Source organism: Saccostrea cucullata, unplaced genomic scaffold (genome assembly GCF_032062105.1).
Source record: "Saccostrea cucullata isolate Sc308-1 unplaced genomic scaffold, CSIRO_AGI_Scuc_v1 ctg4154, whole genome shotgun sequence".
In the NCBI taxonomy this organism is placed as follows: Eukaryota; Metazoa; Mollusca; class Bivalvia; order Ostreida; family Ostreidae; genus Saccostrea; species Saccostrea cuccullata.
In genome coordinates, this window is record NW_026940091.1 from 101 (window position 1) to 72,189 (window position 72,089).

The window sequence follows — 72,089 nt, forward strand, 5'->3', positions numbered from 1 at the left end:
ATAGAGAAGATATAATATTAAGTACTGTTACTTATATTCTCAGAATTTCATTCGATGTAAAATGAAGGAGTTCTTCATAAGATTAGTGAATAAAGTTTTCATATAACTTTAGAAATAAATGTGTATGATTCATTGGTTACTTGTAAATGCCATTCCAAATCCAAATTATTTAAAAAAATCTTATGACACTTTGAAACTTCCTTTTGATGTTCTTTCAAAATTCTTATGTAAAAATTATTTTAAAAAATTGCCTTCAATGGTGATTTTGATGTCAAGAATAAATTTCCGACTCGCATATAGTATCTGAGTGCATCTTTCTAATTACATTTTGTGATGGTTTACACATAATTTCTTTGATTCAGAGTTATAAATTTTTATCTCTTAAAAAACATTTTATTGATATTCGACAACTAAAGAATTTATGGAATATGTCGAAGTTATATTTTTTGTTTTTCTGCATGTGCTGTTTAGTTATAGCTGCTCTCAGTTGTAAGTATACATATTTATTACTGTCTTTAAAATACTTTTAGTATCTTTAACAGGGATTATTCGTCTGAATAATGTCGTTCCAAGCTATCTCGTATTGGAATGAATTGGCATGGTATAGAACCAAAACATATTCTATATATCTTCACCTTCAGCTTAGTGTTGAAATACACCAATAACAGTGTTTCTTAACTTAATTGCAAAATGTTACATCAACCTGATCAGTATATAGAACTCACATCGGCGGTGACCACTCAATAGGGGATGGTTTCTCTTCCTAGGCACCTTATCAAACCCCCAGAATATTCAGGGGTTTCGTAGATTATGCCCTCCTTACGGAATTTAATTGTTTAAATACTTTTTGAGTGCATATTTAAATTTTAGATTTAAATTAGAATTTTCTACATTATGGACTAGTTTTTAGATACCAAACATCTTTGCTTGTAGTTTTCATAGCTTTCTCTTTTTTTACTTAACAAGGGAAAGTGAAGTGTTTGAAACTCATGAATAGACATGATATTAAGGTGTAATATCCCTCGGATAAGAGAGCAAACTTTCTGAAGACATTTTTCCCATGAAATTCAATGGATTGTCTTGTCAGAATGTACAGAGGTCTTTAATGAGGACTTTTTTTATACCATAGTCAACTCAAACAAATCTAACTTAATGTACAGATGTTGATTTCTAATTTCTAATATATGTACCAATATTTTCATTCATTACATATAATTGTCTGCCTAAAACATTTATACTAAGTTCCTTTAAACTGTGAAAATTGAAATAATTACATCATTTTTTTTTTAACGTACAAGTCTTTTAACTGTTTCAGAAAGAACTATATTCGGTATATTGCATATCTTTGCCCCCACAAAAATCAAATTTAAAACATTCTTACATGTAAAATGTGTTGTATTGTATAAATTGTATGAAAAATATAAATAAACAAAACATATTATAGTTTCAAAGTAGATTATTGACAATTTTTGTTTTTATGACGTCACAAACTAGTCGGATTTTGCATTATTTTTTAAAAATAGGACAAAATGGACAATATTCCAACAGTTTTAGCTATAGAATTTATAGAGCCCAGGTTTGCTCAGGATCAATATTTGCATATTTAATTGATATTATCATTCTACACATTATATCGCAATATTGAACCTGAGCAGACCTGCGGTCGGTGATTTTTACTCAAAATATTGACGCAATTTTTGCATGTTTCTGTAGAAATCATGGAAATTTTACATTTACGTCATTTTCAAAACGTCATCAGTGGTTTGAAGTCAGCATGTATCCCCGAGTTTTAGAACATAATTAAGTTTTACTTCGTCAAAGTTTTATTTGGGGGCAAATATTGGTTATTACGAAACAAAGTCCTTTCAGATGCAGAATTGTTTAGAAACATTTATCTAATATTTTGTTCAGCTAAAAACAATTTTCAGTGCAATAATGAAAAGATGAATCTTGCTGATGGATGCATATTTTACAAGCACAGAAAACAATTTGATTTTTTGATTTGAAAAGTAATGCTTTATTGTATTTTCTAATTACACTTAGATAGGTATGACATTAAACATTATTTTCATATATACCTCATACTTTTAATTTAATTGCGAGATAAAAAAAAATATTGATATTTTTAATTACCATATCAAATTTTCTTCACATTATAATTAGATATAATATTCATTTCTGAAAAAGTAAGCAATGTTTTATACTTTAACTATTTTCCATTTGAATCTCATGCTTTTGTTGTTAATGAAAATCAATGTTTGGAATTTTAAACAATGGTTAAAATTTGGAGGAGAGGGATATTTCACCGTAAATGCTCTGATTTAATAATACCCAAGATTAAAATAGGTTATATACTATATACTATAGTATTTGATATAAACTCTATTTGCCTCTTTTGTTGAACGTACGAGAATGTAATTTCAGACAATATCCTATAAAATAGCTTTGATAAAATTTCAAAACTCTGCAAGTGTGTAAGATAATTATTAAAATACATTTGAACATGAAAATCTTGATAAAGTATAAGGTGCCTCATGCTTAAATGCATAACTTCATAACACATTATGATTGAAAATATATTTACTTGTATTAAAGTACATGTATGGTAATTGTATTACCCTATGTATTGATCATGACAAGGAGCACACGGAAAGTGTGACCGGTAGGCAGGGGATGCTCACTGATCTATGGCACCTGATCCCACCTCTGATGTTTCGGAGGTCCGTGTTTGCTCTGCTCCTGTTTTGTATTGTTTTGTGGACTTCTGATCTTGAATACTGTTCGTTATCTCCATATGTTTCTTTTCAGCAGAAAATAACTTATGTATATCGGCAAAATATAAAAACGGAGATCTGGTGCTGACTCCTACCGGCTCCTCAAAGCCTCTGACTTATCTGATGGTAAGACCTCTACAAAGTGAATGGATGATATTTACAGGAAAACAATACATTATAGAGGATATTTTGCAGTACAATTCTACTAAAATCCGAGTCGTCGATTATAAGGAAAATGGTACACGAGTCTTTTACAATATCCAAGGTACCTTCTATAAATTATTAATATTGCTACAGTTTTACGTTGTGTGCTTTTGATTTTTTCTTCTTTTTTCTGACAAAGGAATATTATAAAACTTGTCAGAAAATTGGTATGGATTGCATACCTTGCTAAAAATCGTTCATTTCTGAGCACTTTTTTCTACATAAGATAATAAACTATTCAATTAAGCCCAAGTTAGACAAAGAAAACACTTTATATATTTGAAAATAAGGAGATTTTTTTTGTATTGTAATATGTAAAGGACGTCCATTTTCCCATATAAAAAATTATTATATTTAAAATCGAAGAGAAATATGCTTCCTAACATGAATCTATTTTTTCTCGATTGATTTAACGCCTCCACAGTTCAAGTATTGGAATCTAAAGAAGGTGACACGAAAAATATATCTTGGACTAATGATGCCTTTCCTCTGAGTGAAATGTATGAAATAACCCACACACACGACGATTTACAAAGGCCAATTCTCACTGCAAATGAGGATAATATATCAATATGTGATCCATCGAAATACGCCTATCCCAAAACAACATTTGACTTTGGAGACTTAAGTTTCCAGATAAGGAACATTTCGACAAGAGATGCTGGATTCTATTCCGGGTGTACTGTGAACAACGAGTCTTGGTGTGGAGGGGGAGTGGTTCTTGTGGTCAAAGGTTGTCAGTTAGGCTGTCTTTAAAATAAACGTTTGTTTGCCCTTTCCTGGCTCAAAGTTTAAAGAAATTGGAGGTGGGAAAATCTTATTCCCCATTCAATATTATAAAAATCATTTGAATTTTCAAACTATATTCAGATAAAATTACAATATTTGTTCATGAGATGATAAAAATTTAGGAATTGAAGAAAAAAAAAGGAACATTTCCTGGTGCTTAAAAAAGTCAAATTGGGTCATACTTACCCAGTTGGTCGAGAGAGGGCAAACAATCTTTCCTTTTGAAGATGACCGTTTTGTTTCCTTATAGTTAACAAAGCTGAAATTTTAGATTAAAATTAAAGTAGTTTGTATTTCTTTTTAATTTTATTTCACGTATTTGAAATTAAAGTAAAATTGGAACATTTGTGAAAAAAAGTGTTATAATAAAAGAAAAAGTATTACCATAAGCAAAATTAAAAGTGTATCATGGGTATTTTCTATTTAGGGCACATGTATATCAACATTTTGCCATTATAAGTAGAATGGATGACTCGACTTTTTCACGTGTACATGTATATCGAACAATGGGAAAGTTACATTTTTCGTATTCCTATTCTTATTCCTAGGAAATCCAACTAAACCCGTGATAATGGGAAATCTGACCCTCAAAACAGGACAAAACGCATCGGTGAGCTGCTACAGTAAATCCACTTCAGTTCCACCCTATTATAAAGAGTTGCCTCCCTTGTCATACATGTGGTACATCAACAACACTCTGGTGGGAGAAACTACGAGAAGTGTTTACAGATTAACCATAGAGAAGGGCGATAAACACAGCTATCTGTCATGTCAAGCAAAGGAAACACTCTTGTCAGTGAAAAGTGACCGGCTGCAAATCAACCCACTGTGTAAGTTTTTTTTTCTGAAAAGATTTACAGTAAGGTTAGCATTTGTAAACCTATATATATTCGACAAAATAAAATCTTATGACAAAAATCAGATCAAAATTTCAAAACGTATTAGATAAATTACGTGAACAATTTTTCATGTCTACAAAAGCCATTTAACGTTTAACCGCAATAGTTATTGCGTTTTAATGCAAAACATTGCGTTTAATTGCAATAATGTTCGTGTTTACTCGCAATATATAATTTGTTTAAACGTAAAACACTTTGTGTTTAATCGCAATAAACACAATCTTTTGCATATAAACGATATAACTTTGCGATAAAATGCAGCAGTTTTTACGTTTAAAGCCAATATTTTCATTTATACGCAACAGTTTTGCGTGAAACATTAAAAAGACCTGGACACAATTTCAATTGATTTAAAAAAAAAAAAGAAGTCAATTTTAATGTTTTCAATTCCTAATTAAGGCTATTAAAATGATGGGCAAAAACTTGTACATCCTTTGGTGATTTAAACAGGAGATACAGAGCTTAAAATTCTTTATAATGTAAACAAAGCGTATGCCCTGTTTTTGTTTAAATATAGCAAATATAATATCTATAATAAAACAAGATTCAGCAAATCACTAGAAACTGTCAAATCATATTATCTGTTTTGAAGTAACATATATTAATATATTTAACCTATGTAAACAAACATGGCACGGATCATGTTTACATTGCAAAGGTTTGGACCCCTTAATCTATCTTGCATCTCGACAACTGAAATTAAAATTTTTGATTACCATTAAAGATACCTTAGTTAAGTATTTGTAAACATAAAAAAGGAAAATAAATTGGAATTTGGTAGCTGAAACTGTGTTCATGTCCCTTTAAAGTCAATAAAAGAGATTTTTTTCTCTGAAATTGCCTCGATGGGCTTCCTTACATGAATTCCATATGACAATGTTTTCTTTTGAATTGATGAAACATTCAATCCAGTAACTGATTTGTTGAAATTCTCACTCTATACTGTTGTTGTCTAATAATATTCAAATCATTGTAATGTGATGAAAATACGTGTACACGTATTACATTCAGACGGTCCAGATCTAGAAGACATGAATATATCACCACCGATCAGCGACAACATAACTTTACATGAAAATGACATCTTTGGTCCGTATGTCTGCGCAGTGGACTGTAATCCACCATGCAATGTTCAATGGAAATACATGGAATCATTAGGGAAGTATATTAGTATCACAACCAAAGGACAAACGTCTAAGCTATTACCGGAACTACAAGTGCGCAGAAGCAAACATGGATTGTTCCAGTGTGTTGCAGAAGGTTTAGATGACAAAGTGGAAACAATCACAATAAAGTTAGACATTCAATGTACGTGGTTTTTTGGTGATTTGATGAAGAAGTAGATTTCTTATTTAGGTTAATAAAGCTGGTGAAATGTCTACCATTGCGATAACATTAGCTAGAAACATGCCTGCAATATTGCATGATCGATACATATGTAATGACTGTGGACCTTGTCTATATACTAGTATCTGATACTTAACATGGATATCTGTGTTTCTATGTATTCAAAATATGCTTTTGATAAAATAAGAAAATTCTGATAACAAATCCAATCCACTACTTTAAATTTATTAAAAAGAAATTAAATATTTTGGTCTTTTGATTGTCTTTTTCATTGTCTTTTGGAATATTTCCGATGTAAAGCTTGCCAAATTCAATTCAATTTCAATTTGAGAACCATAAAATTATTTATTTTTATAAATATCTGTTTTGTTCTCTAAATGTTTCAGATTTGTCTACACCGAAGGTATATATAAATGGAGTAGATGCTGCTAATGTAACAGACATACCGGAAAATGAGACCCTACAAATATCGTGTCTCGTGGAAGGAAATCCTGTCCCTGCAGTGACCATCAAGAGGGAACGGGGGAACAACCTCCTCGGGAACAGTGTGGATCAGTGGTTAAACTACACATCTATTAAAGAAACCCAGTGTGCCGATACAGATACCTACATATGTGAAGGAACGTCGAAAGAAATTGCAAGCAAATCTACAATATTCACTATGAATATTATATGTAAGTACTGCCTTGATCATACATATAATACTAGTATTTCAGAGAGAAAAAAAGGGGGAGGGGGAGAGCCAGAGGGAGAAAGTCGGAGGAATTCATTCATGCATTACTTGTACGTACATTTATCTTTTCCAGGTAAACCTCGTTTGGACAAACGTTTCGAGTTCAAATCAACGTACCAAGTAGAAAATCTACCTACAATCATCACCGTGGATGTTCCAATTATCTCCAATCCTAAGCCGATCTCCGTCAAATGGCTCGGGGCGGTTCCCACTGAGGCCTTCTACACCACGATATCTAGAGGAAGTGATTTCTTTCATCACTGGATATACAGTACAATCCCCATCTATAATGACAGCATTCTTGGAAACTACACTCTTTTTGTCGATGACGTCGACTTAGCAAGCATCAGGATAATAGGTTTTCCTTTTATTCATCTACTGTATACTGTTTTATTTTCGTCACGTGTTATTTTCGCCATTTCAAAACTGTTTTGCCCCTTTTAAATTCGCATACTAGTATTCAGAGTTCTGATTAAGAATTCCAAGTACTGACTTCTTTGAATTCATTGATATGTCTTAAATTCGCCGACTAGTGACCATAGTGAAAGAGGCAAAATAAAATGGTGGCGGACTTTTTTAAAATTATTATATATGAACTCTTGAACAAATATATGTGCAAGGAGGAACAAGTACGGAAGCCCGTTGAGACCAGTTCAGAAGAAGAAATATTTACTCGCAAAAATTATTGCGATTAAACGCAAAAGTATTATTGCGTTTAAACGCAATAATTATTGCATTTAATCGCAATATTGTTGCGTTTAATCGCAAAAGATTGCGTTTAATCGCAATCTTCTGCAATTAAACGCAAAGTGTTTTGCGTTTAAACGCAATGATTATTGCAATTAAACGCAAAGTTTTGCGATTAAACGCAATAATTATTGCATTTAAACTCAATAAGAAATATTTCTTTCCCTAGACTGGTGTACTCTACAAAAATTTGAATTTTTCAATTAAAATTTACAAATTTTAATTGAAAAATTCAAATTTTTGTAGAGGACACTGGCCTCAACGGGCTTCTGTTAATACACACTGTAAGTGAAATATAAAATATTTTTCTTCAAAATGGACTTTGACATATAAGAGAATTTTTTTACAGATAAAAATACAATATGAATGTTCATTTTTTTTGGTGTTCTTGAATTATTGAAATAAAAATAAAATCTAAAATGACTCCACCTCTGATGTTTTGGAGGTCAGTGTGTGCTCTGCTCCTGTTTTGTATTGTTTTATGGAATTTTGATCTTAAATACGGTTCGTTATCTCTATATGTTTCATTGTTTTCAATGAGGACGGAATAAATTTTGATTTTTTTTTAAACATTACAGAAGTAAATCCAGGCTTTCCCGAGACTGTTTTGATACAACGGGAGATCTGGATTTCCTTTATTGGTACTCTCGCTTCTTTATCGATATTGTTGGCCGTGGTTATAATTATACGGAAATGTAAGTATAATTTAGCATAGATGAATTATAATTACAACAAATACTAGTATCATTTAATTTATTTCAAACTGATAGCTTTGATCAATACAAATAATTCATCATTATTAAATGAGTCAACGTTTTGAAATTCTTAAATAGCCCCATACGGAAGACAAACTACTCAGCCACAAGTCGGTGAACAGACAGTGAACACAGAGAATCCAGCGACGTATGATGATACATTAGAACGACGTGAAGGAGGGGGGAGTAGTGGTGAATACGAAACTCTGCCTTTTGGAGAACCTAGGGAAACCCGAATGACCAAGTCTGGACAGTTTATGATGGACCGGAGTAATGACAACAAGGATCAAGGAAATATCTATGAAAATCTCCAGTCAACAAAGAAATCTCTTTGAAAATCTCAAACCGACAACTAAATCCCAAACCAACAAGGAAATCCCTGAGAAAATCTTCAGTAAACAGCGTTGAGAGGAAAAAAATACTTATTCACAAATTAATGAGTTATATGTATTCAGAAAGAACTGTCTTTTTTTAATATATAGCAAAAAACATTTTTACGATTATGGGATTAACAGACCCGCTGATGTTCATGTATATTTCATTAATTTTATGTAAATTTATTTGTAATGTACATAGCATTATGAAATAAAATTTGAATACAGCATTATTATGCTTTTGTGTTATAAAAGTAAAATTTATAATTCAAAATTTACACTTTTTCTTGTCCAATAAATTAACAATGAAGAACTCTCCTGGGTGGCTAAATAATAATTCTATATCTAGATTTCAACGTGGGATTTTAAAAATCATGATGGTTCTAGAGTGAACATCATCGGGGTGGGGTGGGTGGGTGGGGGGTATATATAATTATTTATTTCAATCAGTATGTTCCAGTCCAGTCCAATACGAAAAATCGTAATGTTACGAAATATAGTAATATTACAAGAAATCGTAATGTTACAAAATATCGTAATATTTATGTTCCCCAAACGGAGTTTGGGAACATATTGTTTTTACTCGGTTTCTTATTAAGGTCTTCCGTCTCCAACGGAAGACCTTCTTGTTATTCTTCGGTTTCTTTTTCCCTATTATTATTAAGGTCTTCCGTCTTCAGCGGAAGACCTTCTTGTTATTCTTAGGTTTCTTTTTCACTTTTATTATTATTGTTTTTTTTTCTTATCGATTTTGTGCACGCGATTTCTCGAAAACGGCTCAATGGATTTCCATGAAACTTTCAGGACTTATGTTACATCACTTGAACCTTATGCGTTTTTTTCCGTTTTGATGACGTCACTTCCGGTCCGGAGTTATCGTCACTTTAATGGTTTTTTGAGGGTCGTTTTGTCCGCACGATTTCTCCTAAACGGCTTTTGATAGACACATGATACTTTCAGGTATGGTAGACCTATGTCTGTAGATTTGCGGAATGTATTTCATTTTTATCGGAAGTGCCGCACGTCGGCGCTCGCTATGGCCCGAAAAAAGTCCTATCGCGAATTTCAAAATTTTTGACACCTTTTCTATGATATCTTTTTACCTGGAAATATTTTGTTAAAACATATAGAACAAAAGAATTGTAGAATCCAAAGATCTTTCAAATGATATCTCGAAAAAAGGGCTGGCCCCTAAAATTAAGGGCCTAGAGGGGCCGAAAGATTTTCCTTTATATCTAAAAAAGTATTGAGAATTTGTAATACATCAAATAAGCAAACATGTTTAAAATTCAAGCTTAATATATTGGCGTCGTCAAAATACGTCCGGCGTCGTCACTTCCGGTCAAACCGGAAGTAGTCAGAAAATGCATATTTTTGCCTTTCTTGGCAAATTTTTGGGTAACATCTCTCACTGGGAGCATAAAAATTAAATTTTCGTCCGTCGTCGTCACTTCCGGTTACACCGAAAGTAGCAAAAAATCGCTGAGTTTTGCAATAATTAACATAGATTAGGAGGTTGAACCATTTTTGGACTTCATTACTCATTTTTTTAAAAATTAAAGTTACTTCCGGTCAAACAGGACGGAAGACCTACTCGTTGCTTTGCAACGAGCTCGGCTCTAGTTATTATTATTATTTTTCTTACCGATTTTGTGCACGCGATTTCTCGTTAACTACTGGGCCGATTCTCATGAAACTTTCACATCTGATCTGAACCTTATTGGAAATTTTTTTCGTTGACGCCGTCACTTCCGGTCGTGAGATATGGACAATTTCCTGATTTTAAAGTGCAATTTTGTCTTGATTTAGTAGCGAAAACTGCTTAAGATATGAACTGAAGATTAATTGGAGATGATAGTTCATGACTTATAGCGTTGCAGAATTGCCTTTTCGTGCGTCGTCATTACTTCCGGTCGATACCGGAAACGAATTTAAGAAACGCAATTTTTCAACTTTTCTTTTTTAATATTTTTGTTTTAGAATTGAATAGAGACCCTTTTGCAGAAGCGAAATATGTAATTTGTTTGAAAATCGAAAAAGCCAATCTCGAGATATATGCATTTGAAAACGCGAAGCGGCGATCTCAATGGCCAAATGGTTAGCGCGTTGGATTGTCACGCGGGCGACCCGGGTTCGATCCCCCATGTGACCAAAAAATTTTATCATTTTTTCTGCTCGATTTTTCGATATTTTTAAATTTTAAACCAATTGGAACAATATATTATAAACTTTTAAGCATATCTTGCGTAATAAGGGGTCACAAGGGGCCAGAATATCACATCTTTGACGCTTTATATCTCAAAAAGGGGGAATATTTTGATAAGCAATATTGAACAAAAGATGGTCAGAATAATGTTCTAAACAATATGCATACTTTGAATTTTTGTAAAACGGCCCCATTAAGGACTTGTAGGAGTGGCCCCTAAATATTTTTATTGAGCATATCTCCACAACGAATAGAAATCTCTGAATAAGTGTTGAACAAAAAATCTTCAAAATCACAAGACCTTTCATTTGATATCAAGAAAAAGGGGCTGACCCCTCAAATTAGGGGCTCAGAGGGGCCAAAAGTCTTTTATCTATAACTCTCTAACGATCAATATTTTGTTATACATTACTGAAGCAAAAGTGTTTATCTTAACAATTTGCAACAATATATGATGATATTTTAATAATATATTACGTAATTAGGGGTCACAAGGGGCCAGAATGTCACATCTTTGACGCTTTATATCTCAAAAAGGGGGAATATTTTGATAAGCAATACTGAACAAAAGATGGTCAGAATAATGTTCTAAACAATATGCATACTTTGAATTTTTGTAAAACGGCCCCATTAAGGACTTGTAGGAGTGGCCCCTAAATATTTTTATTGAGCATATCTCCACAACGAATAGAAATCTCTGAATAAGTGTTGAACAAAAAATCTTCAAAATCACAAGACCTTTCATTTGATATCAAGAAAAAGGGGCTGACACCTCAAATTAGGGGCTCAGAGGGGCCAAAAGTCTTTTATCTATAACTCTCTAACGATCAATATTTTGTTATACATTACTGAAGCAAAAGTGTTTATCTTAACGATTTGCAACGATATATGATGATATTTTAATAATATATTACGTAATTAGGGGTCACAAGGGGCCAGAATGTCACATCTTTGACGCTTTATATCTCAAAAAGGGGGAATATTTTAATAAGCAATACTGAACAAAAGATGGTCAGAATAATGTTCTAAACAATATGCATACTTTGAATTTTTGTAAAACGGCCCCATTAAGGACTTGTAGGAGTGGCCCCTAAATATTTCCACTTAACATATCTCCACAACGAAAAGAAATCTCTGAATAATTGTTGAACAAAAAATCTTCAAAATCACAAGACCTTTCATTTAATATCACGAAAAAGGGGCTGACCCCTCAAATTAGGGGCTCAGAGGGGCCAAAAGTCTTTTATCTATAACTCTCTAATGATCAATATTTTGTTATACATTACTGAGGCCAAAGTATTCATCTTAACGATTTGCAACAATATATAATAATAAATTTTTTATGATATGTTACGTAATTAGGGGTCGCAAGGGACCAAAATGCTATATTTTTTATGCTTTATGTCTCGAAAAGGGGGAGTATTTTCATAAGCCTTATCAAACAAAAGATGTTCAGAATATCGTGATAGAAATGAGAAACTTTAACTTTAACTAGGGAAAACTCAATGTCATTCTCTTTAAACAAATATCTCAGTCAAAATCACATCTCATCTTATCTAGAAATTCAACGGAAGACCTACTCGTTGCTCGCAACGAGATCTCATCTAGTTATTATTAAGGTCTTCCGACTTCCTTCGGAAGACCTTATTGTTATTCGTCTGTTTTTTATTATTATTATTATTTTTTTTTTCTTTTTTTCATAGTTAGAGCGATATCTCAGCTGTGCGTGGACGGATCTAAAAGATTTTTACAGGGATGATGCATCATGAGAATATCTCCAGACGTGTTTTTCATTTTTTCGAAATTTACTTTCGTTCGCGATTTTGGGGGATTTTTGATTTTTTTAAAAGGCAATTTGTCCAGCAGTTTTCTCGAGAACGGCTGAAGATATGAAAATGAAACTCACTGAGGTAATAGAAGATCAAACTCCAATCTGAACAACGACCTTTATTTTTCGTCGTCGGCACTTCCGGTCGCAAACGGAAGTGAATTCAAAAAGTCCCATTTTTCAACTTTTTTGTTTTTCGATATTTTATTTTAGGATTTACAGGGTTTATAGTGTGTCTAATGAGAATTCTAAATATGTGTTCGGTGTCTTGATGCGTGCATATATTGAAAAGATATGACCAAACCAAACTTTGTCCCACTGTCGGGGGTTCGAATCCCGCCGTGGGCGTTCCTAAATTTTTTCTTTGTTTCTGTCATTTTTCAATTGCAAATGCCTTTTCTCACTTTTATAACATGTATAAAATATTTTGCCGATTTTTAAAAGCTTTATTTAAAGATATTTTGAGGTTTACCAGTAATAGTCATGATATATTTTGCGAAACTGCTGTAAATGAACGTAAACAAAAAAAAATTCTGAAATGGGATGAGGCAGCTTAAATCTGTAACGAAAAGTCGGTCGGAAGACCGCTTGTTGCTCTAGCAACAAGGACGCATCTAGTTATTATTATGTTCCCCAAACGGAGTTTGGGAACATATTGTTTTTACTCGGTTTCTTATTATTATTATTATTATTATTATTCTTTTTTTTCTTCTTTGTTCTCCGGTACTTTTTTTGTCCGCGAGTGTTCTCAAAAACTGTTCACCCAACTAAGTTAAAACCTTTTTAGGGTTAATAGGTGTCAAGTGTAGGTGTGCACAACGAAGGTCATTTTGCGCGCATACGCATGCACGTGCGTGTGCGTGAAATGAGTTAAATGACTGATATACTTATTATAGCCATAACTTTTACATTTTTTATTGAAATGCTTTGAAACTCATTCTATAAGGATATATTAATAGTCTAGATATTATGACATGGTCAAATTAGCACGAACTCACGTGCATGCACGTGCGCTTCCCTCTGATTGGCTGAAACAAAGATTTCAATATCTCTTTTGTTTATTGATGAAATGCTTTGAAATTTTAAACATAGTCATGCATTAGGATATACTACAATATAATATATAGCAGGTATCATGAAAACACGCGCATGCACGTGCGCTGCAATCTGATTGGCTTAAACTTTAAAAGGGTATAACTCCTTTGATTTTCAACCAAACAGGATGGGATTTAGAACATAGATAGACATAGTGGATTCCTACAAAAAGGTAAGGTCATCATGCACATGCATGCACGTGAGATGGTTAAAATCAAAAATACACTTGATGAAGCGTATTTTTTAATACTTTTGGATTAAATGCTTTATTATCTTATCATATTAATGTATATAGATATTGTAGACAAGAGAATGTGGTCATTACGCACATGCATTTACATGTGCACGCGTGCAAATGCTAAAATTTGAATATACTCAGTATACTTCAGGGAAACGTTGTTAAAGTGTAAAATGCATAGAGTTTGTCGTTTTTAATGAAGCTTAAAGGGAGTATGGCACCAAAAGGGAGTTGGGGAGCGTTTGGGGAACATCTGTAACGGTTCCCGTTACAATTAGCCCTAGTTATTATTCTTTTTTTTCTTCTTTGTTCTCCGGTACTTTTTTTGTCCGCGAGTGTTCTCAGAAACTGTTCACCCAACTAAGTTAAAACCTTTTTAGGGTTAATAGGTGTCAAGTGTAGGTGTGCACAACGAAGGTCATTTTGCGTGCACACGCATGCACGTGCGTGCGCGTGAAATGAGTGAAATGACTGATATACTTATTATAGCCATAACTTTTACATTTTTTATTGAAATGCTTTGAAACTCATTCTATAAGGATATATTAATAGTCTAGATAATATGACATGGTCAAATTAGCACGAACTCACGTGCATGCACGTGCGCTTCCCTCTGATTGGCTGAAACAAAGATTTCAATATCTCTTTTGTTTTTTGACGAAATGCTTTGACATTTTAAACATAGTCATGCATTAGGATATACTACAATATAATATATAGCAGGTATCATGAAAACACGCGCATGCACGTGCGCTGCAATCTGATTGGCTTAAAATTTAAATGGGTATAACTCCTTTGATTTTCAACCAAACAGGATGGGATTTAGAACATAGATAGACATAGTGGATTCCTACAAAAAGGTAAGGTCATCATGCACATGCATGCACGTGCATGCACATGAGATGGATAAAATCAAAAATACACTTGATGAAGCGTATTTTTTACTACTTTTGGATTAAATGCTTTATTATTTTATTATATTAATGTATATAGATAGTGTAGACAAGAGAATATGGTCATTACGCACATGCATTTACATGTGCACGCGTGCAAATGCTAAAATTTGAATATACTCGGTATACTTCAGGGAAACGTTGTTGAAGTGTAAAATGCATAGAGTTTGTCGTTTTTAATGAAGCTTAAAGGGGTATGGCACCAAAAGGGAGTTGGGGAGCGTTTGGGGAACATCTGTAACGGTTCCCGTTACAATTAGCCCTAGTATTCTTATATTACTATTTTTCGTAATATAGTTAAATTACGGAAACTCGTAATATAGCAAGTTGAGAGAGACTATATTACGAGTTTTCGTAATGCAAGACAAAATAAAGCATTGAATAAACTGAATGATGTTTATGGAAGTATGACGTCAGAAATACATTATGCCCCAATGGTACTAGTATCACGTGGTCATTTTGGTCAGTGACGTCTATCGAAACGTATGGAAATGCAAGAAGAAAGTAACAATGGTAAAGGGTGAGTGAACATTTTGTTTTATTATTCTTATATAAGAATTTTCCCAAGGATAGGAACAATTTTCCATAAAATTTCAATGTATCCTCAAGCTTGTCACAATGGTCTATAATCCCTGAATTCCCTATATTTTTCCCGAAGTCTACCCTGAAAATCAGACCCTCATCTCAAACAACGAGATGTTACGAGAGATAACTTGTAAGACTCTCACTAGGCTCTGAATCTGCTTGCACTTGGATCAAATGCACCAAAACAAAGAAAATGCACTAACCATACATATCCACGATATCATAATGATGAAACCAGGGACCAATTAATAATCTCTGATGAAACATAACAAAGAGGTTGTATCAGAAAAAAGGGAAGTAACTCTTAGAAGAGTTAGAAATTGCTTATGTTACGAATTTTAGTAATATTACGATTTTTCGTATTGGACTGGACTGTGTTCAGTGGATGTAGATACAATGTATACAATGTTTACTGTCATGATTGTGAATGTTAAATGTACCATATTCTGCCTCGATCTTCATGGTGCAACAAAAAGTATATTGCGTATTAATTTATTGCAACTGCATGTTTTTTCAGAGTTGAAAATTGTTTGTACATGTATTAAAAGTATTCATTTTTTTGTGTCTTTTAATTTTATCTTCAATATCATGAAAACTGAAGATATACAGTTTTATAATTGATATTTGAATCATTTTACATAGACTGATAGGAATTTGGGATTATTGCATAATATCGCACCCCGTATGTATACACCTACACATCGTCACGAAGATGACACCTACATGGCACTTGCAAAAAAATAAAAATCGGGTTTGAAGTTCCAGAATTACTTACTCCTCAAAACAATCGACGGGCTGACAAAAATGGACAAGAAAAGTTTGAAGAAGTAGAATCTGATAACACTTTGGTTTAAAGACAAATTCCTTTATTTGATTATGTCAAAGTAAGGAAGTTTATCTTTTTAAAATGATATTTTTATATGATTCGTATTTGTTTGTTTGGACTTTGGAAAATAACGTATTGAACGTACACAATATCTGATAGAGACGTGTCTGCATAAATGACTAAATGTGTATGTCTCATTTGAATCGGCTTTTAAAATGTTTAGGTAAATAATCAAGTTAAGCAACAAAGCTAGTAATTGACCATCGATGTTTAATACTGACTGCAGAAAATTATAAGAAGTTGATACAGTAAAACTCGTTTAGTGCGAACACGGATATAACGAATTCAGGGATATAGCGAAGTTTTTCGTGGTTCCCGGCCAAATTCTTCACAATTCTTTGTAAAATTTTTACAGTTATAACGAACTTTGATATAACGAATTTACGGATATAGCGAAGTAATTTTGAATCCCGTAGAGGTTAGAAATGATGGAATTTACATCTTTTATAACGAATTTTCAAGCATCATAAAATTTGATATATTGATCTGACTTTATTTTCAGTAAGTATTTTTATTTAAAATTCAATTCATTAAAAAAAAAACCCTGTTATCCAAAGTATGTTATTTGTTATGTTATGCTTCCCTAACATATTCGGTAAAACTAGGGGTGCAGCAATGCGCCTACCCCACGATATGATACGTTTCACAGTATTCAGTTCACGGTACGATATGTATCACGATACATGACATATTGGGTTAAAAAGTCAGACGTTTGTCATCATCATGATCATATGCTTAAAACTCAAAAGTTTTTTCAAATGCTCATTACGCTAACCTCATGTTTCGTGCGGAAGCCATTTTGAAATTGTAAATGACGAACAAAAAGGGAAGAATCGGATAATTACGGACCGATTGAACCAAACCGTTGGTATCAGTTTCACGTATAATGAACGAACTGAACCATGGAAAAATAAAACTTCAAGGAAAATGTGCATATTGCAAATTTGCTATATATATAGCTATACTATTTCATTATACGGATATAATGAATTATGGATATAGTGAATTAATTACACAGGTCCCAAGGACTTTGCTATAACCAAGTTTTACTGTAACATTTTCGTATGTCTTCCAAATGCAAAGAGTTATCTTTATGAAATTGTAACAGAGTTGAGAAGTGGCTATATGTGTTGTAAATAGTGAGGCCATGCTCCTAGTGGGTTAAAAATTAACCCTTGCTCAGTCGGTAGAGCGTTGGACTTTATATCTCATATTCTGAGGGTTGTAGGTTTGAGTCACAAAGTGGACAGTGCCTAGCTAATCAGTCGTAAAATGAGAGAATCTTACATGGTGCAAACTTTTGAGATACTAAGTGCTGTTGTGGATCCGATGCCTTTCCAGTTTTAACTGGGATCAATCCCTTCAAACCTCAGGAAACATTTGGAATTTCTAGTTTGTTACGTCTCATGATATAGATATTAGATTAAAGTGAATAATAGAGGGGAAATATGAAATTTTCCTTGAAAAAATGCATTATTTAGGCAAGGATCCCATACATTTCTGTATTGCCCATATATGTGTCTCTACTGGTAAATAACAATTTCATCCCGTTGAAGAAATTGACAAAGACACTTAGAGATCAAGAACATTTAGAGAAACAAAAGTTTAAGTCATAAATTATTGCCTGTACATCTATTGGCAATAGAAAAATGTTAATGGATCTATTGTTACTTGTAGAAGATAAAGAAAAATGGCCTTGATGGGACCTAAAACCTTAACCGAGAGAACTCGGAAAAGGAAGGCGAGTGATCCAGATGATGAAAATCTGAAGTTGGTGAGAATCGTCATCTTTTGATTTAAAACATCAACTTAATAAAACAAAATTCTGTAAATTTTAAAGATGAAAGATAAAACATTGCTCTAAAATGCATTTTTGTATTTGGATAAATTGCATTGTGTGCATGCTCAACATGCTCAATTCATGTTCTACATGTCTATATGTTATTGTATTACAAAACGCCTGACGTAACATATAAAAACAGGCCCCTAAGAATGCAGACTGAGGGAGAATGGGATGAGGATTGGGGTTGCAGCTCCCCCTACATAATAAATGTATTGGGAGTATCTACTTTTTATTGTTTCTCAAAAGACTTTGAATCATCAAGCTCCAGTAATGAAATTTTAAAGCAATGCCCATTTTTATACTGGGAAATGAAATCTTTTCAAGTACATGTATGGATTAAGTCACTAGGGTGAGCAGACCTGTTTACTCTTACGATTTCACCGTATTTTGTACGGATTTTTAGTATAAAATACGTCTCACGTTTTGTTATTCTGAAAATACGGAAATCGGAAATACGTTCGTTTGGAATTTAGCTGTTAGTTTTCGTTATGATCTGTCTTCGTTTCAAGCCTTTCAATCGCTAAAAAAGATAAAAATTTCAAACACTAAGTAATGTCGGGTTGCCAAGACGCTCTGGTATAATAAAATGACAAAGACAATGTTGTTAAACCTAGTTTTTGTAATCAGAAAAACAATTGTTTTCTATTAATATATGTAAAATCGATGGGAAGTTCAATCTTACTGGCAAATTCCAAATCTCACGAAAAAATCTGATCAAAAATACTGAGAGGCGATGACATGGGTAAACAGGTCTGGGTGAGCCTTTTTACTCACAGGCCTCTTGTAAAAATGCTTAAAGTTTCTGATATTTTTATTTTTTTCTTGTTTTGGAAAGGTCTTAGACAGTGAAACCCTAGGCTCTAGTAAAGCAGAATTAAAAACAAAAAAGAAAAAGCCACCTTCACCTTACTACGATTATACCTCACTGAGTGAAGCTGAGTCAGACACAGAGTTTAGCTGCTCAGGGAGCTCAATTTCAAGTGATGAATCAGGGAACTCTAACCCAGAAAATCAATGGGACAGTCAGGACCTTGAGAACTTAAACATCTTCTTTGAGAAGACACCAGAGACATTGGAGAACTTTACCAAAGAAGTGAAGGATGCTTTCGGGAATAGGGAAGGTTTTTGTCCTGATCCCAGCAGAATGATTGATATTTTGAGGAGTCAAATGGAAGAGGATCTGACATTTTCTTATGATTTGGGAGAAGTCCGGGACATAAGATGTGCTTCAGCTAAAGACGTGATAGAGGTGAGACAGGAGGTGTCTAGGAAGATAAAGGAGGACGTCCAAAGGATGCAGGAAAAAGCAGAGGAATTTGATTCAGAGAACCTGTAAGTTATTGGATACTTGTTTTCAAAGAAGTGTTTCTAATTAATGATTTTTTTAATTCTAAAGTTTATTTATTCAAGAGTGTACAATATACACATCATCCAAAATTTAAATAAGTAAGGCCTAGATAAATAAATATGTTTCCAGTTCCCTGACTAATCCTAAATTATGAGTAGCTACTTGAAATTCTCCAGCATTAGTGAAAAGGAGAAGTCAATTGTTAAAATTTCTACATATGGATCCACCATTTAATTCCATGGATTCTAATGAAATATAGAATGGAAGGGAAAACAAAACAATTTAAAGGAAAGAAGGAAGAAATTAATTGTAATCATTTATTTTTTCTGTTCAGATTTTGCAGGGCGCTAGAATCAGCTGTGGGGAAATCTGCCCTGGAGGTCGCTGTGTTGTGTAATTCTGCCTCGCGACACTTTGCCCGGGAGACTGAGTTACTACTTAAACTGGTGCTAAGGGAGCCTATATCTACATCAAAACAAAATGAGGGAGGGCCAGACTTAAATTACTTCCAGAGCTTCTGTAAAGTGTTTGGAAAGATCTTCTTTTTAAGTGAAGGGTGAGTCTGTTAACTGTTGTTATACATGACCCCCCCCCCCCCCACCGGCATTCCCAACAACCGCCCCCAAAATATGTGGAAAAGTAGACAAGAATTGGGAAATTTCAGTTTAGGCTTGTTTGTTTAGACTTACTAAAGACCATTGGGTTTGCCAACACTTTTATTCATTGCACATTTAAATGCATACAAGTTCAAGGTATCATTCTGAATTTTTTAGGGTATGACTATTAATTATTACTAAGTTTTGATTGAAAATTAATATTTAGTGATGTCTAAGTTGTGTTTTAAAAGTCCATTTTATTTTCTTTCAGTGAATTACCTCTGGTATCCTTTACATTAAATGATTGTACTTTGAGGAAGAAGCCTGGTATTGTCTACCCTTGGTATTCTCAGTCCAGGGAGGAGGAACAATTGTTTATAACTGAGGTAAATTAGTTAACATTATACTGCAGATAGAAGTTGTTAAGTGATTGAAATCTAACTGACAGAAAAAGCTTATTAAAATATCTGAAGCAAACACGTCTATAAAGTTATTGTTATGATGTTGATATTGGTACATATCTGGCGACTGGCATTTAATGTGCTACTGAAACCAAACTTGCTGTTTTATTGTCCCACACAATTGTATGGAGTGAATGTGTGCTGTGTTTTGTTGTACATGTACATGATTGTGCTGTGCAATTGTTGCACACAAAACGATGGAGAAAACATATGCTGTGGTATAGTGCACATTTGTGCTGTATAACAGTGTGTTGTGCACAAGTCATGAGTCTCAGCAACCTAAGATTTTTTTTTTAAATCAATATAACAGTTTGAAAAGGAGTTTTCATAAAACTTGCTAATGAGGTCAATAGTTTAACATTTGAAATATTGATCAATGAGACACTGTCAAATTAATTCTTTCAAGTGCATAGTTCATTGTTTAGTACATGTACATGTACAATCAATGTACAGTACATTGTACTAACACTTGTTATTATTTAATTTCAGGTACATGAAGCACCAGTTTATCTAGGCCAAACAGACATAAAAGACCAAGTTGGTACCAAAATCATGGGACAGTTTGGAATAGAACTCATTTGCCAATTAAGACGCTCTGTATTTTATCCTAATTGTCTTGGAGTCCTCTGCATGGAAACAAAGGTAAGAACAGACAATACAAAAAAATATAGGTGCAAAGTATGTTACTGTGGTTTCATCAATTTTCGATGGCATCAATTTTCGAGGATTTTGTAAAACAGACGTTTTCGAGGAAACGTTATTTCGTGGACAAAGGCATTGCCAATACAATTGAATGTCATATTTCGTATTTCAATGTACATTTGAATTCGTGGACCTGCTCAACAACGAAATCTACGAAAATTGGTGCTCAACGAATATTGATGAAACCACAGTATTTGGATAAATCATGTCATGCTTTGTGCATTTTAGTTATGTATATTTAGGTTATCTGAGCCATAGGCTCTGGGGAGGTTTTTATGATGAAAGTTTGTCTGTTGTGTTTAGATGGAATAGAATTTTCATTTTCAACTTCTTCATATTTCAATCTGCATGGTATAAAGCATCCCTAAGAAACATGGATAAAGTGCGCAATAAATAAATAAATAAAAATAATCATTTACCCAGCCCCTTCCCAAGGTAATGTTGGGTAGATGATTGATTTATATTGAAATTAATGGGGCTGTTTAAAAATTAAATAAAAGATGAAGGGGCTAATTAAGAAGTCAAGAAAACTTTTCATACCGTAAAACAAAATATATATTAAGTTAAGAGTCTTATTTATTCATGACCCATTGCTATAATGGGGGATAATAGGATTAATCATTTACTTTTATATGGAAGGAAACAACCTCTCATAATGTCATGAAGGTCAGCTAGCTACAGTAAGAGTGTTTTATCAACCAGTGTACACTCCACTGGGATAAAAATTTTCTCAAAGAATTATGCAAAAATAGAGCTTAAAAAATCATTTAAAGTACAGAGAGAAAACATATTTTGATAAATTATTTAAGGAATCACTGTCTAGTAAGTATAGTATGCCAGGGTATCAAAGATAGTGGGAAACATGGGATAATTTGCATAATCGGTGAAGCCCATTTTGCATAAATTATTCCATGTTTCCCACTATCATTGATGTCCCTGGCATACTATACTAACTAGTAGACAGTGACTCTTTTATATTTCCATTTCATTGTAAATTAAAATTGAAGATTTAAATTTTTTTTTTTTTTTTGAAGATTTAAATTTTTAAAATGTAGACATACATTTAAGTTACCCTAAGACTTCCATGTCAATTTCAATAGTCCTCCCCCACTGACGTCATACAAAAGCAGCCGCAAAAGATTTACAAGCATATTTGGCCTCCTAAGCTCCTTACCTATTAAGAGCCATTCTCTGTAATGACTTGAAATTTTATATAGGAGCTGTGGCACGCATAGTCTCAGAATTTCTCCAAACTCTCTATGATAAAAGTCTTTGATCCCCTTAACTAAAATCAGGCAAAAATTGGTTGCTATGTGTTACAGTTACCATGGCAACATGTCTAAAAGTTTAAAAAAATGACATTTTTTACCATGTTTAGAGCCCCATAATTAACATTTGCGGCAAAGCAAACAATTGGCATTGACTGTTTCCAAAAGTTGAAGGCCTGTTGCCTCAAATGCATGATAAACAGGTTTGGTAAATCAACTATTACATACGTTACTATGGTAACAAATTATTAAAAAGTAAAAAAAAATATTCATTGAATTTTATAAAGTCATACACGTAAAAATAAAAAGCAATTATAGGATGAAATGTGATCAAATAATAGAGAAAAGAGCCTTGAAACATATACCAAGAACAAAATATGATATTTCAGTTTGGTTGGCAATGGTTGCCAAGGTTTTTATAGAACAGAGAGCCTTCAAATTTACACTCTGTATGTTTAAATCTGATCCTATCTTTTAAGAGAGCACATTTCCTCATAACTAATGATCAATTTTTAAAGATGTTGGTGTAGTCCTTATTTTCCCATTTAAAAAAATTTAGATCGGATTCTTTAAATAGAGCACTGCTATGGAAATAAGCAGAAAAAATATGCTTAAAAATCTGAAAAATATTTTGTTACCTTGGATACGTACCCTCAAATGTAGATTCCCAAAACTTTTATGATTGATATTTATTAACAGCTGACCTGACTTTTAATTTTGACTATCATCCAATCTCTAACTGGATGCAAGAAGCTGGCACACAGGGTTTAATATTGATATAAAGTTCACAAAATCGAACAATTTCCCTTCTCGGTAACCATAGCAACAGTGTTGTTTTCTTCGTCAAGTTTGATCAATATATGATATTCAACTTCAGTTCTAACAGATAAGTACTATTCAAGCTGAGTCCTTTAATTTGTTTCTTAATTATATGGCAATTTGATTCTTAATGCAGCGAATAATAATTCACTTTTAAGCACTGGTACTTTGTTTCCATGGTAACACTGCAAAGTAGCAATTATACCCAATATTTCTTATGGTTTTGGTGTTGCAAGGTCCTAAGCATGTATATTTGCCAGTCTTAAATTTTCATGTTTTTCCTCAAGACAGTAGCATTAACCCAATCTTAGTTACTGGTTTTGCATGGTTACACTATGTTACCATGGCAACCATTAAAGTTATTTATAGAATAATATTGCTTATACTTATATACTTAAGGTCAAACATTTTCATTGTTTTTCTTAAGTCGTTGATTGAGTTTGAGCATGTAACACCTACTATTAGTGAATATGGAGTGTTTTTCAGCATATTTCAGCATTTTAAATGTATTCCAAATGTACCCTTGGTTACCACTTACTTAGAGATATATTCTAAACAGTTTCTTTACAGTATAAGTAACATCAAGGTGTCATGTTTTTGTGAGAATGATTTGTTTGCTTTTCTAGTTTTTATCAAGCCATAGTCAAGATTTAAAGTGGCTGAAAATCTCGATTTTTCAAACTTTTCCGGCTGTTGCCATAGCAACCGAGACACTTAGCAACGAAATTTTGTTTGATATTTGTTTCTGGTGTCAAGTACTAAGCATGGGTGAAGTTTCATCAAAATCGGTGACCATGCGTGGCAACGAAGTTTAAGTGGTTACAGAGAATGGTTATTAACATGCCTTATTTACATTCCTGTAGAATAATTAAGATATCAACTCTGCTAACTTTCAAAGAGTTATCACAGAAAAAAAATGGAAATGGTAATATCAATAAATTTTAATGTTAAGGAGGCTCATTACACCACTTTTTGATGACGTACTACACAAAAAAATTAGCCTCCATTGTGTTGACCGGTTTGCTCAGGGAACGAGTAGTGTAGGTACCTCTATAATATGACACTGACCTTTAAAACGCTGTAAAAATAGATGAAACATGCGGTGTTGTAAACAGTGAAATCAAAGTAACGGATTCATTATGCATAAACCAAGAAGAATTGCTTTTAGGCAGAAACAAAAGAAAGCAACAGTCAAATCTTCGCCAAACAAGTAATGCCAATTTCATAGCCATGCATGCAGTGAACTCTTTCAATCACTGACATGTATGTATTTAGGAAATTCGATTTAAAATCTACAACCTTATTGAAATTAAAATTTTATTTAATTGCACTATTTACTGTGTTGGTGTTATTTTATATATTTGTTTTATTGATTTAAATGTATACTCTGACAATTTAAAGCTTTATTATGAATTTCAGATGTAATGTCAAACGTTCCATAGTGTTTTAAGTCTTGGCTAATTAGGAAAGATAACTCTTGAAAGTGGACTTTTTATACTAAATATTTTTTAAATTGGATTTTTCTTTTCCTTTAAATATTCTTCATTCAATTTGACACATGTAATTCATTGAAATACATTCCTTGTCTCTTCAGAACATATTTTTTAAACGTTTTATGCATAGATTAAAAAGATAATGACATTAATTGTTTTCTAGGAGAAAATTATTTTTTCTAATAAAATTGTTATTAGGTATTATGAGGTATTTTCACTTTGTGTACTTGTCTTAAGAAGATGCCCATCATTTGACACTGAAAGTTCTGCAATGCTGTGAAAAATAAAACTGAAATAAAACATTTCACTGAAATAAAACAAAAACTAAAAAATTCTAAAAAAAATATTTATAATATCAATACCCCCATCTGGATATTTGACATCTACATTATAAGTGGTGCTGTATTGAAATCTAACATAAACTGTGGATGTAATGAGCCACCTTAAATATTTGCATTGTTTCTAAGGTAAAACAGAAAAAAGGGTAACACAGATTAGCATTGTATCCGTTGAGTCTCTTGTTTTTGTTGCAGTTAATTTTTGTATTACTGAAAGTATCAAAGAAGCATGCCATCAGCCTATATAAAGGGCAGGAGGGTTCCACAGAAGATCCAGGGAAGTGTAATGGGCAGAGGGGTTCCACAGAAGATCCAGGGAAGATAATGTACACAGAACCACTAGACATACTTAAAGCCGAGGACAGGGTAAAAATGGCTAAGCTTCTCTTCTGGTTAGGATGTCTTCAGGATCCGAAAAAACACCGGTTTTGTTGATTTGTACTGTATGTGTGAAGCATACTTAAGAAAGTCTTACTTTCATTTATTTTTTCATCATAAAAAAAACACCAGTGTTTACCTAGCGGTCCTACTAAACAGAGTACACTAGTACAATAGAGTACTTTAGGGTACGCTAATAAAATTTTATAATTTAATGCACTTAAACTGCATTTAGCATGTTTCTCTACAGTAGTTTAACATAATAAACGTACATTTTAAATAAAATGCACATATGTTTTTAATTAGGGAAGTTATTTTAATTTTTTTTATTTCAGGTTATGGTTTATTGATTGATCCCAATGATCCCGATCTTATTTAAATTCAAATGTTTGAATTTTAGTGCGAAAAACTACAGTGTATTTAAATTTTTGATAAATGAAATTTAGCTGAAATTAAAAAGTCTGAAAGAAAATTGTAATCAAGATTGGGGTGTTAACATGTTTATAAAACCTCTAATGCTTTGAATCATGAATATTGCTTTCTTGTCAAAGTATCGCTAAAAATACAAAAATGTGGGACAATATTATTTTAAAGGTTGTATATAGATAAATCAACAGTCTAATTATATTAAAATGCACGATTTTCTAGTGTACTCTGAAGACTCTATCACATTCTAGCGTACTCTGTTTAGTAGTACCTCAGTTTTGTTGATTTATACCAAAAAAAAAAAGTGAAACATATGACAGCCGTCACTATTTTATTGTCCCAAAAACTTGGTTTGTTGATACATACTGTGTACAGTATATGTTAAACATGCTTTAGGCAGCCTTTCTTTATTTCATCATCCTAAAAAACACCGGTTTTGTTGATATATATATATATACTGTATATGTTAAACCCATTTTATATGGCAGCTGTTCATTATTTCATCATAGTGTAAAAGAGAAATTTATGTTAATTATGTTATAATATAAATATATGTTGAAAATTAAAGAGGTATTAACCTTAACCTTGATTATATTTATTTAATTAATAAAATAATTTCATGTAATAAATTCTACAAGTGCTTTATAAGGTCACCTAAGTAAACTCAGGTGACCTATTGCTATTCGTTTTCATTCGCCCTCATGCGTGGTTCCTCAAGTGTTAACATTTAAACATTTCAGCTTCTTCTCTGAAAAGGCTGAACCAATTTCAACAGATTTTGGCATATAACATCTATAGGTGAAGGGGAACAAAAATTGTGAATTTCATGGTCTATGGGGCCTGGGGGTTGGGCCAAATCCACTAACTTTAGTGCAATATTTAAAACTCTTCTTTTTTACTCCTGGACATAAAGCATTCAAACTGTTGGTTTGATTGTAATCAGCATTGTGTCCTCTAGCAAAATTGTGAAATTCATGGCCGCATGGTCAGGGGTTGTAGTGCTAAGGTAGGGCTATTTATATTATGTAGTGAAAAGGCACTATAATTTCTTTGAAAATCTTCTTCTCTGCTCCTGAGTATTAAATAATAATGAGCAAGTTATGATGAGCAAGGGTGCCTCTACCAATAATGTTAATTTTTTGGCCCCATGGTCATGGGTTGTGGTGTAAGGTCGGGACTCTATTGATATTATATTGAAAATGCATTAATTCCTTGAAAATCTTTTTCTTTGGTCCATGTACATGTACATAGTTATGATGAACAAGAGTGCCTCTTTCAAAATTGTGAATTTTATGGCCCCAGGGTCAAGGGTTCTGGTGTTAAGATGGAGCTGTATTGATTACATGTATATTGTGAAAATGATTATTTCTTTGAAAATCGTCTATTCTGTTCCTGGGTATTAAATAAACTAACTAAAAACATAGTTATGATGAGCAATAATGCTTCTACCAAATTTTTGATTTTATGTTCCCATTGTCAGGGGTTCTGATGTTAGGATGTGGCTCTTATGACTATAAAGTGAAAATACATTATATTTATGAAAATCTTTTCCTCTGTTCCTGAGTAATAAGGAGATGAACTACCTATATTGTTCCGATGTGCAAGGAATCATCTTCCAGAATTGTGAAATTCAAGACCCCTGGATCAGGGATACCAAGAAGGGGGGGGGGGTGCTCTACTTATATACTGAAAATGTATTGTTTGAAATCTGCTCCTTGGTTTTAAACAAACATCTTTAATAAGCAAGTCTGCCTTTTCAAACATTGTGCAATGTGTAGACCTAGGGTCAGGGGTTCATGTGTGGTAGTGGCACTTTTGATTATTGCTGAATATCACTGAGAAGTTGAAATGCAATGTTTTATTCCCTTACCCTGTGTATGGGTATTAAGTAACCAAATTAAGCAATTGCTAACTGTACATGTGTATAGTTATGGTTAGCAATAGTGCCTCTTTCAAAATTGTGAATGCCATAGCATCTAGCTTAAAAGTTGCACCAAATTCAATCAATTGAACGTTGTTGCATAATGCTTAGGTAACCTATAAGGCCCATAAGACTTTTTTGTTTTGTTTTGTTTGTTTTTATTTTGTTAACATAGTGCTAAGAATTTTGTTTTGTTTGTAAATATATCCTTATTTACATATATGTAAATAAGGATATATTTCTGTGATATTACAGTTTTATTTAAGGACGTTCGATCCTGATATTTTGAGCGTATTTCGCGCAGGTCCTTTATTCATAAAATTAAGCATCATTTTTAGGTTCTAACAATAAAATTAAATTCTACAATGCAAATTAAAGTATATTCAATGAAAAAACCTCGATTAAATTCCATTCAAGTAGAATTAAGCTAGGGACTATATTTTGTGATGGAAGATTTTTTAGACGAAAATGGTCAGTTTTTTTTTTCCATTTGAACTTTACTCGTACTGTTAGCTGGTTCTGAAATATCTATTAAATTATTTCTCATGAATTCTATCAACAAAGTGTGACAATAATATTAATAAATGTGAAAATCCGGGAAAAATTGAACCAACTTTAACGTAAAATTCACACTTTTTTAGTAATATCTGAAAATGTACACCCCCACTTTTGATGTTCTTTTCTAAATATTCAAGATAAACTTGACCTATCTGCTTATCTGCTTAAATTCAGAAAAAGTTTAAGACTTTAAAATAATTTTCTTGCTTATTATATTTTCAATGCCGGAAAAATAACATTTTATTAGTGCAGAAAGGTCAAATAATTGATTATGCGAAGCAATTTGAAACTTTTTCTTAGTCACAATTTTTAAGTGTCTTTTTTTAAACAGACTTAGAATTCATTTTGTTTTATGCTGTAATCGAATAAAAATATTGGATGGAAAACGTCGAAGATGTAATTTTTAATTAAGACACAAATTTCAGTGCAGAAAGGTCAAATTAAATGTACTGTAGCGCTAAATGAAGCATATTGACCCCCATATTTTGATTTGAATTTTAATTAAGCTATGTATGTAGATACTAAAAATATACTTGGCAAAAAAAGTTTAAGACTTTAAATATCAGGATCGAACGTCGTTAAAAAAAACCGCCCATTACTCCTACAGTTTCAGTCTAATTTCTGAAATTTACATTTGAAATTTTGAATGAAAGAAGAGACAAAGATAAAGGATTCTTTTTTATTTTTCATTTCAATGAACAACAGAAAAAATTACAGATATTCTGAATTGATCACCTTCCGGCCTTAAACATGAATTATTCTTGTGTGAATCTTAGCTATCTGTATGTCGCATTGATATGTCAGCAATGAGGGGAATGCATTCAAAGACCTGTATTGCATTTATATGTATCCGGATAACCATTCATGTAAGATATTGTAAATGTATTATATTTAGAAAGTACGATATTTGGATACTAGTATATGAATCTTCAAAAATCAAATTCATTTCTTATATAACACAATTAGCCAATGTGTTTGGATTAAAAAGACTTCTGTAAGTTCATAGTTTTATTATAAGTCACAGCAAAGGTATCAAACAATCAATGATACATGAAGAGTTCAATTATAAAGATCTCGGAGCCAAGATGGTGAAAGCTCACATAGTCATTGTGTCAGATAGGGCCCAGAGCTAAGTTCGTAAAAGCTCTCATGGTCCGTCTCGGAGCTAAGATGTTAAAAGCTTTCATAGTCCATCTCGGAGCTAGGATGGTAAAAGCTATTGATACTCAGTGGCGCATCTTTTGTACAAGCAGCTGCATCATAGGGTTCACATATTTGGTAATAGCAATTAGTTAGTTAGAGTGTCACTTCATTAATATTAACATTGTCCACCCCTCACTGAAGCTCTGTCTCCCATCTCCTTATAGGATACAGCAATGTCCTCTGTTTACATTATTTAACATTCTCCAGTTAATTAGATGGCTGCAGCTCTGCACAGAGTGTGATTGGAAATGTCAATGCTCGAGAACAACACATCGTAAAACTAATTGTCCGTCAAATGAAGACGCTCTGTTATTGTATTCTATCTCCCAGAGTTTGTAAACAAGTTTGTAATTAAAATATTATTGTCCGTCGCTCTACGCACTAATAGTATCAATTAAAATTCATAACACAATATTAAAACATAGATAAATGTACTGTATAAATTAATATATCAATTAAACTTATAATGTATATGCTCATTGTGTTACACTTACATGTATATTTACATTATTCTTTTGATGACTTGCCATGAATTTATGCAATTCAACTGTTATTGTTAAAGTAGAATAGAGTAGACTATATGTTTTTTATATCAAGTGCAGTTCTAAGATGTAACAATAGAGATATTCATGCTTATTCCTGGTGAATATGTAATGTAGTTCATGAGAAAATGAAATGCATTTTATTTTGTAAAGATTCATAGGGGAAATTTATTCGAAATGTAAATATTAACGTCGTACTTGATTTAGCGGTTTCTGCATTCCGCCAAAGCCGTTAAAAAGAATATATACAGCCAAATTTAATACGTTTACAGTATATGCTTACAAAAGATAAATAGTTTTCCAATATACATTAAAAAAACAAGATGTGCTAGTGAAACATTGATGCCACAGTATGGCAACTTATGGCAAACTTCAAGGTTGAAAATTCCTAAATGAAATTCAAATGTAAAATACGGTTAAAATTGTTTCTTATCAAGAGGATGGTCTCTTCTCAAAGAAAAAAACCTATTCAATAAGAGAGCCTCTAAATTAATACTACATGTAACTATTCAGAAGTTATGGTCATGTTAAAGTTTTTACAAAGTCGTTCCAACTCAAAGGTCAAGGTTAAAAGGTCAAAAATATTTAAACTAATTGAAAAGTCTTCTTCACAATTATTAGTAACTAATTATGTAATGGTAATGAACGGGATTTCATTTACCTGAAGACAATATAATACACATTTAGTAATAAGTGTTTCCTTGGTCTAAGTACTTGGTCCATGCATCTCTATAATAAGATAAATACTTTAGTGAAGTAAGTTATAAAGTTGTATATATACAGTGGACCGTCAGATATCCGGACGCCAGATATCCGGATGCTTCAGTATCCGGACGCCTTTTCATCGGAACAAAATTTTAAAATGTTATTCTGTCTTGTTTAACTGGTGATATAGATATCCGGATGCTTCACATATCCGGACAAATTGACTGGGAACCAAAGCGTCCGGATAAATGAGGGTCCACTGTACATGTTAATCATAAAGAAACAATGTATTTCATTTGAAAATGAAACAAAAAAAGATAACAGATTTCATCTCAAAAAGTACACGTATTTTGCCTTTCAATTGTCGTCCATGAATTTCTTGATTGTCTCCCAAAACATTCTCTGCCCTGTTTTATTTTCCGTCCACTCGACATGAGGTATAGACTTGAGGAGCACTTTCAGGGATCTGTTGATGTGTTCGGAGTGTATATCCTCCAGTAACACTAGAAAAAGCTTATGACCGTCCCCGTCTGCCAGAGTGTGACTTGCCATAGCTGTCTCATACTTACACCACTGATCATCCATAAAATTATTGGAGAGAACCAACATTAACTTCCTGCTCGTGTCGATACTTTCGAGGATGTTCTCCACATAAACTCCCCCTGGAATGATATCTCTTTCGTGTAGACAGAGTTTATATATGTGGTTTCTTTCGAGCATTCGAACCAGTTCCGACATGATCCATTTTCTGTCGTTTGTGTTGTAGGCAATAAAAGCATCATATAAAAATTTTTCATCATTGGTAAATCTTTTGTATCCCAATGGTTTTCTGTTTTTGCAGATGTATATATAATATTTGATATCCCAGCGAAATTTTCTTAAGAGAACAGTAGTGAAGATCACAACTGACAAAAGTCCACAGGAAGTAAAGGATAGAATGATATATGGGTTTATTTTGTGACACTCCGAAACTGGATCAAAGTTCGATAGGCTTTTCTCCTTTAACTCAGCTGGGGAATGACAAATATAGTTGTTTGGGTACCCAATCGCTCTGTTTTTGTTGTTTTCTATCCATACTCTGAACCACTCCAGCTGGCATCCACAGTCAAAGGGATTAAAGGATACATGAAGAAAGAAATCTTTCTTCTCCCAGAGAACGCGTGGCAAAAATGTTTTATTGATATTACTCAAAATATTGTTTTGAAGAACTAATGTATTGAAATGGGATAGATTTTGATAAACGTCTCCTTGGATTTCCTTAATTTTATTATAGCTGTAAAATGATGTATCTAAGGTTTGTAAAATCATTAAGAGGAGTCATCTGGCTTATTCCACCATTAATGATTGTCAAGGATATTAATTGTTTCAGAGGTTGCAGCACTTTCCTAAGATCAGTTTTAGAAAAATCGGTATTTTTTATTATCAAAACCTTTAGATTTGGACATGTTTCTAACATATATCTGAATTCCTTATGTTTTATATCCACAATTCGTTCGATGGACCGTGTTTGAAGAGATCGTGATCTTAACGCATCTTTCTGCAAAACAACTCCTCGTAGATTACCTATGATAAGAGTTTGTAGAAGGCGCATAGCAGAAAACGAAAACATGGCGATTTTCGGCAAAGGATTCAGTGAAATATTTAGAAATGTAACTTGTTGGAGGCAGTGACCCTGGATATTAAAAAACGTTTGTACGCATCAAAACATTTTCTGCCATATACAGTTTTTTGAAGGTTTGGAAATGCTGGTGTCGTGGTGTCATTCAAACAGAATTGGGGGAGAGTTTCAAAGTAATTTTCTGTGAAATTCAGCTATTCTAAAGTATCCATTTGAATAGATGGTTTGCAAAAATCAAATAGGAAGTTGCTTCCAAAATCTAATTTTCTGAGCTTTGATAATCTTTTAAAAGAGAAAAAAGCAAAATATCGTATACGACAGGATCGAACTACGATTTCTTCCAGCCCCATTAACCAAGATGTAAAGAATATTCTATACAGAATAAACGGACGTATTCCAGTATGTAAATCAGTGTCAGACATATTTAGCACTTTCACATTTGATCTTCCGAGTTGTCGTACACCATTGTATATATCTATTATATGTAACTCATTTTAAGCTAAGTCGATGCTAGCCAGGCTTTGTAAATCCTCAAAAGAATCTTCTGACATATTTCTTATTTGACAATGATCTATCATTAAGTTTGTTATATTCAAATGGTGGATAGGGTTGAATGTGTCGTACAATAGATATGATATATTATTTCCTGAAAATATTAAAGTGTTAATACTCCTCGGCAGTCCGTTTGGGATAACTTCAAGGTTTCTATTGGAACAATCCGCAGTAAGTCTGTCTGGACAAAAGCATACGCTACCAGGACAGAAATTCTCTTTTGCTTCTCCCTGAACGATGATCATAACGATAACCATCATTCGGAGGACGAAGGATTCCATTGTTCTCTCGAAAAAAAAGTAAGTAGAGAAATCAAATTTCAATTTTCAAGACTTTTGAATCCCTTATTTTTGTTTTTAAAAGAACTTTAATTTAATTTTCTTAAATATTTATTTGTGGGATTGTTTAAAACAAAAGATAAAGTCTAATTATTAAAGATTATAGAAAAAAAATATTTTAAAACTCATATTTCAATATTAAACAAACTTGTTAATACATATGTAGTAAGAAAGAATTAGCAGAGGTGGGGTTATCAAAAAGTCGTATGGCTAAAGCCATAGAATTAATGCTATGTACTATGCTCACACCTCCATGGCATCAGATCCCACCTCTGATGTTTTGGAAGTCCACGTTTCTTCTGCTTCTATTTTGTATTGTTTTTTACATTTCTGAGCTTCAATACTGTTCCCATTCTCTCTAAACATGTATTTCATGCTGCGCTTACAAAAGGTAACAGGAACATCAAACAACAGAAGTTAAAAAGATATTAAGTAATTAAACTTCAGCTTCAGCCCAAAATATCTAATCATTTTAACAAACATTCCTGATTAAGAGGCCGTGTCAGTAACCATTGAGTATTGTATATAAAGTGAGTGGAATGTGAAAAAAAATATTTTGCTTTAATATTTGGGTGCATGGAAGTATAGATGAATGTCCTTTCAAACATGAGTTATTTGGGTCACATCTTCCTTGTTACCATAGCAACGGTGATTTTAATGCTTGAAAAGTGTGAAATTTGATTATCGATAACCCTGTCAAAATTAATTACAGAATCAAACTATGTTTTTCTTAATTTCAATATATATGGGAGATTTAATTTTTCCCATGTTTATTTTAAAGCATTGGGGCCTACTTTGCTTTGTTTCTACCAAATGCTGTAAAATCAACATGATTTTTATAAATATTTTACACGAAAACGCAACCAAACTCTATCATAATCATACATGCAATAGAAACTACGAGCTTTGAAGTTATAAATCCAATAATAAAAAATGGTAGTTGGGTACTCTTTAGCAAATAATTTGATTTAGAATGTACCACAAATATGAAAACGCGTGAACGATTATCTCCCTTTTGTGGAACTCTCCTGCTGATAAAGAACAGAAAGTTGCTGTTGCAGCAGAAGTCGGAGAAGAAAAACACCATGTAAAGATGTATAAAGCAGGTCTTGTGCGGTTACAGAGGACATGACAGCATCAAGAATTTGTAGGTGACTGAAAAGTACTATATATAGTCCGAAATATCTGACGTTTTCCTGGCTTTTTAACTATTTCTATATTTTACGTGCGAGGAAAACGCCATAACCGGCGCCTTTACGAAAACTGGGAATTCCAAGCAGAGGCGGCATTCTCGGGTGTATTTTCGATACTTGCAATTACTTGTCAAACTCACAATTTATCAATAGTACAATGCCTCTAGTACTTACCAATATAGTTTTTATGGTTTGTTTGTAAATATATTATCCATGATCCGATGGAAACATTTTCTCTGACTGTCGAGATTTGTTTTCATTTCGTGCGTTTACAAATTAAAAATCAAAGTACTGAAAGTACTGGGAAGCGCTAAGCATTGTTCAACTAAACCCGCCTCTTGATCGCCTTGACTGCTACGTTAAATAAAACCGAGTGTAAGTTTTGTTACTTTAATAAAGTCTAAAAAATGAAAAAAAAAAAAAAAAAAGTGTTGCATTTTGGATCCAGGTTTCTGCGATAAAATTGAATTCATATCAATATTACAGTCCGATTTTTTTCTTCTGACTTACCTTATTTCAGATTAGGTATAAAACTCTGCATTAGCTGGAAAGTTTCTTTGTTGTTGTTTTCTTTCGGGGGGGGGGGGGGGGGGGGGGGGTGAAAAATTTTGAATACAAAAAAATGTTGCTGATATCCTTCTCTTGAATGTAAAGTAGAGAACACAAAACCTTTGAATGAAATTTTGAGCAATGTTTAATTCTACTCTCAAGAATATGAAGAATATTTTTCGTACTAAAATTCAAAATTGGCTGTCGGTGACTTTATTTGTTATCATCGGCCGCAGGGGTGATCTGTCTATTGTGTTTGAAAGTGTACAGGGAGAAATGAGTTATTATACAAATATGGACTCAATGTAGGTCAGTATGCGCCATTTATAATGACCCAGGTTGACAGATATTGACCGAAGATACATGGAGTATATCGACCGAGGGCGCTAGCCCGAGGTCGATATACTCCATGTATCTGAGGTCAATATCTGTCAGCCTGGGTCATTATAAATGCATATCGACCGTGCATTGAGTCCATATTTATTATATTATATAAATAATATTTTCCCAAATTTATTTATACAATGTATATCTTCCTAATGTTTACAGAGATAGTATTAACCATAAATAAGTTGAATGTAAATGTTTCAGAATATATTGAATGTTACTCAGAGGAACATGTTTCGGTAATAAATTTTAACCCAACGCAAGCTATTCTATCTCCGAATAACACAGAGTACCCCCTCCCCCAGATTGAGAATCACACTCGTTTGCACTTGCAGAGGAAATCATATGCACTGACAAAATATAAATATCTATGTCTTCTACGTTAAGATACAATATTATACATGGCACGCTCGTCTTTATTTTTTCTTTATTCTCCGTAATCGCGGAAACATCGTCAAAACTCTGCTCGCCGAGTGGAAAAGTCGAATTCAACCATGAAATGGTATGTTCTAAGTAATCCCGAAAAATGTTCATAGATATCCTTATAATTGTTTTGTATTCTGAATCTTAGTCTCAGAGTTATTCACTTACTATATCTTTTAAATTTTCCTCACCTACAACTTGCAAACTTCCGAACTTCCATGTTTGTTTAAAGCGAAAGTGAAAACGAGGCAGCTCGTGCAAGTCATTATTCGCTTTCAGCGGTCGTTATTAAAAAATAATTACTTCGTATTTACCAATCACATTACAGGATTTCACAAAGTTATATAATATTATTTTTTATTGTTCCATCTTTAATAATAAAATATATTAGGATTATGAATAAACGATTTTTAAAATGACATAATATTTTGTTTGAACTGTTTTTAGCATATTTTGATATTTAATCGTCTTCATAAATATTTATAAAGTTAAAATTTATATAAATAAGGTTTTACAAAATAAAAATTCCTAGCATAGGACCTTGTAATATATACACACAATCGTTATAAGACTTAGTTTCTGGGTATATAAATTATGAATTGAACTTTTAAATTTTGTTTTGAATATGCTACACTTGAATAATATGATAATAATATTTTTTCAATATTTCACATTTATTGTGATACCAATCCGGCCTCGTGCAGCATGTTGCTATCATCATGTAACAAAAATCCCCGAAGACTTTATAATTGTGGACACGCCCTCCCCCCTCGATATATTCAACCCCAGGGCTTGTTTAACATTTTTTTTTAACAAATTATATTTATTACACTTATTCATCATGTGTACAATATGAAGGGGGATTCCTGTCCACAAGTACCCGTAATCCTTCATCTCTGACTCTCTCACACATGAATTATAATTTATTTTTACCGAAATTTAAAAAAAAAAGCTTTGCCATTCTGTTTCTCGTGCTATATTTGAAGCAGAATTTACAATATTTCTTTTTAAAATAAAAATATTAAATCACATACTCTTCTATTTAGAAAAAATATATCACATTGAAATTCGTTCGTATTTTTCTTGAACTCATTTTGGCGAAAATACTTTTTTAAAAATGCTGCAGTTTTTTAACACCCAATCGTTCAGTGAAATGGATTTTTTTTGCATCAAAATATTTTGTTACAGATAAAAACTACAAAACAAGTGTAGACTCTATATAAATGCGTTCAAGTTTGTACTGCTAAAAGGTAATTTGATTTTGTGAAATCATTATAATTGATTGCCCTATGTGTAATGCGGTTTGTTCCCATCTCGCCTTAGCTGTAAAATTTAGCATTCACATTTCACCTTAGTAAGCTCTCAGGTGAAATAATGTAATGAAGATTGGATATATATTAGCATCAAGTATTTTTGGGTATTACATTTATCCTTTCATTCACTGTATTCATAAATTCCCATTAACTGTTAAATTCAATCTAAAAAATTTATCATTTAAATTTTTATATCAACCCAGTAATATTTACGAATGCTAAAATTCCCATTTCGGCTTAGTACTTTTTAACTTTTTCTTACCTGGATTTCACAGTAAAGGCGAAATGGGAACACACCTGTAATGAAAGTGTGATAATAAAAATCCTCGTTTGTATAAAATTTACATTGTTTGAAATAAAGGCTTATGCAGAAGAGGGAATGAAAAATTATTTAACGAAACTACAAAATGTAGATACAAATAAGATATAGAAGCTAGTTTAATAAATAATTTTTTATGGAATTATGCTTCTTTTAAGATTTAATTCCCATTTTTATTTTTTATACTCATTGATATTTTGAGCTTAATGAGACTTAGATATATGTGCGCATAAATCTTTTTTGGTACTTGTATTAATATATAAACATGTATGGTCATTAGTTTTTCGAATTACCACTACAGAGATTACATGTACATTTGTGACATAATGAGTGTTTGCCAGTATACTTATTAATACGCTCCATATTGTTTAAGCAATAAAATGCTTTCTTTGTTTGTTGTTACTGGAATGAACGGAAGCAGCTGTTGCAGAAAAAATACATAACCCGCGTAAGCGGGTTATGTAATTTTTTTCTGCAATAGCTGCGACCGTTCATTCCAGCAACAACAAACAAAGAAAGACATTTTATTGTTTATATTTATATCTGTTTAACTTATCATTTTAAGTAGGATTAAAAATATTAATTATTGTGTTAATGATGTACGTTTCATTGCTGGAACGGCCACTGATCAAGAAATCTGTACAGGTGATATGCCTAATGTAGTTTATGCAGGGAAGAACGCAATGGTTTTCTTAAGAAATAAAGAAGAAAATATTCAGTGGATGTAAATATTCAGAGATAAGAACCGCCCTTATCCCCTACCGCAGGATTTCCGTACATATTAATATCGACTGTACCAATTAACACCTATTATGATAACTCCTACACTAAAGTAGCGGACAGAGGGTCGGGGATTGTTAGACGGCTCAGTAGAGTTACATAACTTGCTCAGCGGCGCTATATTATGTATCACTCCGCGTAATATAGTTCGTCATTTTGAGAACATAATATACAACATTAAAATATTTAATTTATATATAATCACCTTTAAAAGGAACCATATTAGACCAAGGAGATAAATTAGGTCACCAATAGTAGCCCTTGCAAAGACATTATAGAACCAATTTGTTTACATAATTATCATTATTTATAGAGGGCGGGTCAGGGGTGCGTTCAAGATCTTAGTGCTAGATGGATATTAGGTACAGATACGAAATTTAAATAAGAATAGCAGCCACGTAAATAATATACATTATAAATATTTATGCTAAGTTTGAAATCCTGTAATCCTACTTGGATAACACTTTGCATCCCGCGACATGCTGTATATACCGGTATACTAACTGAAGGAATGTTCTATATCTAATCGTAAAGTCTCGTGACACACATTCAATTTTTGCATACATCAGTTATAGATGTAATGATTGTATAATAGAATTAATTTTAACATCTTAACGAGCTGTCTTTTCAAAACAACTGGGTATGTAGCATATATTAAACTACGTGTAAGTTTACTAGGAACTATGGTATTGAGTGCAGCCATGATATATGCGGTCGGTAGAGGGCGTTGAATAAAAGATCGTGAAAATCTGAAGACACCCTATAAATCGCTTGCGCATACGCGCTTAGCGCTTAAAAATATACAAGTCCTGTATCGAAATGATGAGTGATTATTTTCTTTTCATTGATATTGTCAAGTACTAAAAGCATTGTGCCATTGATAAATTGTAACAACGGCATTTAATGCGGTTCCCAGGTATGGGAAATCATCTCTGACTGGAAATGGCGAAATTTCCAGTTTTCGTAATGGCGCTGGTTCTGACGTTTTCCTGGCACAGAAAATATTAAAAAAAAAAAAACTGAAAAATGCCAGATATTTCAGACTTTATTATTTAGAACATATTCATCAATCACTGATAAGGTCAAATTGGTAGATTTCCAATCGTGTATGTCTGCATATTAGTGTTCTTTTGATAAGTAATATTTCACACAATATTTCATAAAAAATTCATAGCCATACCCGCTATACCTCATTATCTCAGGTCTATCAATATATATTTTTTCGGAGAGCTACAGTTCTGCAGCTACACTAAAACAAGATGACAAAACTTGAGGTTGCTAATATTGATTTGAAAAGGGGAAGGGAAACTAGGATAACAGACTCAACTCTGGTTTCAAAATTTGCTCCTGACCCTTAAAGTGGAGGGGAGGGGAACCAGGATTTATAAATTTTAACTACAGGAAATTTTGACTTCCCAAAAAAGTAAGGAAAGGGTGGGGTGCTATTCCTCCTAAGCCCTTGATCAGGTTGGGCACAATTTCTGAATATGATAATTCTGAAAATGTGAGACTAAATTGGAGTATCCCTTTTGTCCAGTTTAATGTCTTATATCATATCCCAGTCACTATATATGCTATAGGCTCAAGTAAGTTTGTAAACAGGTCTAAAATATTTTCAGGAGAATCATGATGATAATCAGTTGCAATGTGAACTAACAAATAACCATAAGTACAAGCAGATCCAATTAATGTGGAACAAATAAAGGTTTGTATTGAAATTTTTACATGTACTGAATTATTATGCCCAAAGAGCATGAACATATTTTTGTTTGTCCTTTCTGTCTATCTGTTGTCAGCGTTAACCTTTACCATGACTTTTGAACTGTGAGATCATATTTTGTATACATAATCCACTAATTAAGTTCTTTTAAATTACACCAACATCAGTAACCTTTAGATCTTGATCTTTTTGCTAAAACTAGCTTTTTAGGTCACCTGAGTAAACTCAGGTGACCTATTGCTATCACTTTTCGTCCGTCGCCGTTCGTCGTGCTTCGTGCGTTAACATTTGAACATTTTCAGCTTCTTCTCTGAAACCACTGAACCAATTTCAACCAAATTTGGCATATAGCATCTATGGGTGAAGGGGAGCAAAAATTGTGAATTTCATGGGCCCTGCCCCCCTGGGGCCTGGGGGGTGGGGCAAAAACCACTAAAATTAGTGCAATCTTTAAAAATCTTCTTCTTTACTCCTGGACATCAAGCAGTCAAACTGTTTGCATGATTGTAATCAGCATTGAGTCCTCTACCAAAATTGTGAAATTCATGGCCCCGGGGTCAGGGGTTCTGGTGTTAGGGTGGGGCTAAATAAGTATATAGTGAAATTTCATGAATTCTTTGAAAATCTTCTTCTCTGCTCCTGGGTATTAAATAAACTAACTAAGTGCATAGTTATGATGAGCAAGAGTGCCTCTACCAAAATTGAGAATTTTATGGCCCCAGGGTCAGGGGTTCTGGTGTTAGGGTGGGGCTCTATAGATTATATAGTGAAAATACATAAATTCTTTGAAAATCTTCTTCTCTGCTCTTGGGTATTAAATAAACTAACTAAGTGCATAATTATGATGAGCAAGAGTGCCTCTACAAAAACTGTGAATTTTATGGCCCCAGGGTCAGGGGTTCTGGTGTTAGGGTGGGGCTCTATAGATTATAGAGTGAAATTTCATGAATTCTTTGAAAATCTTCTTCTCTGCTCCTGGGTATTAAATAAACTAACTAAGTGCATAGTTATGATGAGCAAGAGTGCCTCTACCAAAATTGTGAATTTTATGGCCCCAGGGTCAGGGGTTCTGGTGTAAGGGGGGGGGGCTCTATAGATTACATAGTGAAAATACATGAATTCTTTGAAAATCTTCTTCTCTGCTCCTGGGTATTAAATAAGCTAAATAAGTGCATAGTTATGATGAGCAAGAGTGTATCTACCAAAATTGTGAATTCGATGGCCCCAGGGTCAGGGGTTCTGGTGTAGGGGGGGGGGGGCTCTATAGATTATATAGTGAAAATACATGAATTCTTTGAAAATCTTCTTCTCTGCTTCTGGGTATTAAGTAACTAAATAAGTGCATAGTTATGATGAGCAAGAGTGCCTCTACAAAAATTGTGAATTTTATGGCCCCAGGGTCAGGGGTTCTGGTGTTAGGGTGGGGCTCTATAGATTATATAGTGAAATTTCATGAATTCTTTGAAAATCTTCTTCTCTGCTCCTGGGTATTAAATAAACTAACTAAGTGCATAGTTATGATGAGCAAGAGTGCCTCTACCAAAATTGTGAATTTTATGGCCCCAGGGTCAGGGGTTCTGGTGTAAGGGGGGGGGGGGCTCTATAGATTACATAGTGAAAATACATGAATTCTTTGAAAATCTTCTTCTCTGCTCCTGGGTATTAAATAAGCTAAATAAGTGCATAGTTATGATGAGCAAGAGTGTATCTACCAAAATTGTGAATTCGATGGCCCCAGGGTCAGGGGTTCTGGTGTAGGGGGGGGGGGGCTCTATAGATTATATAGTGAAAATACATGAATTCTTTGAAAATCTTCTTCTCTGCTTCTGGGTATTAAGTAACTAAATAAGTGCATAGTTATGATGAGCAAGAGTGCCTCTTCCAAAATTGTGAATTTTATGGCCCCAGGGTCAGGGATTTTAGTGATAGGGTGGGGCTTTATTGATTATACAATGAAAATACACTAAATCTTTGAAAGTTTTCTTCTCTGCTCCTAAGTATTAAGCAGATGAACTACCTATGTAGTTATGATGAGTAAGGGTCCTAATCTTCCAGAATTGTGAATTTCAAGGCCCCAGGGTCAGGGGTACCATAAAGGAGGGGGGGGGGGCTGTACTTATATACTGAAACTGGATGAATTGTTTGAAATCTGCTCCTTGGTATTTATCAAATATTTTTGAAAAGCAAGGGTGCCTTTTCAAAAATTGTGCAATGTGTGGATCTAGGCCTAAGGGTCAGGGGTTCATGTGTGATTGGGGCATTACTGATCATGCTGAATATTACTGATTACTTGAAATGCATTTTTTGTTCCCCTACCCTGCCTATGGGTATTAAGTAAACAAACTAAGCAACTGCTAAGTGTATTGTTATGATGATCAATGGTGCCTATTTCAAAATTGTGAATGCCATAGCATCTGGATTAAAACATGAATCAAATTCAATCACTGGAAAGTTGTTGCATAATGCTCAGGTGACCTATAAGGCCCATGGGCCTCTTGTCTATATTTGTTGACGCTGGGGGCATACTGTTTCACAAACTTATCTTGCTTTAAATTACTTTTAGCATCAGCTTGTTTATTATAAAGAATCAGCAACTATATGCAGTAGGGTCATGTAAATTTGTAAACAGATATGAAATACTTTCAGGAGAATCATGATGATGATGATGATGATGATGAGTTGCTATGTGAACTACCAAATAACCATGAAGTACAACCAGATTCAAAGCATATGGAACAAATAGAGGTTTGTACTGAATTTTTTACATGTACTGAATTGTTTAGAACTACTTTGAGCATCAGCTTGTTCATAAGAGCCCAGCCTCAAAGAGTACCAGTAATCACTTTGTTCATCCATTTCTTTGTCGAGAGATAACTCAAATGCTATATGTCCTGGAAACTTCAAACTTGAAAGGATTGTGACTCAATAACTTAAATCCATTTGACCTATGAACTTCATATTTTAAACCCAGACAAGAAGCCTAAAATGGGCCCATACTGCTTACCTGGTCTTCTGTCAAAGGTTGTTAAAGACTGATATCATGAGGCACATTTGTGTCAAGTAAGCTGTGCTTTTGAGGCAGGTATGAAATGCATTTCAGATAAGACAATTTCATTGAAGTCTACTGTGACCTTAGCATTGAAGTTTGACATTGAGTTAGGGTCATGTCACACCACCTTATCATTAGGAGCATTATATGCCAAGTATGAAGCTGTTCCATGAGACATATAGAAATACAGACCTGAAAACTCCATCAAATTTTACCTTGACCTTGACATTGAAGGTGTGACTTTGGCTCAGGGCTGTGAAACACTGTCTCAGCATGAGTAACATTTGTGTCAAAATGAACTTGTTTTAAATGAAGTTGTTAGTTGGATTGATTTTGTATCTTTCTTTTGTAGGTGGAATCAACTTCAGACGACAACTTTTCCAAACACCTTGTGAAAGTTATCTGAATGCCAGGATTCTCAAGAGCATGAAAATAGTCCATTACATAGAAGGAAGACCTTGATTATGTATCTTGATGCCATTGGTGAAAAGGCAGAGGTCTAACACTGACTGTGAAGAAAATGACTTGACAGCTGAAGGGAACATGAACAATTTGAATCAGATTTCTGATATGGCTCTTAAAGCAGTGAACTAAAAAACATTTTCTTACTAAGTTTAAGATTTTGATATCAAAGTTTTTGGAAGGGGGATATAGGAATCACCCTGTTTGTTTGTCCATCTGTCTGTGGACAACACTTGGATTATACTGCTCTAGCTCTAGTTGGTTAAAATAGATAATATCTAAAATCAAATGTGTCATACTTCTTGTTTACTGTGCATAAATGTACTTTGAAGAACATATTGTATAAGTAGAATTTTTAGCGAGGATTTAATTTTGGCATTATTAGAGAGGGTGCTGACATCGCTAAAATTGAATATTGCTAAAAATTAATGTCTTATTATTTGTAATAGCTTCCTTAGTAAACATTTTAAAATCGCTAAAATTACTTCTGGCTAAAAATAAAATACCAGACTTTGGTAGAAATCGCTAAATTTGCATCTCGCTAAAATTTCCACTTATACGATATGTTATTATTTCTAGCAAAATATTTCTGTAAAATATTTGACTGTACACTTCAGAAAAAATTCAGTCTCAGAATCAGGTACAAGATATGCTGTAATGGTGCCTAGTTGTGTCGCCTGCATAGCAAGGGGACTCTTAGGGATCACTTCTCCATTGTCTGTCAGTCTGACTAGCTGACCATCAGTCTATCTGTCTGTCACAATTTGATATGTCATTCCTGAGACACACATTTTCAATGGAAAACTCTTGTTTTACGTTCATATCTGTGATACTTTTAGTGAGCATTGATATTTGACCAGTTGATTGGTCTTTGATAGTAAAATAAGATAAAACTTGAAATATAAAGTTGCTGTAAACTACATTTTCACAAGCCTTGCTGATGTTAAGGTTTATTTTCATTTGAATAAGTATAAGGTCGTCTTGTGTTTAAACAGACACGACTTCTCATTATACCCCCTGTAAACGAAGTTTGGGGGGGTGTATATAGGAATCAGCTTGTCTGTCTGTCTGTCTGTCCGTCCGTCCGTCTGTCTAGCTGTGCAAACATGTACGGTCCATATCTTTCTTACGGAGGAACATTAGAGTCTACTACTCCATACAAAGATTGCTCATGACCTAAGAGTGTGTCATGACCTTGACTCAAGGTTCTTTGTGTCAGTTTAATGTCACTGAAAGGAAAAACTTCATAATTTGTGCCTGGTCCATATCATTCTTATTGATAAACTTGGATACTTTCTTGTTTGTACACAAAGATCACTTTTGACATAAGGGTGTGTCATGACTTTGACCCAAGGTCAATTGTACAAGTTCAAGTGCACAGACAGTAAAAGAATTATAATTCATGTCTGGTCCATATCTTTCTTAAGGATAAACTTGGAAGGTTCCCATTTTACACAAATATTGCTTCGACCTGAGAACTTGTCATGACTTTAAACCAAGGTCATTTATGCAAGTTCAAGGTCACTGACAAAAAAATTCATAATTCATGTGTGATCCATACATTCAGTCTATTTTTTAGGCTGCACCTTCGTTTCATTTATAAAAAAAATTAATGAGCAATTACATTTGCTCTAAAATGTTTTAGCTTTTCTCTCTTCTCTTAGATCCATAAAATATTCATGATTTAGCACTTCTGAAAAACCCAGCGGGGGGTATTTTGTCCCATTTGGACAGTTCTAGTTGTTTTTAGGTTTATAACTTGAATAATAAACATGGTACAGCAATGTAAATTAGCCAGTAGACAGAGCATTGGCGTCCCTTTGGGTTGAACATTGCATCATTTTGACATATAACTTCGGCTTTTGTTATGTCATATATGGTCAAGTTTTTGCGTATTTGGTCCACATTCTGACTATATTGTATAACTATTAGACATTGTAGAGCAATGGTACTTATTATTACTTATATGATGGGGTAAGTACAACAGGGTTGACAGTTGATCAGGATGCCATGACCCAAATATTCCACTTGAGAGGCTTTAATTTCCTGGGTGTATGTTTCATGTTTTGCCGATCCTAGTCAAGTCAGTTGCTAGGGTATAAATTCCGTTGCTATGGAGATTTCTTTTTTTTATTGTTTTGTAAAAAAGTCGTACATTTCATGGAGATTTTTCTAAAGTACTATGTTTCTGTAGATATGGCATCTAACTGTTAAATATCTGTTGTAATATTAAAAAAAATTGCCAAAACTTGCGAAAATCCATTGAAAGTGTTTTGAAAAAAATGCAAATTTTGATTTCTGAAAAAAAAATTGGGACATCCGACTACCAATTTTTATTTTATCATTTCATAGTATTGGGACATATCTTTAACTTTGTATGACATACAATATCTACGGTTGTTGCGTTTTTAAGTATTCAACTTTTGAAAAACTTAATTTTCCACGGATATTCCCATCATGAAAATCTTGTCATTTTTCGGTTGCCATAGCAACCATATCAAAATTTTTAAAAATACTTACAAACATAAAGATATTTTTTCTGATGCATCTTTCATTATTTCAGTATAAGAAAACAAATTTAGACCTTCCAATTGTTTCCCCCTCTGCATTTAAATATGTCTAAATTTGTATTATTTTACAATGTTTCGTTGAGAATTTACTATGCAAATCACATTTGTTGCCATGGAAACCAATGATGATGAATAAATTTGTAAAATTTGTCTCAAATGTGTTTTTTGTTGTTGTTCAAATATTTTAGGGTGGTTTTTGCCCAATTCAAAATTTTTGACTTTCCATGTAAATCTCAATGGTTACTGACACGGCCTCTTAAGTCTTCAGGATAAGTAAACTATATAGAGAAAAGAAATTAAGATCTTTATTTGGAAATGTATAGAAGTAATCCATCAGAAGCGGACTACAAAGCGTTTACTGACCCAAACCAGGATGTACTCGAAGAATTTAGTTAGAATCAATCCTTAAATACTAAATCAGTAATCAAGAAATCGTTAGAATATTTGACTGTTTTATTATGCGTAGTAAAAATCACCAATGAAGGGGTATAATTGATATTGCCTTGCTGTATCATATTAAAGCAAATAATTTATTTATGTTGAAGCCATGATAATAAAGGAATGATGCAAGTAATAAGAAATTATTATATTTGATTGGAAAGAAAACCGGTTTTGTTAAAAATTTCAAGTGACCACAGTACATACTGGTAGGTCTACCTTGTAGGTATTAACTGTATTCACAGGATGTGCTGACTGAAATAGTCTTTAGATTAGATTCTACAAAAGCTGAATTTTTCTGTCATCTTTGAACGCATCCACACTTTAAAAAGTAGATCAGTACTCGAAAAAATAAACTTTCGTTTCGTATGAACAATTTCTTAAACGAGGTAAATTATTGACTAGCAAGTTGATGAAACAAGAATATAAGCAGTCTTGTTTAAAGTCATCATTTCGTAAGTTCTATGGTCGATACAATGACCTTGTTAGCAAATACAATTTATCATTGAGTCAAATGCTGACTGACGTTTTTCATACCAATTGTTAGTGCACTATTTTTACACTGAATTGACGACGGATTCTTTTTCCGTTATTTCCTTATCACGACAATGAGCACACGGCGGGTGTGACCGGTCGGCAGCGGATGCTCACTCCTCCATGGCACCTGATCCCACCTCTGATGTTTCGGAGGTCCATGTTTTCTCTGCTCTTATTTTGAATGTTGTTTAATGGACTTTGAGACTGAATACTTTGTTATCTCCATATCCTTCTTCTACACAGTTTCAAACATCAATGGTAAAGATTCAAATTTTCAAAACTGTCGACTTTGTTAATTATAAATAGAAGGATTTTTCATTATACATGTTGTACCTTCTTTAATGAATTAAGTGCTTCTTTTTCATAAATTAAATACCCATTATTTAGGTTGATTTTTTTAATACATAACTTCCTTGAAACTTTTAAAGCTTGAGTATCATAATGGGAAACATATGCAAATCGCGTTGCTTAGTATTCATATGCCTAAAATTGCGGAGTAAAATTAAATCTGTACTGATGCAGGACGTAGAGAATTGTTCTTTGGAAGTCACTATTACATGTAAGTTTAATCCAGTAATTTTTATGCCAAGATATAGAAACAGTAAACCCCTTTTAAATAATAAAACAAAAGATCGAAAGCAACCTCATGCTTAGCCATGTCATTCCCTATCTGTACAACTGTATTTACAAATATTATTTAAATTTATATAAATGGTTTAAAATATCTTCATTTTCTTGCATGACAGATATTAAAATTGTATTTTAAAATTCCTTGTTATTTAAGTTTTTGAGTTACAAAATAGTTCAAAGTCAAAATAAAATTGTTAATCGTAAAAAAAGATTAGCAGAAGGGGTTTATCAAATAGTATTATGGCTCATGCCATAGAATTATCACTTTACATGGTCACTCCTCCATGGCAACAAATCACACGTCGGAAGTCCATTTTTGCCATGCTCTTATTTCATATTGTTTAATAGACTTTTGAGTTTGAACTCATGCGTTTTATAATTTAATACTATGAAATTTTGTACGAAATGCTTCAATGTACATTGACTTCACGAAATACTTTGTTTTTAGTAAGATTATTTCTGACACGAATCTACATGCTTTAAATTGTTATAGTTCTATAAAAGGATCATTTTTATTGTTTGAGTTTGAATCTCGTGATTGTTGGAGTATAATTTCTAATGCCTAAAATTAACCTTATACACCGACACATTTAAGGTACCCGGACAACAAAACAGCATTTGATGTCTTTGTAAAAAATTTGAAAACATGTATTTTACATCATGATTTAATGTGTTAAATGTATGAAGATAACAAAAAAGTCTTCAACCTTAAATGTCTTTTTAAATAATTTCAACCAGGTGCAGAGCAAGGACGGAACTCTAATACCAGAGGTGGGAATTGATACCATGGAGGAGTGAACGTCTCTCTACCGACCGACCACACTTACTCTTTTGAAAGATTTCAAAGTTGCTGAGAGATTTATTTCAACAGTAATATTAATTTACAGCCCAAAAGGTCATCTAATCATTTGAACACACATTTCGCATTTCGATTGAATTTTCGATAACATCGTCTGGATAATTATATTTTACAGAGTAAAGAAATTAAATTTTATTTTGAAATCTAGAAATGATCAACCCAAAGCGGATTACAAAGCGTTAACCAACCCAAACCACGATGTACTTGAATAGTTTGACCAAGAATTAGAATCATTCCTTAGATAATAAATAAATGATCAAGAAATCTATAGAATATTTGACGGTACTCGTATTATTATATTTATACTCAACAAAAAAGATACACATATTGTTTTATATGTCAAAGAATTTTTTAAAATGTATATGGAACAACTATATTTTATATAATTGGATACCTGTGACCTATTTAAAGGACAACATGGGGTTTTAAAACCCAGTGTTGAATTATCTCCCTTGATTAAACGTGATTTTTTAAGTAGTGTTTTTTATGATTTCTTCTAAATCTGATGTGTATTTTTGTTGATACTTTGGATTTAGAGAAACTACTAACATCCTATTATTCATCCCATATTTAGGATTTGGTTGCAGTGTTGATGGTGGAATGCCACGCCGAAACAAAGATGACGACGACAAAACTAATGATACTAGACGAAACAATGCAACAGGAAATTGCAACTGGATTTGGAAAGCATCAATGGGTTTTGCAGCTGTTAAACTAACGTCGGAAGACCAAAAACTGGCCGGCTGCAGGTAACCACACCCAGGCAGGACCTTCAGAACCCCACCCACCCCTTTCAGCACCTCACGCGATTCAGAACTTGCTGTAAAAACTGTTGCTACAATTGCTGGATGAAAAAAATCAGCATAAAAATACATAAACTAATTGCAATAGACTGAGAGGAGTTGGTATTCGTGCACGACATCCATCCATTAGAAATCCACCAGAGCTTTGACGTCGCAAAGGACACATGGATTGGTTTAGACGGAAGGTCCCTAGAATCTGGAAGCATTGACAGTGACATAAACTTAACTTTCCTACTCGCAACAAAGGATACGTTTAATTTTCATTAAAATCCTCTAAAATCACTTTAAAATAAACAAGGATTAAACTGAAAACTTAGATCATCAAGTTTAATCTGAATATGCGTTTCATTTTTTGTGGAGTATACATGTAAATAAATACTTAGTAAACAAAGACTCAACAATGGAGGAGTATCACTGACATTACCTTGCAGTATCATTTTAAAAACCAGTTTATTTATTTATGTAAGAGCCATAAAGATAAAGGAATGATGCAAATAATGTAAATTATTTCTGATTGAGAAGAAAACCAGTTTTGTTGAAAATTTCAAGTGAGCTCCATACATACCTTGTAGGTATAAACTGTATTCACAAGTTATGTTGAACTGAAATATTATTATTTTATAGAAGATTTTACAAGATATGAACTTCACTGTTATCTCCGAACGTATCCACACTTTGAAAAGCAGATCAATATTCGAACATATTTATATCCGTTTCATTAACAGTTTCAGAAATCAATTCAAATTCAAATTTTCAAAGTTGTTGACTTTATTGATTATAAATGGAAGGATTTGTCAATAAGTCTTCTTGAGTAATTAAAGTGTTTTTTTTTCAATTTTATTTTTTTCCTCATAAATTAGGTACCCGTAATTTAGTTTGATTTTTTGCTAATTAATAACTTCCTTGAAACTTATAAAGCTTGAGTATCATATTGAAAACATCTGCAACTTTTTTAATGACATGGCTCAGTATTCATATGCCTGAAATTGCGGAGTAAGAATTAATCCTCACTGAAACAGGACGTAGAGAGTTGTCTTTTGGATATGTCATCATTAAGTTTTATCCAGATAAGCATCAGAGTAAGATATTCCACTGCAGAAGTCACAAGTGGTGAATACAAGTCTAGAAAAACAGGCCTTATTAAAAAGAAAATAAGTGACCAAGGTAAGCAGCCAAGGCAAGAAAATATACATGAGGCGACAAATAAAAAAATAATAAATTCTGAAAAACTGTCTTGATATTCCACTTTTGCTAATATATTATTAGAATTGATTATGAAATACAAATATATTTATTGAATAAAGCATTGACAAATGTAATGCTATATTTCCTCAAATCTCTCTTCTTTAGAAGGAAGAAGCTGATAAATTAGAAATGTCAATTTGAAACCGCTATAGTTCTAAATCGCCATAGTTTGAGAGGAAGTAAAGATGCTTAACTGCTGCCAATCATTATAAGTAGAGATCATACATGTAAAAAAAATAGTTCCTCAAACAATTACTAAATACTCGTATTCTATTTATCTAATATTTTGTTTGTGAATCACTTACAAAATGATTCAAAATGGTTTTTAAATTGAAATTTTTAATTACTGTGAAAATTTACCTTTCACAAGATACCTACAGAATAATCTGTACAAATTTGCCACATTTCATCCGAACATTGTAAATTATTGAATGAAAAATTAATATATTTACTGCTAAGCATACATGTATTCATTTAACTGATATGAACATGATTTTATTTATGCAATTGATCATTATTTTCTTTTTAAACATGTAGGCTCATAAATGTAACTGCAATGAAGTGTGAACTGTTAGCGTTACAATTTATCAGGAGATGTTTTACAAATTTTCTCGGAATTAGTACACATATATATTTAATTAGTTTTATATCCTTCTGCTACAACAATCTTATAGTAGTCCAGATATTGATAGACACCTCGAATAGATGTCACAAATGGATTAAATTATTTTTGCTATAACCTATTCCAAAACCGGAATTGAAGACATTATTATTCGATTCAAGAAATCGATGTCAGCTTCAATGTTTCTAAAATCTTTTTTCGTCGTGTTCCGTGTTGATTCCTTAGTGACGTGTCACTATTCGAAGCAATGACATCAATTTCTTGAATCGGATAATACTGTCTTCAATATTGGTCTCTCTCCTTATATACACTGTCTGACACCTAACGTGATTTAGGGCACCTTGTTAGGACATTAGGCTCCATCATTTGGGCACCCTGTTAGTGCGTTAGGCGCCATCGTTAGGGCACCTGTTAGGACATTAATATTAGGACCTCTGCACCGTGGTTAGGTGTCAATGCACTTGATACATTTAGGGCATCTGATAAGCGCGATAATTAGGACACTAATTAGACTCCCAAGATAAGGGCACTTACCAGGTACCATGGTTATGGCTTATCACATTACAAAAATAATATTCCTATTTTACTAATAACTCTAGCATATTTACATAATTATATAAAGAAAAACATTCCAGATGTAAATAAATAATACTTAGTAAAAATAAAAAACCTCAGCATTGAAGGGGTATAAATGATCGACTTTACCATGCAGTATCATAATAAAATACAAACTATTTATTTAGGTAAAAGTACCGGTACTTGAACTGTATTGAGGATGCTATTTTACAGGTCAAAAAACAACATGTAACTCCGGCATACAATTATGACAATATTTACACATTGCCAGAAGAAAATATATTTTTTACTTTAAATGGTCAACTATTTTTAGAGACCTTACTTTTAAATATAAGGGGTAAAACTATCTCTTATTCAACATATGTCAAAAGGATGACAGAAAAAGAGGAAAAATTATTGATCGAGAACATTAAACATATGGAAGAATTTTTTTTTTCAGAAAGTAATTTAGAAGTTTTATATGATAAAACACACGTATTAGAGAAAATTAGAAAGCACAAGTTGTTAGATAATAACATCAGAAGTAGAGCAAGATGGATTGAGGATGGGGAAAAGCCCACAAGCTACTTCTGCAAACTGGAATCTAGAAATTTTACAAGTAAAATTATATCAAGATTAGAAATAAATAATAGCGAGGTTATTCATGCCCAGTCACATATCTTAAAAAAAATTAAATCTTTCTACGAAAATTTATATACCATTAAAGAAAATACTTAAATCTATATAATGAGTTGAAAAATATTGATGCTTTCAAACTTTCCTGATAAGAATCAAACAATTTAGAGGGCGAAATAACCTTGCTAGAAGCCCCAAATACTCTTTATTATAAGAAGGCTAAAAAATCTCCAGGATCTGCATGTTTTCCAGTGTTTTTAAAAATGTTTGGAAGTATATTGGGTATTTTGTTTTAAAATTTATTAACCTTGGTTACAAGGATGATTTTATGACTATTACGCAAAGACATTAAATTATAACATTATTGTCTAAAGGTGACAAGCCAAGATATTTCATTAAAAACTGGGTCCTATTACATTGCTAAATACTGTATACAAAAAAGTATCTGGCTCTTTTTGCAAAAAGATTTAATATTTAGATAGAATTATCAACCCTGACCAAACTGGTTTTATCTCTAACTGATATATTGGAGAAAACATAAGACTAATATATGATGCAATGCACTTTACAAAAGGAGAAGACTTTCATTATTTAAAAAAAAAAGCTTTTATTTCTCTTTCCTGGAACTTAATACAAAAAATCTTTGCACTTTTGTTTTAATTTTGGCCCTTCCGTTAGAAAATGACCAAATCTTTTCTACACTGATATTAAAACTACGGTTAATCAAGGAGGTAACTTCTCTGATGCAATTAAAATTCAAAGGGAATGCAGACAAGGACAGCTTTTTGTCTCCATATACCTTTCTTATGTGCGCTGAAATTGTTTCTGTACAAATAAGGAAAAATAAAAAAATAAAAGGTATTACCATTGGAAATGTAGTTAAAAAGATATATCAACTGGCGGTTGATACTCCTCTTATTCTTGATGAAAGGGAGGGATCTCTTTTAGAAACACTTTTTCATATATGTCTGGATTATGTATTAATTTCCCAAAAACACACACTGTGTGGATTGGATCCAAAAGATACAGTTTTGAGGTTTTAACCCCAATTTACGATTTGACATTTAGTGCTACTTTTAGAAGAGCTCCTTTTTCTCCGCGACTTTAAATATAATTCATACAAGACGGGACCGTTCACGGTAGCTTAGTCGGTAGAACGCTCTCTCCGTGATCGGGAGGTCGTGAGTTCGTATCTCTGCTGCGACTGACCCAGCAGATGAAATGGTAGGCAACTGTTCCTTCTGTCATGCGCTCGGCACTTTGGAGTGAAAGTTGCAGGTTCTTCGGATGAGACCTTAAAAACTGAGGTCCCGTGTCAACGGCAGTCGTTGACACGATAAAGATCCCTCACTGCTTAATGGCCCTGAGTGCCGAGTAAAGGTCAAAATCTGAATTCCTTAACCGGCATACGGTGACGTCCCATATTGAAACACTCTCGGTAGGACGTTAAACAATATAAAAAAATCAATCAATCACACGAGACGGGTTTCCTGCATATGAATCTCTGTTTTTGCAAGAAGGGGTATCAAGGCCAATGTAAAATTGATCTCCATTCCTTCAGTAATATATGCAAAGGTTTGATGTTAAAAACTTTTTTAAAAAATTTGTTCGGAGAGAGATTGTGGGAGACACTTTTCCAAACCAGTAAACTAAAAAAAAAAATAAATGTACTATTTCAGAAAGTAATAGGTTTTATCATGTTAGTACAGAGACAGCTCATGGCCTACATTGCTACAACAAAAACGAAGTGTTTGTTAGCTGATTGTGGTCCATCATCACAATACCAAGGGTGTTCGAGAAATCACAATCCCTCGACATTGTGTGGCCTAGCTGACCCAAAGACTGTTAATTAACAAGTCGAAATTTCAAATGCATGTAACTTATGAAATAAGTTTATGGTAAAACATAATTTTAATCATATGTCAGAATAAAAATATATACAAAATTTATAAGCAAATACATTTAATTGAACTCGAGATATTAAAAGACAAAATTTTGACTGAGGTATGTTCTCAGTTTCCGATTTTGAGGCTTGATTTTATGGCATGGATATTTTTCATCAAACAACAAATTTATCATGAGTAAAGTTTACTCACATAAGAAACACGTATAATGACACGTAAAGTTTACGTTGTGTATTTAACTTAACATTTTGAACGTGCTTAAATACAGATTTGATATTAATATTTTCCAAATTTTTCTTTATAATTTCATCATTTACGAGGGTTGATCCAAAAGTAATTTCACTGTGTTCATATCTTTTATATTTGGCATCGCATTATGAAATATAATGCACCAAAAGATGTAAAAAATAAATTTAATCAAAATTGAAAATATAATTTTAATGTTTTATTGAATTCATTTTATAGACGTTTAAAACATTAAACATAGAGGTAGTCGCAGATTCAAAAATAAACGTCAAGTTTCAAAGTGTATATTGTTAGAATAAAAAAGACAAACACATTTTAAAATGCATTTTAAAAAAGCGTCTAATCGCCAAATATTAAAAAAAAACAATACTGACGACGATTGTTTGGTGATATTGGTTTCGTTTTATCATAAACATTGCTCTTCATATCTGATGTATTGAAGAAAGGAAATGTCGAAATGGAATAAAACGCCGAACTGAGTTTCAATGCGGTTTTTCTATAAAAGAGTTACGATGGTAAATCAGACTCGCAGAGGAAAAATGTGAAAAGGATACTTGTTCATAGATCGTTTCAAACAATTTTGGTGGGTCGTGGATATTTTATTGATCAGCTGAGGACAAAAAGACCGAATGATACGAGGTCGGGTGGAAACGTTCAATGGCGTCGATGTTGTCAAAAAAGGAGATTTGTGTCATGCGGTTTGAGTGAGACGTTGTATGAGAAACTTTTAAGTTTGTCTTATGGTACTGTTCAAAGAATTATGATGAAGGACTGAATTACTGATAGATTGTACAATTGGAGACAATAATTCTTAATGAAATTAAAATGTGTTTATGTACATGTGTTTCTGAATATTTAATCATTTTAATGAAACGATGGGAAAAAGTTTCTCAAAATGTTTGAGGGCGCATAACCGTCATATGACGTGATTGAGGTGCGGCGACTAACTAAATTGCACTTTGTATATTATTCTTTTTTTAGAGTATAAATCATTTCAAATTGAATTTTTCCGGACTTATTTGAATATATTTTGCTACCATCATGTATAATTTTGTTAATTTAAGTTAACTAGTAGTAATTTTATCGAAGTTCTGACATTATTTTTGGACCAATCCTTGCATATGTTGCTAAAGATTTTAAAATGGACACATTATTAAAGTCCTGTTTTTTTTTACGATTTTCTAGATACATTTGACGCATCCTTACACTTTTACAAATTTTAACACATAAGAATATCAGTAACAAATCTCCGATTCGCTGATGACATAAATGGCCCTACAGGGAAAGAGACTAAGCTAACTAGCTTATCGTCGGATAAAGATAAAATTATCAAAATATGTAAAAAGTTATATTTTAAGCATAATCTTTAAGTGCACGAATGTACAAATATAACATCCAAACTCGTCGAAAATGTTTGTAAATTAGTTTATTTTCCCGTGCAGAATATATTTCTTAATGTTGTGTCTTTCAGTCAGAAATTGAGTATTGGACCAAAACTCCCCCAAAACGACTTTATGTGAACATTTACGGTATTTGAAATAATCTGATCCTCTCTTCATGAAGTCTACGAAAGTACAAAGTTTCCAGCAAAAGCGTATCCATCACTATTCCTATGACCGTAGACAATTAATCCAAATTTTGCATTATTAGTTGTCGATAAGACTACCGTTCCACTGTTTACTGTAAATGTAAGAATGCTAAATGTGCTCTGTGAAATGACTACTTGGCGTCGACTCACGAATATATAATTATCTGTTGAGTAATCGTTTACTTGAATATCATTTATATACTTCTGTAAAATCATCACACAAATATAATTATGTGTATATCCGTCCGGTACAAAAACCTTGTAGTAGTCCAGATACTGATGAATCCCAGGAATGACAGTCATATATGGACTGTAATTGAAATTGCTGGAACCCATTCCAAAACCAACGATTAATATAGGATTCTCGCATGTTAAAATGGTGACTTCCCCTGAATCGATTTCGAAATTTTTGTATTCATGTTCAGCAATATGTAATGTCGATACATTGCTTCCAATACTTATGTTAATTAAACTCGGACTTGTACTTACAACCTGAATCAATGTCGCCAAATTATTGTAGAAGGTGGGTACAATGTATTGTGTATCAAATTCGGTAAGAGGGGGTAATTGAGTTACCATGTGACTATATGAACCACCTTTCAAATATTGATATCGATTTCCAGAGAATACAGCTATTGGTTTTGTAGACACTATGAAGGTTCCACTGAGATCACTGCCATGCCCTATTTGAAAAGTTTCATATTTATCTAAAGTTGTTGTGAAAACATCTTGATTTTTGTATGTCCCACCAAGTAAAGCAATTGAACTTGTTGCTTTTATTCTGAATTTTATGTTAACATTCGTTCCTTCATGTAAGGCCGCAATAGAGAATTGACTATAGTAGTCGGGTTTTGTTGAGCGGGGATCTGTTGAAGAAACAAGATATTTGGTTGATAATCTGTTGGTTGGAATAACCAAAGTTCCATCGTTGCTATACACATGGTAACTAGCAAATATAGATATGGTGGACAATTGAGATGTCTCTACCAGTACAGCTTTCGGTTCTATTTTGAAATAGTCACATGACAACTTAAAAGGAAGCGAAATATTGGAAGACGACGTAATGTTTATAATTCTGTCAGTTGCTTTCTTAATTGTTGCTTCCAAATTAGGTGAGGTTGAGATTGCTACAGATGAATCACTATTTGTTGTAATAAACATTCTAAATGGTCCTGATGCCGAGGCATAATTTCTCATGAACAAAACTAGAAACTCTTTGCCTTTAATGCCTGCAAAAAGATTTATTATTAGGTGTAGGACAACAATTAAAGCATAATTAAATGAAACGAGGAACACTGAAATGTATATTTTAACCTCAATATAAACATGAAGTGAAATAATAGTTTTACCCGTTGATGTTCGTGCAATTGGCGATGTCCCTACACTCAGAGTTGTTTTGGATGTTGTCACTGTCATAATCGTTTTTGTTGTGTTGTTAAATTTTGTTTTTGAGTTTGTAGCAACTTTTCCAGTTGTTAATAAGGCTGTGGAAGTTTGATCACCATCTGTAAAAATTATATCCCTATCCATTAATTTTATTTATGCTAAAAAAAATTAAACATGTATTTGTTTACGCCTCTTAAGAAATATTATTAGCTATTGCATGAAGTTTGTCATGTTTTCAAGTTTATTTACTACCGAGGGACGTCAAAGTAGATTAATATGATGACAAATCAGCTTCAACTTATATTCAGCAAGACAAAAAAAAAACAAAAATTATCATATATTTTATATTCATATAATTTTGATTTACGTTACTCAGGAAATTAACACTTTTGATAGAAGTAAAGCTAAAGTACATTTGTTTCGTTGCACTCCAGAATGTCACAACAGTGTATATGTATGCAAATATCAGTTTAGACTTCTACGATGTTTCATGCATATAGTTTCCCCAATGCAAAAATGTATAATAACATGACCGACTTCAGACATCAAAAATGAATATCAATTTCTTTACTATTGTACTAGATGAGGAGATACGAGTATATTGAAAAATATAATAAGATGTGTTTACATGTATCTTTTTTGTATGTTTAAGAAGAAACATCGATGTCTCCGTATGTCAAAATAGCGAAGGATAACAATTCCACAAATGAAAATCAAACATGATGATACCCGAAGTAAGGCAATCTCATATAAGAAATATAAAGGTGAAATACAAACCCATAGCACTATCTGTTCAAAAGTTATAGCCAAAATGAAATGATTTTAAAGATAAGTCAATCACCAAAGTCAGGAAAAAAAAGTTGTTAGTGTCCAATAAAAGGTCATGTTTCAAGGATTGTACATACGACATATGAAAATCCTAGCAATTACCGTTCAAAATTTCAGTTTTTTTTAAAGAAGATAAAACTCCAAGGCCAATGTAACAGGTATCCAATGAAAGGTATCGTCACAAAAAATATGTACAGGAAATCTCAAAGCCCTAGCTCTTACCAATCAAAGATAGTACCACATTTATTTTTTTAAGCGTAAGCCAATCTCCAAGACCAAGATCAAAACGTCAAAGTTGTTGGTATACAATAAAATATGTATCAAATGGTAGATATATGTCAAGCATTAAAGCCTTAACACTAACCGTTCAAAAATTATGGCCAAAGTTTAACATTTTTAAAAAGGAGGTCAATCTCCAAGTTAAAAGTAAAAAAAATCATGTTGGTATCCAATGGAAGGTTTTCTCACCACGAATACATTTGTGAAGGATGAAAGGCCTAGAACTAACTGCGTTCAAAAGTTATGGCAAAAGTAAAAGTTTTAGAATTTTGGTGTGAAAGTGTGTCAAATTCCAAGGTCAAAGCTGGTGGTAAATGTACCAAAAGAAAGGTTTAGTCGCAGGAAATACGCCTGCAAAATATGAAAGCCAAAGGTCCAACCTAAGTATATTTATAGGTAAGGATAAAGGTTTTTTGGACAATCAGACAGCTAGACAGACAGACAAACAAACAGACATCAGCACATGGCAAAAACTACGAGGGTTGTCCCAAAATTCCGTAGACAAGCGTTGTTTTGTAGGAACCCTAAGTCATACATTAATGAAACTTTGTATATAGATTAAACCAACACTATCTAATAGATTTATGGACAAATATGGAGTAACTACGCAAATTATTCCAATTTAAAAGACAATTTTTATTGTTTGATATAGGAAGGCGGCGCAATACCCAAAAGTTGCTATTAAAATTTGATATAATTCAGGGTTCTCCATCATTTGAAATGTTACTGTGTTGCAAAGTTTACGCGAAAAACTAAAATTTCGCGGTATTTTCGCGATCAAATTCGCAACTGAATCACTATTTGTGAAAATTACAAAAGAATACATGCACAAACTTATTTAAAAATCGCTAATTAGTTACACAAATGCTGTGGTAGTACATATTATTAAAAGTAAAAATACGTTCTGAAAAGCAGAGGAAATTCTGACCGATACAGTCGTACTACTTAACATTTTTTAAAGAAAAATTGCCGTGATTATTTATCAGATTTCTTGATTGAGTTATCGCATTACATAAAAAAAAAGAAACTTCAGATCAGTGAAATATTTTAAGAGTTCCTTGCATATGTTTAAAATTTTAAGCAATTTATTTAAATCAATTAAATGCATGACTGATTAAATATCGATACGATGGTATGTCTGACTTATAGTGCTAAAATTATTCTAGAGCCATGAATCTATAGAAAAGACATATTTAAATATCTTTTTTAAAAATAAAAGAATGTATTTTGTTGCAACTACCAATTAACTCTTATATGGAAGTGTGAAAACAAATTATTTGTCTTCGTTCCGTCATGCGTAAAGTCCGGCGAGGGTCTAGGAGATAATTGATTATGCAAGGTGAAGCCCTTGTGTTTAAGTGCTCTAGCTTTTATAATTGAAAGACGATATAATTGTTTAATTAGAGTCTCAGTTGGAGAGAATTTGCGTGTTTAGATTTTCTAATTATTACAGATCTTACTGTGTCGGCAAAATTTTTACTGTGTTGCATGCATAAAATTTGAATCGTTACTGTGTCGGAGAAAATTTTACTGTGTCGGGAGCAACACAGTAAAACAGCTCATGGAGAACCCTGAATTATATTATATTTTAAAATCGTACGGAAAAGTGATTACTACCCTGTGATTTTTGATTGGAAATGAAAATTCTCAATACTGTTTTATTAACTATATTTCCTCAAATTTTGGTGTTTGTGCTCTGATAAATATAAATTTTATAACGTTTTATAAACATGGGGTTGAAATCCGACTTTTTGAAAAATGGCGGCTGCGTTGGCACAGGCGGCGCACTGAAGTATGTTCAAGTGTTTTGAACCTAAATTTACTCTTACAGAAATGTACCAGTCATAAATATTTGGTAGACTAGGAACTTATTTCTCGTCCTTAGAATGACTAAAACGGTTTCTCTATGTATATGTGAATAGCAGTAACTAAAATAAAAGACAAGACTAAGAAATGGGAAAGAGTTACATTGTGCAACTCCACTAGAGAAAACAGACGAAAAGCCCGTAGAAATATAGCGTTTTCAAATAATAATTATTTCATACCTGTACATGCATATACTTTGTTTACATTTTTAAATGTTTGATCATATCATAGTAATTAAGATTTTTCACATTTATAATTATAACCGATACTAACTGATATAAACTGATTTTTCGGAGGTCCGAGTTTGCTCTGCTCTTGTTTTGTATTGTTTTATGGACTTTGACATTAAAAACTGGTCGTTATCTCAACATCCTTCTTTTTAAAGTTTAATTGTTATATTTAATCATCTTTTTGTTTTACTTTAAAAAAAAAACGATAAAATTAATACTTTATACACGTTGTAAGAATTTACATTTAAATTAAAGATTAAATTAATTTTTTTTCAAGATGAGACAACTTGGTAAAATGTTTAAATTCTTTCTTGTACTTACTTAAAGAAAGTTTTTGATTTATAGAATAAATTTGTTCCTCTTGAATTTGCATTTTAATTGCTTGTTCCTTTACGACTTTCTGCAAAGCAATAATTTCTTTTTTTAGAAAGTCCAATTCATTTGTTCCAGTACATTTTGCTCTGATGTCTTGTAGTATTTGCCCATTGGTCACATTTGTCCATGATATCATCATCACCGTGATCCAGAGCAAGGCGCCTTTAATTACAACTGTTGCCATTGAAACAACTAACAGGGAAGGTAGGTTATCTAAAAAATGCAAAAAAATGTTTTGTTGATTATAAAACAACCAAAAAAAAAAAAATTAATGAATTTATCCTATTTTCGTGTTTCGATTTATTGCACATTTATAATCGTCATGTGTATATATTTTTTTTCTCAATATTAAATAAAATGAAATTTTGAGATCTTGGTTAAAGTTTATGAATAAATAGAGGTAATTAATGTTACACTAAAAAAGCTAGGAACCTTTCTGTCTCAATATGGCATTAACTCAGAAATTTTAAAACGGTAAGGAGGTCCTTAACATGAAAATAGTTTTGAAAATTAGATAGTAAGAGTGAAATAATATTTTTGTTTAGAACCTTGATTTCGTTCTAAAATGCATTTTAGTATCGATACAGATAACCTATTAAAGTATGTCATTCGTGAAATTTGTTAAATCAAGGATTTTTTAAAAAAGTATACTCATATAGTCTGACTAAAAATGGCAGATAAAACATAGGGGGTTAGGGTGCATCTTACTAACATACGGTACAATTAAGTTGACTTTATGCACTTAAGCTTTAACTTTTTGGTAATTTACTTAACCCTTTATCATATTTTATTAGATCCATGGCAGTAAATATATTTTTATTTTACTTTACATAGTTTGAATAATGTTTATCATTAAACAATTCTTGCAAGTTAATGAGCGTTTATTATTGTTTGACCATTTTTGCACTAATAGGTAACATATTTTGGGTGTTTCAATATTTTAATATATCATATTGAAATTCTCGTTTCTTATGTCGACATTATAGGACACAGTTCATGAGAAGTTGTCGTCATTGAGAACAATCAATTTAGTTTGTACTCAAGAATAAAATCCGAAGTACTGTTTTTAAAGTTCTTTTTAAAGCACCATTGCACTAGTATTTATATAATACATATTTATAAGTTGCATGTACTTTATTGCAAATCATGAATATAGGTTTGTTTGATATCCTTTTAAAATCTTTTCTATTTTAATTTTCAATTGAATGTAAACACCACAATGCAGAGTTTAAGATGACAGTACATTCAGAATGCCAGTTTTATCAAGTCGCCCACACATTATTTGATTAGGAAAGCTCTTAAGTGGAGATATAGTGATCTTGATGTGGATATATGTTAATATATATCTCTCTTTCTCTCTGTGGTTAAACCAATTTCTTCTGGAGACAACTGTAGAAATGGACAGTTTATATAATATTTAACAAACATTTATAGTTAAGTGTATTTATATTATTAGGGAAATCGATTATATCTTATAAGTTATTTTCTTAAATAGCTTTTTATATAATACAAACAAAAATCTAGAGAATTTTAGCGTTTAATATCTTGACGTTTTATTGAACACAATGTTTGTCTTTCTCAAATACGGGTATGCCCGAAACATTCCGAATACGAGCGTTCAGTATCAAACATCCCGTTGTAAAAATAATCGTCTGCTCAAATTCTCAGAGCTTAATTATAAAAATAAGGCAACTAGTTAAGATGTGTTTATTTTTCACACAAAATGAATTTTTTTATTAAGAATTTAGTATTAGACTCATTATAACCTAAATAAGCAAATCATATCTTTTGGTAGGGGCAACGGAATGATATGATATTGAACGCTTACAGCACAGAAATTACTTTGAATACCGATACTAAAAAATCAGTAAATTCAGTTTTGTTTAGTTGGAATAATTATACTAAATTATGTAAAAATGTTTTAGGTATTTAATAAAGGAGTCGTTTAACTTATATTCATAAATATTGGCTCTTTGTCCGTCAGAAATTAGTATTGGATAGATACATCTTCGATAAAAAATATAAAGTACCTTCTAATTTGCGCTCAATATTTTCTGGTAGAAAAAATATTATTCAAATTAAGCACTCATATAAAATATGCTGAAATTGCGGGAGAACGTGAACTTCATTGTGAAATATTTCTAAATAAAAGGTATTTTGAATAAATTGAAAATTACCAATAAAGTTCCGATGTATAGCTGTGCAAAGTGAAGCTTTGTACGGGTGTATAATTGAAACTCAATTTAAAGGGGTCATTTGAAAACATAATATATTGTTCTTTTCTGCAGATTTTATATTCTTATTGAACCTGGGTAAACAACGAATTCCTGATATTTGTCATTAAGTATTAAATACTCGATATAAGATATCAGAATTTATTTAATGTTCAGTTATTCCACTTTTATATAATATGAAAAAAAAGAAAAACATTTACATACTTTGCTCTTCCTCCCAATTTATTCTGTGTCTCTCTGCGTATTAAGATTAATCACAACACTGTATATATTTCTAGATATTTAATTCTTTATTAATATAAAAAAAATACGGTTTGTTTGGTTAGTTTATTTCTCAAAACAAGCTACTTATACATAATATTCATGCTTGTTATTCGTCTTATCGTTGTATATATAGAAAGTAATTTAATATAGACATAGGGCAACGGCAAATATTGAAGTATTGGATTTGCGTATTTAAAGTCACGATCAAGTAAATGAAAGGTGCCTACAAATTTCTTAAACATTTTTAAAAAATTATTCTTTTCAAATATAGATTGCAAAAATGAAATTGATAAGAACATGATTTTTAGGAATTTACAGTACCGACCAGACCCAACCTGACACAAGGCACTCCCAGAGCATTCCCGGGGACTGCTTTCTGGGACTGCTTTGGTGTCAGGTTGGATCTGGTCGGTACTGTAATTTAAATAAATATGCAAATTTCAAAGTGTAATTTTCTATTTTAAAAGAATGCTTAAATGAAATATGTTTTTTTATCGCATGAGAAAGAAATATATTGGTATTGCGTACAATCTCCCGGAATTTTTTTTCGTTTCTGACTTCTTTTTTGAAAATGATACTAACATGAATAAAGGTATCAGGGTTCCTTTTGAAAAAAAATGTGAATTGAATGCTATGGAAATGCGAATTCTACTGTCGTAAATAACGATAGAAGTTTAAATAAATTATGTCATAATGGAGCTGGGACATGAAAGACGTTATATTCCCATTACTTTACAAGAGTGTTGACCTCAATATTAAAGACTGGATTATGAAAGCGTTGTGTGTTTGCGGTGATTTTTTTTTCTTTGATTATTATATACTCCTTCTTATTAGACAAATATATAAACTTTACATTATAAAAAAAATAAGGACTCCCAAAGGTATATCAGTCTATGCAGAGCTTCCGGAAATCTATTATGACGTCACGTTGAAACTATACAAATGAATAGTCGAAAAAATATTTTTTTTTCTTTTTCATACATACTGTGATTTCTCAAAATTGTTGTAACCATAAAATAATGTATAACTTATCTTGTCATTATAACACATTTTGAATATAAAATCAAAGCCATCTTGATCTCACTGCACTGGCTAAGACAATCTGAGAATCTCAAATTTTTCAACGATATCTGCTTAACTATAAATTATGTTACTTTATGATTGAATAGTTTCCATCTCTCTGATTGGCTGAGATTCAACTATGTTAGAAAAAATACTACGTTGTATTGACCTGCACGTGACGTTCCAGGTGAATACAAGGATTTATTTCCTCTTCATTGATCTAAAATAGATCGGGAAATCCCAAAATGATACAAATTGTTCTGGAAAGCTATTTAAACGACTATGACTTTATTTTTTCATGTGAACAAAAAATAATCGAATATATTTTCGGGTGAGTGTTGTAAGAGGGGATGAAGGGACCCCACTTCAACACATTTACTGAACGAAAATTTTTACTTTTTGGCAGTCTGTTTTCCCTGATAATACCCCTTCCTTTCAAAATCTATCCTTTTGAAAAGACTGAAATAATATTTTTGTCATGGCAACTTAAATTGATTTAAAAAACTTCAAATTGATACGACTTGTAAGATTTATTTACATTCTAATTCTACTTCTCTCTTGTATTTGGCTAAGACTTAATTAAATGCAAACAAGTAATGAGCTGTATCATTTTATCAGTGAATCATATAATAAACCAATGATTGCTATTATTTTGGTCAATACAATGCTTTAGCAATCTTCGAAGCACAATATTAACCTTGCCCTTCGTGCTCGGTGAACATTATACTCCTCAGATGGCTAAATCATTGTATTGACCAAAAAAAAAAATGCAATAATTGTATAATATTTTGTACACATGTAACTATTGTCTCTACTATTTTGAAAAGTCCCGGGACCAAGTTGTGCGCTGTTGGATTTTTCAGTAAATTGTAAATGCACGAGGTTTATAATAAGATTGCTAAATTTTTATGTTATTCCTGGGCATAGGAAAGTTGCTACCAGCACATTTCGGGTTAGGAATTTGTCTTAAAGAAAACAAAATCAATTGAATAGTGAAAAATTATCCGTATATTGTTGAACTGTTATGATCTTTGTATACATAGTTACATACATACTTTTTTTTCTAATTTTAAACATGTCACGTGACAAACAGTTGATGTACGTTGATTAAGAAATAAGATATCATTTTTAAAGTTTCATTTGGATATGACATGAAGTCGGTCGAGTGATCAAATTCTACGTACCGACTTCATGTCATATCCCAATAAAACTCTTAAAAAAAATCATATTTTATTTCTTATACTTATATTTTACTTTTATTCCTGTTACAATGAAAAATAAGCGCTATTTGGGCTTGTTCTTGAAATGCAACATAACGCACATGTACGCCATCATATAACGTTACAATCAAGACTTTCCAATTGTCTCGTGCGGTTTTCCCAACTGCATGTCATTGAAAATTGAATGTCAGTATAATTTATATTGTCCTATAAGGAAAGACATCGGCAAATGAAAATGTGTCGCTTTGGCCGAACTCGGTTGAGACCCCAAACATACATATTAATTAGGACAATTTCCATTATATAAAAACTCATGTTAATAAAAAAGATATCAACATATGTCTATCCCATGGTCAATACAATGGTCTTGTTAGCAAATACAATCTACAGTTAAGTACAATTCTGACTGATGCTTTTCAAACTTTTTGTCACGCCATTGATTAAACAATGTATAATCGACAGTTTTTTCCCACTATTTCCTCATCCTACATTTGATGTTTTAGTGGTCAGTGTTTTCCTGTTCCAGAGTAGTATTATTTATTATCCCGCTTCAGACCGTATTTTCCGTATTACGTCTCTGTTTCCATATCACGTCTCCGTCGAGGCGTAATATGAAAATCAGGCACGCGATTCCGTTCGAAGCGTTGTTATTGTAAATAAAAATGGCGGCTAAGAAACGGTTAACGTAGGTAATTTAGTTAAATTTCTTGTAACCGTAACGATATTTCATGTTGATTGTTATTGGATTATAACTTAATATTTTCATAATATGCACAAATATTTTTTTTTATTGGAAAAGGTCTTCAGCGGGATAAATTCGTTATACAGCTTCGCCTCGCCCAATACGAATTTCCATTTCACACCCTGTATGAATCCGTATTAGGTCACTTACTGACTGTGTACCTAATAATATTTACATTTCAATTGAGGAATTCACTACGTGAAATGTCTTCATGACGGCGTCCAAACCCACAGGCCATGAAGAGTAAAGTTTTGGGGATAAACAGAAAGTTAATGTTTTGTCACATCAACAAATCTTGCCAGGACTTTCAACCTTTAACTTGTTTCATTTCGTAAACTTAGAAAAACATCTATCAGAAAAAAAACAAGTACAGCAAATCATAGAATATGCCATATTCCAGTATACAAAGGGTCATACTCAAAAATGTGTTCGAAAAACAATTAGAAATTGAATGAAAATGTTTTGGATATGTGTTTTGATTAAAAGAGAATATTTTAGTTAAATCATTAAGACAACGTTATAGAAAAGCGTTTTTTTCCGAGCCCCAATGACATTTTTTATTTAATGTCCTTCGTACTTTTAAGCTTAAATTCTGTTTGCTCTCTACATATATTTCATTTTGGCACATTTCAATTTTAATCACCATACATTTCCTACCGATATAACCAAACGTTCTGAGCCAATTTTTCAACTTTAAACGAAATTTTAAAAAATGTCGATCTAAAAGAAAATATTCTCGATTGTTCTTGTGTGTTTCCTTCTTTCAGCTGGAACGTAATTACTAGTACTTTTTCAATAAGGTTTTATAGAGTCCTAAAATAATTCATTGTAAATGATATAAAATAAAGGGAGCCCAATTCTCCATTGAGCGAAATAAATTCAATTCCATTATGAATTTGTTCTAAGACTATGCAAGGTCCTAGACGTAATATGAAAAGAAAACTAAACACATTCTCAGAATGGATTAAATGGTAATATCCATTCATACTTAGATACTACATATCCTGGGAAGCTAGAGATAAAAGATACAACAAAGTCTGACATATCTGTTTCATACTTGGATATTTTACATTGTACTTGAAAAAGATGTTAATAGTTCCGTAATCTAACAACCAAGCTATATGATAAACGTAATGACCTTAACTTTTCTATCGTCAATGTTCTCTACTTTTGAAGCAATATACCTTCATGACATGCATACGGAGTATATATATCTCAGTTGAGTTTAGAAAATACAGTTGATTCGATACGCATGCTCTAGGTATGAACACTTTCTAAATGGAGGTAAATTATTGAGAAGCAAGTTGATGAAACAAGAATATCAGCAGTCTCGTTTAAAGTCATTATTTCATAAATTCTATGGTCGATACAATGGCTTTGTAAGCAAATACAATTTATCATTGAGTCAAATGCTGCCTGAAATTTTTCATACATTGTTAGTCCATTATTTTTACACTGAATTGACGACGGATTTTCGCAGTGCTTTTAAGGCTTCCCATAGCTTTATATGCGTATAAGACGTAACACTGCATTGCAAGGTCGATTTTAAGTTTAAATTTATTTTCAAGTTATGTACCTAAATACGGGTAATTCATATAGAGAGTTCCCTAGGATATATATAATCATATAGACCGCTCTCCGACAAAATCAGGCTTAATGACATAAGCGTTGATATAGAAAAACGTGTTTATTGTGACGTCAAACTTTCCCGTCTAAAACGCACATGTTTCTTTTTTCCTCCTGTTGGACTCTTTTTTGTTCTGTTTTATTTTCAGAGTGAAAATATAAATGAATACGTGTTATGGTTGCCGTATCGTGTGTGATAGAAGTTTATTTGCCATTTTTCCTAAATTCCTGAAATATTTTGATACCTTAATTTACTGAACTATTTTCTGTGCATGTGAATTTTACCGAATTTTACATCTGCATTTCGCGAACTATTTGAAGCCAATGTACACAATATACAAATACTTTTGTTTTTGCTATATCTAATATCCTTTTGAAATGAATAATCAAGCCAACGCTGAAAAACATTTTTAAAAATATATGTCAAAATTTCTTTTCCTATGTTAACCCGCCTTCATGAATGTAAAGAATAATAATCCACCAAACATTGCAAATGCCATCTTCTATTTACATGAAATTCGTCACTCGAGCCCGAAATTGAAGCATAGCGATTGAAGAGATAATTACGGAAAGGAGAAAATATGATAAATTATCAGCAAGTATAATGTTTATACTTTGAAAGTTTGTATACATGAAAATTGACAATATTAAATGAGTTGATTATTTAGTTGTAGGCCCTTTTGTGCGCTTATGCAACAATCATTCATTCATTCATCATTTATTTCCTCCAACGGAGATTAAAATCAACATATACAACAAATATTAATAAGTACCAAAAAAAGCGAAGATAAATATGTACATAAATGTAATGAGAAGAAATGAAGCAATCGAAAGGAAAATATTTACGCATAAAAAAAGATGAATGACAATGTTCATCAATTTTAATTTGTTTAGTGGGATAAACACTTAAAACAGAGCCTCCAAAATGCGATCACAACTTAAATCCACTTCCATTGAAGATTTATTTTTTTTAATTTCTTATTTCTGAAGAACAAGTAACGAAATACATTTTTTCTTAGCCTATGTCGATAATAAACGCGTTTAAGATAGACTGATCCTGGGATTTTCATAAAACTGAAATGATTTGAACGTTATCTGACGTTATCTAACAACGGAAAGATGAACAATAAATCATCAACTGATAAACTTAATATCTAGTAAAGTCAGTAAAAGTCTCAATAAAAAAATTATAAAAGACATCAAGCAGTCGTAATTTTTGTATTATATACCACATAGGGTGTTTTATTCTCATTTCACGTATAAAATATTAAAATGATAATAAATACGTTAATGTATCCACTGCATTTCCAAACAACCATTTCTGACACCTGCCATAGAGTTATTAAAAGAAATATTTAAAATGTAGTTTTTTTTATATTCAAGAATTGTTTAGAGTGTCATTTGTAATTTTCCACCAATTTCAGTTAAAAATAATCGGTATTTATACACAAAGTCACGTGCCATGAAAAGAGACTTATTGAGAACTTTGCATGTTTTTTTTGCAAGTTTCTGAACTTATAATATAGTTTCAGGGAATAAATTCAAAGATTGCTATTATACTTTCTTTCATGAATATTTCTTTTTATCTAATAGATTTCATTTAATCGAATAGATATATTCATTCAGTACAAATGAATAAAAATGATTTACCTGCAAGTGACTCTATTCATCATGTGTTTGTCATGACTTCGCTGGTAAATATTTAATACTTGGCTCTTGTCGTGAACTTCCTATCCAGAATTATCACTGTCTGACACGTTAAACAGTTTTTCTTCTTTTGAGAGGCAATTAAGGTATTTAAGTCAGACAAAAGTTTTCGCTGTATCACGTATACAGTGCAAAAATAATGAGATGAAAGCTCTTAAAATGAAGTGCCTCAATTGACATTTCTACAATATGTATACTATACATGTAACCATAAATACTTGGTTCATAAAAGCAGGCACTATTAACACGTCTTTTGTATTATAAAGTATACACTTGAACATGACTTTCTCATAACCAATGCTAACTTTGTTTAACTATATTGAAAACAATTGAATTCAACTTGTTGCAGTTGTTCCAATAAGTTGTTTAAATAAACTGACAAACATTCATTTTTAAGCATGATTGGCAATTTGATAAAAATCATTTTTTTTCAGGTCTAAACATTAACTGAATGTTATAGTTCTGTTTTTCTATGACCTTCATAGACCCTTCAGTCACAATTCTGTATGTATGCTCTTGTGGCACATGTTGTACTTTCAACTGGTTTCCATCAGCATCTCTTAGTTGCATATAAGCCAAAAAGTGTACCAAAACGTGTACAAAAAGTGTACAAAAAGTGTACAAAACCTGAACAAAAAGTGTACAAAAGTGTACAAAAAGTGCACAAAACGTGTACTAAATGTGTATAAAATGTGTACAAAACGTGTTCAAAACTTGTACAAATAATGTATAAAACGGGTATAAAACGTGTAAAAAAAATGTGTACAAAACGTGTAAAGAGCGTGTACAAGAAGTGTACAAGAAGTGAAAAAACCTCGGGAAAACCATTCAATATCTAGTTTGTTTTAAGTGTACTGTATTCATTTTAATTGAAACACAGATTTTTTTATATAAGATAAGACGCGTTTTTATGAGCTCTTATCTATACCCAGCTGATTACTAAAAATGATAATGAAATGATGGATCTGAGTGTAAATTATAGTTTACTTTATCAGTTTTGAACTCATTTAGTGGACTATCACAATCATGCAATGGAGAAGAAAATGAACTGGACCCTTATGTGAGTTTATCTGACTTTCTTCAGGTTAAACTAAACAAAGTAAGTGTGACCATAAACTATGATGGTCATGCAGAAACATGATTTCGTTTTATCTGTGCTTCGGAAATTGCTTTTATTTCATGGAAACAATAAAAGAAATGGGTGCATATACAAATCTGAATGTGATTCGGTGACTGTAACAATTTAAAGTAGCACACATACCATTCTTATACAATGGACCAGTGCGTTTGATTGGTACAGGAAAGACTTTCTAAACGAAATAAACAGTCAACCAGATATGAGCCACACTGACTCTGTAACAGAGTGCAAAATTATTGTTGACCAGCCGAACTGTACTTCAACCCCCAAACCCTCAAAGAAATTGAATGAATAAAGTACTGAGATGGGATGCAGCAATTGTAAAAGCACAGAAAGCATAAAAAATCTTTCCGAGACGGAGAAAATGCTTACCAAAGAAGTTGAAATCCTGAAGAAGCAGCTAATGGAAGCAGAACAAACAAAGCCGTGTTATAATGCTTCTACACAAACTCCCGGGAAAAAAGTGAAACAGAAGGAAACTTTGACTGAGGGACTCTCAGTGACAAATGGGATTTCAAGGCATACCCAGTGTACCTCTCCTATTGAAAAAAGTACCTCCAGTACATCAATGGATTCAGATGTCAGTCCCAGTCCTGTGTTGAAAACCACCCAGTCCACAAAGAAAATGACCAAGAAAAGTCAGATGTAAACATCTCCAAAGAGAGTCAAAATATATCGACCCCTAACAGACGAAGCAACATCGCAAGAAGTTCTCAGCCTCCTGTAAGAGAATATAACCATATAGCTACACTTGTCATCGAGAGTTCAATTCTTCAAAGGAA

The 72,089-nt window shown here is 32.5% G+C and overlaps 5 protein-coding genes and 1 long non-coding RNA gene across 6 annotated transcripts; 4 read left to right on the plus strand and 2 right to left on the minus strand.

Moving 5' to 3' along the window:
• The first annotated feature begins 354 nt into the window (after positions 1-354).
• LOC134254741 (uncharacterized) lies at positions 355-7,205 on the plus strand. Its single transcript, XM_062737272.1, has 7 exons — positions 355-489; positions 2,809-3,039; positions 3,403-3,711; positions 4,316-4,597; positions 5,678-5,974; positions 6,400-6,687; positions 6,820-7,205. The coding sequence occupies exons 1-7, from the start codon at positions 429-431 to the stop codon at positions 7,188-7,190; spliced, it is 1,839 nt and encodes a 612-aa protein (XP_062593256.1). The 5' UTR covers positions 355-428; the 3' UTR covers positions 7,191-7,205.
• Positions 7,206-7,357: 152 nt separating this feature from the next.
• Positions 7,358-8,855, plus strand: LOC134254747 (uncharacterized). The gene is made up of 3 exons (XM_062737277.1): positions 7,358-7,397; positions 8,072-8,188; positions 8,327-8,855. The coding sequence occupies exons 1-3, from the start codon at positions 7,358-7,360 to the stop codon at positions 8,581-8,583; spliced, it is 414 nt and encodes a 137-aa protein (XP_062593261.1). The 3' UTR covers positions 8,584-8,855.
• Positions 8,856-16,305: 7,450 nt separating this feature from the next.
• LOC134254744 (uncharacterized) lies at positions 16,306-27,196 on the plus strand. The gene is made up of 7 exons (XM_062737274.1): positions 16,306-16,411; positions 18,091-18,187; positions 19,092-19,588; positions 19,939-20,160; positions 20,472-20,586; positions 21,151-21,303; positions 25,477-27,196. The coding sequence occupies exons 2-7, from the start codon at positions 18,104-18,106 to the stop codon at positions 25,714-25,716; spliced, it is 1,311 nt and encodes a 436-aa protein (XP_062593258.1). The 5' UTR covers positions 16,306-16,411; positions 18,091-18,103; the 3' UTR covers positions 25,717-27,196.
• Positions 27,197-31,280: 4,084 nt separating this feature from the next.
• LOC134254745 (toll-like receptor 2) lies at positions 31,281-33,083 on the minus strand. The gene has a single exon (XM_062737275.1). It carries the CDS (start codon positions 32,320-32,322, stop codon positions 31,372-31,374), a length of 951 nt encoding a protein of 316 aa, XP_062593259.1. The 5' UTR covers positions 32,323-33,083; the 3' UTR covers positions 31,281-31,371.
• A 9,775-nt stretch (positions 33,084-42,858) lies between these two features.
• LOC134254743 (uncharacterized) lies at positions 42,859-44,639 on the plus strand. Its single transcript, XR_009989373.1, has 2 exons — positions 42,859-42,951; positions 43,608-44,639. It is a non-coding gene; the product is annotated as an uncharacterized LOC134254743 (long non-coding RNA).
• Positions 44,640-56,290: 11,651 nt separating this feature from the next.
• LOC134254742 (uncharacterized) lies at positions 56,291-70,215 on the minus strand. The gene is made up of 4 exons (XM_062737273.1): positions 70,113-70,215; positions 61,261-61,527; positions 57,700-57,855; positions 56,291-57,579 (listed from the first exon to the last, which is right to left on the minus strand). The coding sequence occupies exons 2-4, from the start codon at positions 61,496-61,498 to the stop codon at positions 56,327-56,329; spliced, it is 1,647 nt and encodes a 548-aa protein (XP_062593257.1). The 5' UTR covers positions 61,499-61,527; positions 70,113-70,215; the 3' UTR covers positions 56,291-56,326.
• Positions 70,216-72,089: the final 1,874 nt, after the last annotated feature.

Excerpts from the sequence above, each read along its gene's own strand:
- LOC134254741 (XM_062737272.1), top strand. The coding sequence starts at position 429 with ATGTCGAAGTTATATTTTTTGTTTTTCTGCATGTGCTGTTTAGTTATA. Across the intron at positions 4,598-5,677 it reads GCTGCAAATCAACCCACTGT|ACGGTCCAGATCTAGAAGAC; the intron begins GTAAGTTTTTTT and ends TATTACATTCAG. Across the intron at positions 5,975-6,399 it reads AATAAAGTTAGACATTCAAT|ATTTGTCTACACCGAAGGTA; the intron begins GTACGTGGTTTT and ends TAAATGTTTCAG.
- LOC134254747 (XM_062737277.1), top strand. The coding sequence starts at position 7,358 with ATGTGCAAGGAGGAACAAGTACGGAAGCCCGTTGAGACCA. Across the intron at positions 7,398-8,071 it reads ACGGAAGCCCGTTGAGACCA|AAGTAAATCCAGGCTTTCCC; the intron begins GTTCAGAAGAAG and ends TAAACATTACAG. Across the intron at positions 8,189-8,326 it reads GGTTATAATTATACGGAAAT|CCCCATACGGAAGACAAACT; the intron begins GTAAGTATAATT and ends ATTCTTAAATAG.
- LOC134254744 (XM_062737274.1), top strand. The coding sequence starts at position 18,104 with ATGGCCTTGATGGGACCTAAAACCTTAACCGAGAGAACTCGGAAAAGG. Across the intron at positions 18,188-19,091 it reads ATGATGAAAATCTGAAGTTG|GTCTTAGACAGTGAAACCCT; the intron begins GTGAGAATCGTC and ends TGTTTTGGAAAG. Across the intron at positions 21,304-25,476 it reads TCCTCTGCATGGAAACAAAG|TTAATTTTTGTATTACTGAA; the intron begins GTAAGAACAGAC and ends TTTTTGTTGCAG.
- LOC134254745 (XM_062737275.1), bottom strand. The coding sequence starts at position 32,322 with ATGATTTTACAAACCTTAGATACATCATTTTACAGCTATAATAAAATT.
- LOC134254742 (XM_062737273.1), bottom strand. The coding sequence starts at position 61,498 with ATGGCAACAGTTGTAATTAAAGGCGCCTTGCTCTGGATCACGGTGATG. Across the intron at positions 57,856-61,260 it reads AAATCAAAAACTTTCTTTAA|ATGGTGATCAAACTTCCACA; the intron begins GTAAGTACAAGA and ends TAATTTTTACAG. Across the intron at positions 57,580-57,699 it reads AATTGCACGAACATCAACGG|GCATTAAAGGCAAAGAGTTT; the intron begins GTAAAACTATTA and ends ATCTTTTTGCAG.